The sequence below is a fragment of the Podarcis melisellensis genome, assembly GCF_964234715.1.
Source record: "Podarcis melisellensis genome assembly, chromosome: 3".
Lineage (NCBI taxonomy): Eukaryota > Metazoa > Chordata > Lepidosauria > Squamata > Lacertidae > Podarcis > Podarcis melisellensis.
In genome coordinates, this window is record NC_138530.1 from 75,360,335 (window position 1) to 75,432,423 (window position 72,089).

General features: G+C 40.5%; 2 protein-coding genes across 7 annotated transcripts in view; one reads left to right on the forward strand and one right to left on the reverse strand.

The window, feature by feature from the left end:
* Positions 1–33,813: 33,813 nt before the first annotated feature.
* On the forward strand, positions 33,814–60,012 carry FBXL4 (F-box and leucine rich repeat protein 4). 4 transcript variants are annotated; one of them, XM_081904632.1, is made up of 8 exons: positions 33,814–33,925; positions 37,718–38,318; positions 39,824–40,178; positions 42,943–43,187; positions 46,858–47,071; positions 51,548–51,619; positions 53,058–53,370; positions 57,435–60,012. In XM_081904632.1, exons 2-8 carry the CDS (start codon positions 37,828–37,830, stop codon positions 57,596–57,598), a joined length of 1,854 nt encoding a protein of 617 aa, XP_081760758.1. In that variant the 5' UTR covers positions 33,814–33,925; positions 37,718–37,827; the 3' UTR covers positions 57,599–60,012. The 4 variants fall into 4 exon arrangements, with proteins under 4 accessions (XP_081760758.1, XP_081760759.1, XP_081760761.1 ...); XM_081904633.1 differs by having other exon boundaries at positions 33,830–33,941; XM_081904635.1 differs by lacking the exon at positions 33,814–33,925 and adding an exon at positions 33,998–34,016.
* Positions 60,013–68,568: 8,556 nt separating this feature from the next.
* Positions 68,569–72,089, reverse strand: part of POU3F2 (POU class 3 homeobox 2) — a 20,213-nt gene continuing 16,692 nt past the window's right edge. For 2 of the 3 annotated variants that reach the window (XM_081904658.1, XM_081904657.1), the window contains exon 2: positions 68,569–69,689. In XM_081904658.1, coding sequence (XP_081760784.1) covers positions 69,615–69,689 — 75 coding nt within the window. In that variant the 3' untranslated portion in view covers positions 68,569–69,614. Of the gene's footprint in view, positions 69,690–71,343 lie in introns of those variants that run through there. The other variant, XM_081904659.1, reaches the window with a different exon arrangement.

Consider the following 72,089-nt stretch of genomic DNA (forward strand, 5'->3'; position numbering starts at 1 on the left):
CATGAATTGCTTCTATACAAGCTGGTCATTACAAGCATGTTGGAACTTTAAAGAACAGATAACTGCGAACACTTGTTTTTCTGCATCCCATTTTCTTCTTCCTGTAATCCTGCAATCTCTCTGACTGGAGGCAGAGACTTGTTTTAATTGATCTTATGTAAGCCACTCTGGGAGCCTTTTCGGTGCAAAAATGTTGGTGTAAAAATGATTTAAAACAAATATATATTGACTCCAAGTAAATATTTAATGATATTTTTCCTGGTGGTTAATGACACTGTTTGATAACCATGAAGGCACGTGAATCGTGCGACTAACTCCAATGGGATAAGGAAGCTTTCCTTATTAACACTGGACTATAGCATCAGTTACGTATATGTAAGTTTGCTTTTCTACCAAATACACGTGATAGATCATTTATACATGGGATTTAAAAAGAAAGAACAGGGACTACAGCTGATGAATCCCAACAGAAATAGGTTGAAAGATTTAGTGCTCCCAGTAACAATATTTTGCAGGCAATTTGACAGTTCTTACCTAAGCCAAGTGACAGCTTTAGGTGATACACAGTATGCTGACAACTTCTTACATAAAGTATCATAGTTGGCTGTCAAAAGCTTTCTTGGAATCCAGAAATATAGCCCTAGCCAATTTTATGGCAGTGGAAATGTGTTCAGTAATTTCTAGCAAAGCAGTTGGTGAGTGATGGAGAGTTATTTGATAACAAAAAAGTTGTACACCCGCTAGTAGGCAAGTTTAGCCACATGCTTTTGTAACCCTGGCATTGACTCAGAAATTATGATATAGCCCGGACAGTTCTAAATCCCTAAGGGGGGAATTGTAATTGTATTCTCAAGCAGAAATAACACACCATCTTAGACATCTAAAAGCTTACTGGAAGTTTGCAACTGAAGTATGTTTTGCTACCTATAAGCACACTTCGTGCTACCTATAACACACTTAGGTACCCACAAATACAGACAAAGCGACACAATTCAGGACAATACTGTGGGAAAGCTAATAGGCCACATTCCTTCATTATAGAACTCCATTTTGTTCAAGGGCATTTCATAGGCAATGCACTTAGTCACTGGTAACCCAGTTTGCAGATGGCCAAGTCAAACGTAAGCTGAATTTTTTTTTATCATTTCTTAAAAAAAACCTTTCTCAGCAGACTTGGGTGGGATGAATGTAGATTATTTCAATGGTGGCTTTAATGAAAAAATAAAATAAAATCCCCACATTTTATAAGGAAAAGATGGCAATAGCCACCTAAAACAGAACTGAACCAGAATGCCAAAAGCAACTTTTCGTACAACCATTTATACGAAAGGTCATTGGACTGCTATTGATTACTTTGAGGGGGATTGGCAAAGAATTGGTCACAACAGTCTCTAAATGGCTTGGCACAATTTCTCTAGACGAGAATGGCAGCACAAATCCTCTGCTGGGTCACAATCCAAGTTTCTCTTCAGGGTACCCAAGTACCATGGCATTCCCATGCAATAGTTAATCGCAATGAATTTGCTTTTAAATTTTACAGCAAATCCATCTCTTAGGTTTTCAGGGAGACAGAGTTTCCTTAGAAACAAGGAAAAAGTAGCTTATCAGCCAAGATTTGCAAAGAGAAATATGTGCACCTTCAATTAACACCTCATTTCCTTCACAAGTTCATTTATATTTATATGAGTCCGTGAAAGCAGACAGTTTGGTATGTGCACACAAGATGTGAGATGAACAGTATCTATGATATCATACTAACAGGGACTTAAACAATGTGTCCAGAGTCAGGAATTTGTGAAAGCAGTGCTGAAGCAATTTCTCATTGGGTAGCGCATACTGTGAGAAGTCAGAGTAAAAACTGAGCAACACTAGTTCAGGCTTGGTATATAACATGAAAACTTGTTTCTATAGCAATGTAGACTGAGTAAAAATTGTGAGGAGGTGGGGGGAACCAAACCGTTAAGCTGAAAACTCTGAGATGCAGAGGATTCTCTACATTTGAAATCCAAGGCCACTAAAAATGTCTGTTGGTGAGGGAGTTAGGTTTGCCTAGGGCTCAGCTTACTTTCTGGATGTGAGGTAAGAGTCCTGAGAGGTAGTTCGGTGCCTATTTACAATTGCATACCTCACACCCAGTGAAGCCAGATGAATGTTTTTACTGCTGTACGTGATTGACTGATTGCCAAGCCTGTTTTAATCATGTTAAGGTTGTTCATTATAATCATCTGTTTGAGTTTTTCTTGACTACATTGTATGCTGCCTTGTTTGTTACTATGAAAAGATGGGGTATAAATGTTCCAAGAGGAGTTCATTGAACTTATTAACAGCGATGCAACGAGAACTGTTTTCTCTACAATGCCAGTTACAAAATTCTGGATCAAGTGTTTGCAGTCATATCCTGTTCTGTCTGAGACTGTGTTGCACCTTCTTCTTCCATTTCCAACAACATATCTTTGTGAAACAGGGTTTTCCTGCTTGTTAGTTATCAAGTCTAAATACGGAAGTAGACTTGTTGTGGAAGATGATCTTCGTTGTGCTCTTGCAAAGACTGCCCTGAGAATTTCTGATCTGGTGAGAAAGAAGCGATCTCAACCTTCGCAATGATGTTGGCTTTTTACGCATACTGTCGCAAAATGTAGCAATGTAGTTTACTGTTGTTATATTAAGACTGTTACCCATGCTACACCATGCTTCAAGACAAAAATTCATTTATATGTAATTAAAAATAAATATTTCACATTATATAATTACATATTGTTTTTGTGATTAATCACTATGTTTTAGTTATGTTCAATTTCTAACAATGAAAATACATCCTGCATATCAGATATTTACATTACGATTCCTAACAGTAGCAAAATTACAGTTATGAAGTAGCAACGAAAATAATTTTATGGTTGGGGGTCACCACAACATGAGGAACTGTATTAAGTAGCTTTTCTTTTGAAAAAATTGCCAGAAGTTTTATAAATGTGGTATATTAAAAAAACCATACTAAAAATATTTTATTTTTGCTGGGACACTTGCCTGGTGAAGTAACATTTCTGATCTGTCATTCTTTACATGAATGCTTCACTATTTCAGCTTCAAGAATCTCACCTGCAGAATGACCCATTCCAAAATTCTGCAAAGTTCAATTAATTAAGAACAAGGAGGAGTTTGGGATTTGGCTCTGGATAAATGAGGACTTAACAGAAGATGTAGCTTTAATGACCTGGACAATATCCAGGAAGTCTGCAAAAGGCTAGCAAGCTACTCTGACAGTGAATATATTTGATAGGAAAGAGCATTCCGGCCAATTAAAGAACTGGGCCAGAAATAATGGTTTGTCACTGAATGTGTAACTGAGGCCAATTGGTCCAGATTAGCCAATGGGTTCTAATTTGTAAGTGAATTTAAAGGTCACTGTGAGCTGTCTTTAATGGGTAAAAGATAATGTTAAATTAATATGGAGGCAAAAGATTTTTCAAATGCTAGACATGGAGATAAAAATTAGATTTGCAAATCACACAAAATCATATGGAATGAACTAAGCAAATTGCTCTTATAGCTGAAGGTCATAACTTTAAAATGTCTGGATAAAGGTATGAATATCAATCCATTGTGAAGATGCAGGAAAGATCTCCTAGGAGTCACAAGTAAATGGCTTCCTAAAGGACTTCATAATTAAGGAATCATGGGAAATATGTGGTATAATAGTATACATGTTCAGATTGGTTTACTTTAGCTAAGGGATTATTTAAGATAGAAGAGGACATGATTCAATGACCACTGGGTATACATTCTAAATGAATAAGACTATTTTGACCCATTAGATGAGTGCTATAATTTTCCTTTTTTCTCCCCAAGAAAGATGGATTAATCCAAGAGAGAAACAGAATAATGAATTTTCACCTGGTACTTTAAGAAACCCAAGAACATCAGAAGAGTCCTGCTGCATCAGACCAGAGTTCATCTAGTTCAGTATCCTGCTCCCAAAATTGACATGTCAGTTGCTTCCAGGAAGCCTGCAAGCAAGAGATGAAGGCAACAGCTCTCCTCACTCAGCTATTTGTCATCAGCGCCTGCTATTCAGAGATATACGGACCCTGAACATGGGGGTTAAATCTCTTGTTGACACCAGTAAGATTCTAAAAAGGCTGGATTTAGGGATGAGGGAGAAATTCAGTTTGCATTTGATGTAAATATACCTAAATTGAAATGAAATGATACAAGAACCGAAACACAGCCAGCCTTCAAAATTTGCAGTTCTCTGAATTTTCTCCAAGCAAACAATGTGTACAAAAATACATATTGTCAGGGGACTGCCACCGGGACAGGGGAGGGAGGCAAGGGGATACAGAGAGCCTCCACCGCTTCTGAGGAGCTGCTCCATGTCCACTGGTGGGGAAAGCCACACCTCCAGTGGAGCAGAGGGGGAAGAGGGAAGGCAAGCCAGGGGAGGGCTCGAAGATGCTACTGAGAGCCCAAGCGCCTCACCTAACTCGGCTGGCCAGGAAACAGGCACTCAGAGGGGTGAAACGTAAGGAGGGGAGACGGAGATTTGGGGTGTCTAAGTTCTTATGTTAGAGGAGAAACCGGAAGGAGCCACTTCCGGAATCTGCAAGTGACTAAGATGGACATGAACTTTGTGGTTCAGCACTGTAAATAGTTTGCACAAATAAAAACCTGAAAAAGACAGGTCGGAGTCCTGCCTGGTTACTCATGAGCAACCACCTCACTGCCTGACACATATGTTTGGGGAAAGTGTGCATTAAAACTAATATATTAGTGAAAATACAAAAATACATTGCTGGCAAAAATGTGCGGATTAGTTAAAATGGCATACAGATTTTGTTCATTAGGAGAAATTCACACTAACATGCGGATGAATTTAAAAATTTAATATTGCTGCAGAAATATGGAGAACAGAATTTAAGAGTGGGCAAATGAGGAACAGGGGAGATCAGAAACTGACAGTTATTTCCATCCTTAGCTGGAGTATACTATATATTCAGGAAGGGTTTTGGAGAGGGTTATGGTCATTCTCAGTCCTAACTGATTCTCCTTTTTAAAAGCTTATTCTGTTTGCTAGCCTAACACAATGAAAGTTGGAAATGGCAAGAAATATTTAGATGTGGGATCCTCTATTTCTTTTAAAATGTCCATCAGGCTGTAACACAAGTTCACAGTGAATGTGTCACTGAAAAGAAAGGTCTTCTTCTTCTTCTTCTTCTTCTTCTTCTTCTTCTTCTTCTTCTTCTTCTTCTTCTTTGCCACTCCACTTTCAAAGCTCTTCTATACATACATGCAGCTTGTCAAGTGCTTTAGGTTGCTGTGTTCATGTCCCAGCTAAGACCAAAGCCCTGTTTACATGTACTTGAAGGGGTGTGACAGTTGGCTCTACTCTGTTGCTTCTACACCAGGCTTCCTCAACCTCGGCCCTCCAGATGTTTTTGGCCTACAACTCCCATGATCTCTAGCTAGCAGGACCAGTGGTCAGGGATGATGGGAATTGTAGTCCCAAAACATCTAGAGGGCCGAGGTTGAGGAAGCCTGTTCTACACCATTCCCAACAACATCATCTACATCTTCCAACCATGTGACTGAATCAGATTATGCTTTCTTACTGAGCAATCTACACAGGCAGCAAAGGGAGACCAAGAGCAACATGGGAACAACCATAGAGATGGCAGCAAATATGCTGCACCAAATCATGCATAAATCAGGCAAGAGTGGCAGGATCTAGTCTCTCTTTCTCCTGACCACCCCCCTCATTATTACTGAGAATGCAAATCATCAATAAACATTCATGTGAGATCTAGTGTAACTATCTGTATGAATATAGTTAGATAATACCAGAATCCGCAAGAGGAGGTAGGAATATGGTTGAAGGTGTGGAGTCCATTCACACCAAAAATGTTACAGGTAAGGGTGAGACTAGAGTAATTTTCAGTTCATGATCCCCCTTTTTTTAGCAGACATGAGACCTGGGAAGAAAAACCCCTCTCTCTATTCTTTTAGGGAAGGACAATGATAATATATATAAACAATATATAATATTTGTACCTTCTTAACTTAACTGACCTCTCCGTTTGGTGCTTTCTTCCTTTGCTGTGTCATTCACTGCATTTCCGCTTCTTTCATGAACTTGGCCTCGTTAAAAGCCATACAACAAAACTAGCTACCATCATTATGTTCACTCAGACTGATAGTTGTGATAGCCAGCACTTACACTGTTCATAATAACTGCCACTTAGACATTGCAGGGCCCCTACTGGCACCACGGTGGGTTTGTGTATATGTGCCTGTGTTTCTCTCTCCAGTACTTTTGAAATTTACATGTCTTCAGAACAACTAAAATTCACAAGAACAAACTAATTAATGGATTGCAGTTTTGACAGCTACAAGAAGACAGATGAGAAAGTAACATGCTTCTGGCAGCGTGTTATCAATTGGGAGGCAACAGTGCATTGCCTCTATGTGGTACAGTGAGCTGGAACAGACACTGACAGATGACACAGTCCTTGACAGTGAAGTCTGTACAAGCTGACAGCTCCACTTGCAGTCAGTCAAGTCCACATTTTGCACTGGAAGTGAACCAACTTGATTTGCAGAATATGCTTTTCTTTATCTGCCTTTCTCAAGGCCTGCTTTAGGGAGAAGGATCCCATTTTTGAGGCATTTGCATTTAGCACTGGAACCCGGTATGCACTGCAGTATGTTAAATACACCCACTTAGTGCCGAGTCGCTGTGAAAGGACTCACAATGAAATGCAATTCATAAGCACTCCAGATTTTGTAAGGTGAGCCTTGATTTCATTTGTCACTTTGTTCCACTTTGGAAAATGAAGGGAAAGCCTTAACCCTTTCCACATCAGATACTCTTTTATATAAGGGGGTGTAAAAAAGAACAACGTTGTTTTGAAACCTAGCCCTGGTGCACAGCACTGGGATTATATCTTCAGGGGATAAGTAACAGCATGGTGGTTTTTGAAAAACAGCTCTCGCCAAATCCCTGTCCAAATAAAAACATTTCTTCTTTCTGAAATTTATAAAACTATTTTCTCTCTTTTAAAAAGATCACTGTGGTAGACAATAGATGAAATATAACAATAGCATAAAATACAACAGAAACAGTCAATGCCTGTTTAATACTTAGGGGATGAGTGTTTTATAAAGACACCACTATAACCCTGAAGCTGCTAGCCATGTGACCACAAGCATGCACCACTACTAAGAAGGTTTCATGGGCTGGCCAGAGACCAAGGAGCCCCAAAGGAAGAAAGCTCAGAGCCTGGGATTGGTGGTAGGACAATGAGGAGTGGTCAGAAGGAGAAGAGGGAGCAGACTGGGGGGAGGAGGAGTTGGAAGCTGAAGAGGTAACAAGGTTTAGTGAGCAGGAAGAGTCTGTGGCAGAGAGTAGTCCAGAAGCGGAGACAGAAATAGAGAATGGGGGGAGGGGCAAGAGGCAGAGATGAGTCAGGCTGCTGAAGAAGCTGCTGCTGTGACCAGCTCCCCTCCCCACCCCCAGTCACCCAGAAACAAGAGGTACGAAGTGGGAGGGAGCAAAGACAGGCACGGTGACGGAGCCTCATATTGCTTGGGAAGAAACTGGGGGAGGAGGAGACTTAGACAATGGTGGGAAGGCGGTGTCTTTCAGTCTCCACAACTGCTTCATAGGGGCAAGCTCTACTGAGACAATTTGCAGTGCTCACTAGGCCTGGCTTTCTGAGTCAACTTCTTTCCTTGAATAAAGAGTTAAGTACACTGATGCTGTGTGATGTACTGCTGCCATCCTCCTGGCACCTGCTCCTGGCAGAAGTCTTCTTCTGTTGACTTCAGTGACTGAATGGGAAAAGGTGGTCTTTTATGTATCCTGGTCATGAGTTGTTTAGGACTTTATAACCTAATAAAATAACCTTAAACGTGGCAAGTTCACATCTGTTTGTTGACTCGTGTATCACTTGCAAGAGAAGGAAAAAAATGACCTCCTTCCTCCTTCATGAAACTGCAAACCTATCTAGTGTTCTCTGCCAGTCTGGAGAAAACCTTCATAGTTCTAAATATGCAGTTTGAATAGTACAACTAAGCGTAATGTGTCAGTTCGGTCCCAGTACCTCCCATCAGTCACATACAAGGAATAGATGGATAGAGAATGGAAGCTATGCTGCTGCCCTCCCCTTTTAAAAAACAACAAGCTTTGTACTCTCATGCAGGAGCTACCAAGAAAACACTGCATCTAAATATAAAATAAAGTTTTTTGTTTTTTTTTAAGGTTCATAAAAAGGCAGGTCACAGCCATAGGAAAGGGGTAGCTATTCTGGTGTTTGGTATTTTAGAAAGATATTACTGTATGAAGTGCTCTTACACTGGCCTTCTAGAGCAGAAGACTCCAGAGCCTTCACAGAACCTCCAGTTCATAAAATAGTGCAGTTGTGTACAGAGAAGTTGTGACAACCATCATTAACGATGTCACAATGTCTAATACATGCCAGTGACACTTCCACCATGATGTTCCACAAAGTAGTCACGAGAGGAACAAATGCTTCCCCATCTGGGTGAAACTTTGCATTTTTTGATACAAAATGTTGCAGTTTGATTTCTTTGAATATGTGAAATGCCTGCAGTGCAAACGAAGCCTTGATGGAGAATGTGAGATCTGTGTGAAACAATAAGAAACGGGATGTAGAGCTTATGCAGAGCCAACTGGCACAGAGCGTAATGCACATCCGCAAAGCATTTTGAGGATGAAATCACTTGCATTTGCTGGGACCTTGATGCTACTGTTACAGCAGATGAATCTCAAGAGGTGTCCAGAGCACTGTCTAGTCTGTTGGATAAGTTTCAGTTAATAAGGCTTGAGGATGTGGATGTGCTTGGATCAGTCAAGGTGACCACTTGCACTCTGGACTCTTGCCCCTCTTGGGTAATAGAAACCAGCAGGGAAGGGACAGCTGGCTAGACCAGAGAGGTGATTAATGCCTCATTTCAACAGTAGGCTGGTCCTTGCCTGCCTGAAGGAGGCAGTGGTAACACCACTCCTCAGGAAACCCTCCCTGGATTTGGAAAATCTAAGTAATCACTAGCAAGTGGCCAACCTCTCTTTCTTGAGCAAGGTTCTTGAGGGGTGGTTGTGGACCAGATCCAGGTGCTCTTGGAGGAAACTGATTTTCTAGATCCATTTCAATAGGGGTTAAGGCCCAATTTTGGCACAGCAACTGTTTCGATCAACCTGTATGATGACCTCTATTAGGAGAGATACAAGGGCTTTCTATACCATCAACCATGGTATCCTTCTGGAGTGGCTTTCTGAGTTGAGCGTGGGTGGCACCATTTTGCAGTGGTTCTGGTCTTATTTGGTTGGTAGTTCCAGAGAGTGGTGCTTAGGAACCTTCAATGTGGGGTTCCTCAGGGTTCAATTTTATCCTCCACGTTATTTAACATCTACATGAAACTGCTGAGTGGGGTCATCTGGAGTATGATGTTTGGGAGTGTGATGGCCTGGGATTCCGATTCTGAGAGTGAACCGGAGGAATCCCAGCCGGCACAGGAGTCCCCGCCTCCAGGGCCGGCTGAACTGGGGCAAGGCCTAGATTCTGAGGAGCCTGCACCTGTGCCAGATCCTCAGGAGCAGGCACCAGGTGAAACCATTCTGGCCCCAGAGGTGCTTGAGGACTCAGTGTCTACAGGTGAGCCTCCCCCGGGGCCCAGTAACCCTTCGGCCTCTCCTGAACTGCAGAGGCTTAGGGCAGAGAGGCGAAGGGAACTGGTTTCTCCCAGGAGGAGTGCTTGCCTTAAGGCCAGGAGAGGCGGGGCTCCTGGGGGCTGGGGCCGCCCCTGGCCTTAGAGAAGATAAAGGTCAGTCAGCCCGGTCCCAGGTTGCGGGAGCAACGTTGTTGTGGAGTACCTGCTCTTACCCGGACCTAGACCTGTACTTCCAGGGTTCCTGTTCCTCGCCCAGCTTCCTGCTTCTGACCTTCCAGCGTTCCTGTTCCCGCCCGGCTCCCTGTTTCGGACCTTCCAGTGTTCCTGTTTCCTGCCCGGCTTCCTGCTTCGGACCTTCCAGTGTTCCTGTTCCCCACCCGGCTTCCTGCTTCGGACCTTCCAGTGTTCCTGACCCCGCCCGGCTCCCTGTTTCGGACCTCGCCTCTCATCTTGTGAACTTCTACCAGGCTAATGACTCAGGACTGAACTTTGGCTACAGTAACAGTACCTCCCCCCCCCCCGGGACCAGCACAGGGAGTATGATGTCAGCAATATGCTGATGACACACAGCTCCTTTACATCTGCAGGTATAACAGTGGATGTACTGGACCACTCTCTTTCCTTGGTAATGGACTAGATGAGAGCCAATAAACTGAAGCTCAATACAGATAAACTGAGACATGGTTAGTGGGTGGTTCCCTAAGTTGCTCACGCTGAGGTTACACTCCCTTTGAAGAAGCGGGTCTGCAGCTTGGGGGTCTTTCCGGATCCATTATTGTTGTTTGAGGCTCAGATGGCCTTGGTGGCATGGAGTGCCTTCCATCGGCTTAGTCTGTTGGCTCAGCTGTGCCCCTATCTGGACACAAGCAAACATAATTCACAATTGGTGGTTTTGCACATATATTTTGCCTTTAAACCTGGGCACTTTTTGCCTTAGAGTTCAAGAAATGTGAACTGTCTCTACTTTAAATATTTAAATATTGGCTCTGGAGCCAACTGACGATTCCCAAGTAAGATCCTCCCTCTATTGTGTGGGCAGGTAGCCCCTCCCCCTACCTGGCCTGATCACCTTGGCAACACTTCCCCAGGTGGGATTGGGCAACTGACTGAGGTAGGTGGAGACCTCCAGGTATCCCACCTGGGGGGAGGCAAAGCCAAGCCTGTGCTAATGGTGCGGCATAGGGTCCAGGGGCTGCACGTGACCATGCAAAGGGTGCCCCCCATTTAATGTGGGGAGCGGTCATTCTGGTGGATCAGTATGTCAAATTGAGAGTGTAAAGAAACACATCAGAGGTAGGATTCCATTGGTGTAAATGGTCCAGGATCATTCAATGCACAGTGGTGTGCTCACAGCTTTTCTGTAGCAATGCTATGTGTTGAGAATGTGAGGCAAAATAGGGTTCGGGCTCACTTGTCACAGGGCTTTTGTTGAAATTAGTCAATGTATCCAATTTACAAATGCACAGCAGGAATCACACACACACACACACACACCTTTTCTGAATGTTGCTCCAATCTTTTGCTTTCATTCAATAGAACCAACTGAAACTAAATCAGAACACAGCTACAGGTCCTAGTGATGAGTATAATACAGGATGAATTCCTCCCATGGACTCAAAATGGGTTGGGTGGGTTTTGAGTCCTACACCAGAAAACTGCCAATATAGTTAAACAGATTTTGAAAAAAGAAAAAAAGAGGGGGAAGGAAGATTTGTTTTTATATAAATCATGTGAGTCGCTTACCTGCATACAGACACACAAAATTGATCAAGGTCACTCACTGAGCATGCAATTTGTAAACTCTGCCATGTAAGTTAAGAAGCTGAATCCCAATTCATGTGTGGGCACAATGAAATATTTATGAGGGTGAGCAGACAAATATTCATGTAGGGAACACATGGGGTATAGACTAATGTTGATATTCAGATTGTGTGTGTGTGTGTTTCTTATGGTCAGATTCTACTTGGGTTTTTCCACTTGGACTTATTTTAAATGGCTCATATTTATACGTAACAGCTTTATATTTATGTTCTGCCTGGTTTGCAGCTGAATTTAAAATGTCATCTTGAATTTTCAACACATGCTGATTGAGTCAGGTGGCAATCTTTCCCTAAGAAAATCCCATTCTGAGTAACACTAAGACTACTGAGAATGTTGTTCTAACTTTTTAATATGTAACACTGTGTTGAGTCAGTTCCCCCCTGCCCCCCTGTAGTGTGTACCCTAATATATTTCAATAACTTCACTGGTAATGTGGTTTATCAAGAGAATTTCAATGAATATCCTGCTCAGATTTTCTGCTCATGTTATGTGTGATGCTCCAGTAACTTTAATAGAGTTATGCATTTTTCACCCAATACTAGCGCTCTGGCCTTTGCTCCCTTCCTGATCCTTCAGATTACAGAGACTGAAATAAATCTGTGCCTTGCAGCGCCATGTATCATGAAGCGAAGTGAGGCAAACAGTAGAAGAAGTAGCAAAAAAAAAGAGTTGCGTTCTTTTGAATGTTGTATAGTTTTGTAAAGCAACAAACCAAAATACATAGGCAGCCTGCTGTATGGATTTGTGCAGCAACAGCTACAGGGACTTCTTACGCAAATCAAGAAGGGAACAGATTTGATCAGCTCCCATAATCAGACCTTTCACCTGCTGCAAGTGTTTGCACCGATGCCATTCGCTGCTACATGTAGCGCTGGGGTCAAAGCTCAGTGGTAGATAAAGGGAACCGCCAATTGTGATGCTGTCTGTGAAGGAGAGGGAATGGCTGCCGTGGTTGGAAGGGAAGGCAGCACTTTCCACTGCCTCAGTGTCCTGTGCTCCTAGAGAGCTTCTTGGACATTGCTGGACTTGTGGGCAAAGCCTCACAGTGTGAGGCTGGGTTTTCTGGCCATTGCATGGCGGTGTGTCAGATTTGTAGCCTTTTTCTGCACTGGTGAGCAGTGTGATCTGTGTTCTACCAACAACATATGGTAACCCAAGACTGAGGCTCATTGCTCTCTTGGATTTCTTTCACATCCTCCTGAGTAACCAGAGAATAGGCATGTTTTTCACCCTTATTGGACCTAACATTTCTACATCTCAGTAATTATTTGCATATAATAACCCTCTGCTAGTGGGACAGAGCGGGAGGTAGAGAAGTAAGCCCCATGGCTGATGAGTTTAGCCACTTGTCTGAATGCTATAAGCACAGGGACTGAACAATTTCCCCAGGGCTGGGAGATTTCCATATTCAGCCTACTGGTAGGGGAGGGTAGGAGGTGCCCAGAAGATCTGGGGGGCTGTTGGAGAAGGGGCTTGTCCTCAGAGTAGCCAATGCCTCAAAAACCAATGCTTACATTACACTGGTTACTTCCACATGAAACATTTAAAGCACAATTAACACCCATGGCTTCCCCTTAAGAATCCTGGGGACAGTCATTTCTCCCCACAATTCCCAGCACCCTGAACAAACTACAGTTTCCTGGATTCTTTGGGAATAGTGATGTGCTTTAAATGTATGGTGTGGATCTGCCCTCAGTGCATTGTTCCTACAATGGAAAGGTGGGCTATACATAATTGAAATAATTAAATACAATTTCTCCTCTATGCTTCAGTCATTGGACTGAAACTTCAAATCCATTTAAAACCTAACAGGGAATATACTATTGTGTTTTGCATGAATCAAGTGGCAGGCAAAATAAATACTGCCAATTTTCCCATCATTCTTAGGGATATTCCCCACCCCCCACACATTGTGCCCTGAATTGCATTCAAAATACTGAATGCAACTTGAGGTTTTTGTAACAATTTGGGCTTAATGATCTCAAAATGTAGTTCGTATAATAGTGTTCCATCGTTCAAGAACAAGGTAAAGTGATGCAGTTCCTACTGACTTTGGCAATGGTGGGTTCAAAAGAGACATTTGCACAAATCCTTGAATCTTTGTTCCAGTTCATAAAGTTGGCCTGCCTCCATGTCTGCTCCAGACAGTGAGATCATACAGTTTATTGTCTGAACATCCTCCCACATTAATATTACGTTGTTCGTTCTCACTATAGTACTTGATCTACTATGAATTTTTAAGTGCTCTATGCATTAGCCACAACAAAGGATGTATATATTATGGACTATAAAATTGCACATCAGCAAACTTGAGTGCTACTTAACCAAAGAAAGGTGAATGAAGGAAATATAACATACTCATTTACCTAACTTCCTAGTGAATTTAGTGCTGTGAGTTTGGGTTTTTAAGCTGGGTGCCAGACCCTTCTAAACCCTGGATCCAGCAAATGTCAGAATTAAATCAAGGCTTCTAATTCTTGGAATAGCCAGGCTAGCCTTCTGGTGAGATGACAACTTAATGGGGATTAAGGGGCTCAGTGCTAGACGGCAAATGGGTAGGGCCGCTTCCCTCCACAGATAAAGCCAGAGTTTAGAGCAGAAGGTTTGGGGGAGTGTTGTGACCTAGAGGTGGGGCAGCAAGTTGGAGAGAGAGTCAGAGCAACATTTGAAAGCAATGTTTGATTTCTGTTTGAATCCAAGGCTGCAGCTCTGGGAGAAATAAGACACTTTTGGGGGTGCCAATACTGTGAATCTATTCATTGTAGGCTCAGGTTGTAGATATGTGTAAAGAAACCATAAAGCCATCACAGTCTCCGCTGTCCCTCCTTCCAGACACAAATCCTGGATAAGCTCCTGGAGGCCCTGGAATCTGACACTGCTCAAAGATTGGGGTGGTGTGCAACATTTTAAGATAATGGTTGATATCTACAAATTATGTTAAAGAGTATTTAGATATTGGTGGGGGTTGGATAAATATTAGCAAGAAGACTTTTTGGTCATTTAGCATTCTATTTACGTGTAAGAGGACAACGTTCTCTTTCTAAGCATTTGAAATAATAGAGATGCATTCAGAGGTCCAAAACCTACTTAGAAGCCCTTGAAACAAAGAAGTGGACTTTAACATATTGTGGCAGAATTGAACTGCATAACTACAAGGCAGTAAATGGTCTTAAGTGGAACATAAATAAAGCCACAGCATACAGCTCATGTTGGTTTTTTGCTTAAGGATGGATTTCACCTTGAGTGAGCATTAAATACAAGCAAAGAAATTTAGGCAGCTGAACACACTTGAATACATCCTAGTTTCAGCAGATTCCAGCTAAACTCTCTCGACATTCTTTTTAAATCCAAACAGTATCCTCACAAACCCCTTGCAGGGCACTGCTGGCATTTTACAGCACAATCCTATGCATATTGGCTCGGAAGTAAGTTCTGGTGAGATCCATGAGGCTTATACTCAAGTAAGGCTGCAATTCTAATGCCATTTACCTAGGAGGTAGCTCTATGGGACTTTCTTCTGAGTAGACCAGGCTAGGAGAATATCAAGATCCCCACTTTATTAGACAAAAACCTTATTCATCCAGTATCATGTTTTCCACATTGGCCAACCAGATATCTACGTGAAGCCCACAAGCAAGGCATGAATTGCCCCAAATATTACTTTGTTAAGTCTCTAACTACTGTGAGGTACCACTTTAGGCATATCATCAGAGTGATGGGCCTGGCCATATAAACCAAGATGGCCAAACTCATGACAAAATAATCTGTACTGTTGAAGAAAGATTTGGGTAATATCATTCTAACCCTTGGGCTTAACGGCACCTTTGTCTTTCTTCAACCAGAATAGCATTCCCCAGAAGACTTGTGTGAGCTCAGTGACACTTACTTCCAAAGAAACATGCTAAGGATAAGATTTAGAGTATTTTCCCACCAGCTATTTTTCACACTATAAGAGATGAACTATTAGCATCAGAGGGTGGTTTTGAAAGAAGTGGAATGGTTTCAAGGTGGGAAGAAAGAAGGCCAGGATTTCAGGTAGGATTCTCTCCCACACCTTCCTGGAGCTACCGGGGATTGAACCTGAGAACTTCTGCATGCAAAGGCAGGTGTTCTACCACTGAGCTACAGCCCTTCCCCAGTTACAGTAACTATGAAGAGTTGTATTCAAGGTGAATGTTCCATCAGTGCAAGGGTTTCTCCTTGTGCAGTGAAACATTCTCATCCTCCACCTGTGCAACCCTACACTTGTTCTGGGTACCCTCCCAACCATCTGGAGCAGATGTGAGGATGGTGTGGGGAAGGAAAGTAAGGGAAATAAAACAACAGGATCTTGGGTTTCTTCTGGGTGCCATGCACCACACTGAATTAGAAGTGGTTGTTAATAATAAAGCTTTTCCTGTATATTCGTTTAAGCAGTGTTCAGTATGGGGTGGTATGCCATACAGCTGTTTCTTAGGTGAATCTATAACTGTCAGCCTTCTTTTCAAGCTTAGATAGCTGTGTCTGGCCTAACTATCTGCCTTCTTTCTTCCCACCTTGAAACCATTCTACTTCTTTCAAAACTACCCCAATTACTTCCTCCCCCAGCTCATTTTGGGCACTGCATATAATTGTTTATTACTGTCTAGTACCTTTGAGGGGCTATGTAGAAGATTCAGCTTAGATCACATGCACCTCAAATTCATTTTTTATTGAGAGGGAACTGTAATTCAATGTAAACCATTTTGTCTTGGACAATATGTCAAGTAATCCTTGACATGGCCAAGAACAGGCAATATAAGTTCTGCAAATATACATGAGCACTGTTTAGATATTTTGCACAGCAGCCTAATAACAAAAAACTTATTTTATTGTACATCCAGTGTTGACTCTTATCTGTACTCCCTTTGTGGCCTTTAAACTTCTCAGAAGAATTTTTTTTCCACAATGAAAAATAACCAAAAGGCCTTTCATTCATGAAAATATGAGAGGCATCTGAAAGTCTGGAATATGTAGGAGTAATGTCCTGTTGCTCTATGTTGCTTTTTGAAATATCCCATTTAACCCATTTTCCTACTGAATAGAAGGAAGCATGTCCAGAAAACCATGGAAGACGTGGAGCCATATTTTGAATGCCTGAACAACTAAGCACTGGATGTCAACGATTCAATGATAACTTTAGAGTTTAAGTTATTACACTAGGTGTAAGTTATTAAACACTAGGCAAACACATAGACTTGCTCACATTTTACTAATCTGATGTGTCATGTATTGCCCTGACACTGCATATTAAATAGACATGGGACAAGATGGGGATAGGCTGGGAGGGCTACTGAACATATACAATCAATGCTGACAGAAAAAAGGAATATCAGATACTGCAGAATATATCATTGCATCCCACTTTTGGTAAACATTAGTTGTGGTTCTATAATTATATATATATTAGGTAAAGGTAAAGGGACCCCTGACAGTTAGGTCCAGTCATGGACGACTCTGGAGTTGCGGTGCTCATCTCGCTTTATTGGCCGAGGGAGCCGGCGTACAGCTTCCGGGTCATGTGGCCAGCATGACTAAGCCGTTTCTGGGAAACCAGAGCAGTGCACAGAAACGGTGTTTACCTTCCCGCTGGGGCAGTACCTATTTATCTACTTGCACTTTGACGTGCTTTCGAACTGCTAGGTTGGCAGGAGCAGGGACCGAGCAACAGGAGCTCACCCTGTCGCGGGGATTCGAACCGCCGACCTTCTGATCAGCAAGCCCTAGGCTCTGTGGTTTAGTTAATGCAGTTAATTAGTATATATTAATTAACTGTTTGTATTGCAAATATTGCCCCTACATATAAAAAGCACTGACTGAAAACTGTTGCCTTTAGGTAAGTCACATGTTAAAAATCTTGGCACATTGGATATTTGATTAATTGATATTTGATTTGGTATTGTGTTTTGATATATAATGAGGTGTATTTTGGATTTTTGTAATTGGAAACTAATAAAAATTATTGTAAAATAAAGTAAAATCTTGGCACAGGATATATAAAGTAAATATAAAGTTTGATCATAATATTAATTGGCCCAGTAACTGAAGAAGTTGGTCTATATCAACTTTTTGGATTTTAGAGAATAGCCTACCACCGTTCCAACAAGACAGATAATTTCAAATGAAATTCAGTGACAGAAATTCATGAAAGATACCAGCTTTGCACTAATGCAAAACACTTTCACTTGCACAAGGGCACAGCACCTGATTTTGCTGGTTTTGCACTATACAGCCTTATGTGGTTCAGGATCCAAATAACTCAAGGACTACCTTTCCCCACATGAGCCAACATGAACCTGGAGCTTCTCACCTGACACCGTCCTCTGTGTGCCCCCTCTGAGGGAGTCTGAAGGGTTTCAGCACAAGAATGGGCCTTTTCATTGGTGGATCCCCACTTGTAGAATACCCTACTCATGGAGGCATGCCTGGTGCCAAATCAACAGTTTTTAGGCAAGAGCTTTTCTTTTTACGCAAGCTTTTAGCCCATCTTTTGTGGGGGTTTGTTGTTGTAGACTTTCCTTTTATATATATACTATGGATGTGTTTTTAGGTTTTTGATCTTGGTTTGGTTTTTTTATAGTTGGCTTTAATGTCTGTATGATCTTGTAAGTCGCTTTGGGTCATGTTTGTGTTTGGGGGAAGGCTACTAAAAATGCAGTAAAGCAACAGTGGCCTTTCAAAAGTACAAGGAGGAAGATGACATCTGGACTGTGTGAGGAGAATTCCATTTTATTCTGCAGTGGAGGCAGCAATGGTACATGGTTAAGAAATGCTACCTCCTGTTCAAAGGCAGTCCCTGTCTCAAAATCTTTGAATTGCAAAGATTGGCCTCCTGACAGATCAGTTTGGGGGCAATATTGTGTACACCCAAAGCATCACTGCTGGTATGTATATTTTATTTGCCTTGACTGACACCTGCAGTTTGGCATCTGCCGTCTTCATGACTGTACTCTTCTCTCTCCATCCCTCCTGCCCAGAAATGCTGCAAAGTCATCCCTTAAAGGTATTGTGTGAAGATCAAGATGCTATGGGCCATGATGGAAAAGTTGTGTTGCCTGCACAGAGACATGTTGTGTAGTTATTTCTTTCAAGTGTCAGCATGTAGAACTTTTGCACTGCTTAATTCCACTTTGGGGATACACCAACTTTGTTTCACAAGTACATAGCCTGACTTATATAATAATTTGCCAGGATAACATTTGGTGGAGGATTATCGGCTTTGACTCTCCATTCTAGTCTTAGCTTACGTTTAAACTGCGGTGAGTATCAATCCCTCTTTGCAGGGGCTCTGAAGTAGAAATGTGCAGCTGCGCTCCAGGCCCCCAAACCCCAGCATAACCTTTGGCATTCCAATGTGTCTCTGCATGTATGGAGTTCCACAGCTGTTACTGAGTTTCTTTGACAAGGGCAAGCCTTAAGGGCTGGAAGGCACATTGATCAATCCCATCTCACAACAAGCACAGCATTTCACAACCTAGCAGCTCCCTGTGCTACACATTACCCAGCCACTGGAACATGTACAAACCCCACATTGGTATGCATACCCAGCATAGATCTCCCCAGAGGACGTCCATCTTCACAGCGCTCCCTGTACATCAGTTTTGCTCCAGGTAGACCCTCCTCATGGTCATGCTGTGTGTCTGCCTGAGCTCATATGGTCTTGATGGCTGGTTGCATAAAAGGTTCCCATATGATGGCAGTGTGTTGGGGAGGGTGGGTGTGGATATTGGCAGTACTGCATACCTAGTCCTGTGTCTGCTTGTCTGCATGGAGACCACGGGCCCCTTGCCTTCACATGCATGTCAAACCATTCTTCCTAAATCACATCACATGTACTATGAAGATTCATCTATTGTTAGGTTGATAGTAAGTGAATAAACCATCTTCTCAGTTTCCTTTGTTAGTCCACTTCTGCGCTGGACTCCATTGGACCAAGCCATCTTGCTTGCTCATTGACTTTCTGAAGTCCAACCTGTCCTCACAAAGTGTCCCTGGACTGTCACATTTGTTCATATGAAAAGCCCTGCATATTTTGAGGCTCGCCGTCAGTTGTATAGTCTGAGCACTGAGAGGCGCAGCCAGTTCTATTTGTCACATAATTTCACAAACACCAAATTGGATGAGACATTTAAAATATATATCTGCCAAATCTGAACTATTAATGGGATTTTTCATCTCCTCCTGATGTTGGTCTTGACAAGCCAAAGAATTAAATGAAAAATAGACTTGGCACTGACAAAGAGTTAGAAAAGACAATGTTTTTTGGTGGGTTTTTTTTAAGAGTTAAAGGGAAAATATTAGATTGAGCTTTATTCCTTTGACTGTAGGGGGGAAATTTTGATATTGCATTTCCCCACCCTTTACTGGGATTGATTATCACTTTTGCTATGGTTGTTTTGAACAGTTCCCTCAGACCCATACTACATATTACACCTTGTTGTTGTTGTTTAGTCATTTAGTCGTGTCCGACTCTTCATGACCCCATGGACCAGAGCACGCCAGGCACTTCTGTCTTCCACTGTCTCCTGCAGTTTGGTCAGACTCATGTTTGTAGCTTCGAGAACACTGTCCAACCATCTCGTCCTCTGTCGTCCCCTTCTCCTTGTGCCCTACATCTTTTCCAACATCAGGGTCTTTTCCAGGGAGTCTTCTCTTCTCATGAGGTGGCCAAAGTATTGGAGCCTCAGCTTCACGATCTGTCCTTCCAGTGAGCACTCAGGGCTAATTTCCTTAAGAATGGATGTGTTTGATCTTCTTGCAGTCCATGGGACTCTCAAGAGTCTCCTCCAACACCATAATTCAAAAGCATCAATTCTTCGGCGATCAGCCTTCTTTAAGGTCCAGGTCTCACTTCCATACATCACTACCGGGAAAACCATGGCTTTAACTATACGGCCCTTTGTTGGCACATATTACACCTAGAGCTCTGCAACTGATACTCTCCTTCTGAGTGCAGCTGTGAGAAAGACAAGTCTGATAATTTGATCAGGAAAATGGTGAAGGGGTGAGTGGCATTAAACCAGTTTTCCCCTGCACAATTTTCCTGACCTAAATTATCCCCAACGAGCTGCTGTTTGCTGTGTGTTTGTTTGTGAGTTTATGTAACACTGGGACTTGATCATGGAGGATATAGGTGTTGGAGAAGGTGGCAAATAGATTGGAAATATAGTGTTGGTTGCTGCTTTGCAGATTAAATTAGCATCCCTTTCCCAAGGCTGCAATTTTTTTGGGGGGGGACCCATTTGAATATAAGTCCTGGATTTCTCAGGGCAATATGTAGCTTGGCCCACAATGCCAATAATGTCATTTGTAAGATCACTGTAAATTCACAGAGCTCCTCCCATTGCTCTATGGGATCGACATACCGGTATGTATTTTTTACAATGTAGTATCTCTTATTTTCCAGGACTTACAATATTTTTTTCACTGAGCAAACATGACTCTCAGTATTTTGTGGTTATGCGAGTATCAGATCTAGCTCTGGTGCACCCAAAGCTGAACAAGTCATTTTGCCATCTGAGGTAGAAAATGTTACAGGTACCTTTTAACATTTTTACTCCATGGAAGTAAAAATGCAACAGTAAATGGAAGGTATGGATTTGCTGAGTTTCATGACATCCAAAACCATCAGCTTCCTAATCAGCCATCACTTTCTGCCTAATGGTAGGACTGGCCCTGCTCTTCTTTCTGTATCTTGTTCTCCATTTGCACAATAATTTCTGTTTAATAATAACAGTAATATGTAAAAATCAGCATACCTGAGTAGATCAATGAAGTTTCGATATATTGGTTGCTTTAGTAACCCACTGCCATTGCCATTTTGTTTGTGCTGGAATTTAATAATTTTTTGGTTTTACTATATGATTTTTAAATTTTTGCTTTGTATTTCTGCTCTGGAACTTTTTGGTGAAGGTAAAAAGAGTAATCACTCTTGTAATTGCTGACACATTGAATACAGCCAGATTTCAAAGTGGGTGCAAAGCAAAGAGGAAATGTACGACGTGACAGAGAAATCCTTGCCCTTTCTTTGCTTAATGCTTTTCCTCACAGCTGCGGAAGACTTAAATTAACACCATCCTGTTTTGTCCTGATTAAGCAGTCCTTCTGGTACATTTCAGGTATTTTCACACTTACATTTACACACAATAATGAAGGGTTAGGCAAGTTCATGAATACTCTTTCGCCACCTAAAGAAGCTTCAGCTTAATAACACTTTCAAAATTACGTGCGGCAGAGTGGATGTTAAAAAGATGGTAACAGGAACTGATAGTGTGCTTCTATTATGCCATTGCCATGGACTAGCAAAGATTATAACAAGGTATAATTGTTGCTTGCTCATTTGTTTGAACTCAAGCAAACTATATCAAATGGCATCTAATTATACCCATCGAATACTATTACAGAAGGCAGCATACGCAGCGGTTGCTCAGTGTAAACAAAGGCCCATATTCGAGGTGTAAACAGACAAGAAGTTGTTGCTGCTGCTAATTAGCTTGGCATTTTGGTGCTTACAACATCAGAAGCAAATTGCACGAAAATTTGTTTGGAGCCCGAGCACACAGTTTACCGCAGCTCCATCTGGTGCATGCCCTCTGATTACCCAGAGTGTTTGGCTGGTGGACTGAAGGACCCCATTTGATAGTGGGCCAAGTTGAAAGGTCTACTGGTGGTAAAACAATGGCCAGCCTTTTACAAGTGGGTCATTGTTGCCAAACAATAAAGCTTTCTGGCTGATTTGAATGTCAACAATTCAGAAAAGTTGATGTTTTGGAGCCATCAAATAAAATGTTTTTTGTGAAACAGTTTATTATTTCAGGGGTAATTATTTGAATCATTCATGGCAAAGGATGTTTACTAATGAGAGCTTGGCGGCTGCAAATTCCAAAGAGACTGAATGCTCTTTGTGCTGACAAAGAGGCCCAAATCACAAGAGAGCAACTGACTGGACAAATCATTCATCTATGCAAATGCCAGCTGAAATGGTCAGATGCATTTATTACCCTCCTCATTATAGTAAACAAGGCAGGAATCGTGACTGGCAGTTATCAACTTGCCCTGAAGTATGATTTGTTCTCCTACTACTATTTAAATGAGAGGAAAAAAGGCAGGCCACCAGGGACTTTGTCGGTGTATAAAAGAGTAAATGTCACATAGCCCAGTGCTTAAAGACTCTTGATTGACAAATGTTTTATTTGACATATCAAACAATGATGGTTTTCATATCAAACAGCCCACATTTCTGAGCCAGAACTTAACCCCTTGCAGGGTGATCTAATGCCAAAGTGGGGCCTACAAAGTAGGGAGTTACAATCAAAATAGACGCAAACAACTCCTAAGGAACTAAAAATATATTGTACATCAAGTGACAGGAAGGACAAAATGTTTTTATCACAGCGCGTGCACACACACATCACACAAACTACAGTGCAAAATATTTGATTTTTTTCTCTCCCAGTGGTTCTGAGTGACCTACTTGCATTCTGTCGCTGTGATGTTGCTATTTAATGGTGGAAGAGCTAACTAGTAAAGAACTGATAAAGTCAGAATAAAAATATGCTCCTTTGGGAGAAAGGGTGGGAAAGAAATAGAATAAAAATAAACATTCAAATTAAAGTCTAATGCAACTCGTATTATCTCAAGGTGAAATTGCTTTTTCAAGCAAGGCTAAGGCTCCCATGTGTGAAGATTAAGGCCCTTGCAGCCAGTTCAGCACTTCATTTATGAAGCATACAGGATTTGGCCTAAAAGCCCCTCTGCTGCTGCCATGTTACAAGTGGCTGACTCCCTTGTCAAAGACATTGCCAAAACAGATGCCGTTTGTGTCACTGCTCTTGTGTGTCTTCCCAGCCCTTGCTTGGCATACCACTGCTATGAAAAACCGTAAATCCCATCCTGCCTCCTGCTATGGCTTCTTATTGGCCATTCTAGCTCACTGAGGCTAGCTCCCCCCCCCCCAAAAAAAAGGGAAAGATTTGGAGGGTGTGGATGTCATGTGTGATTCAAATCACATCTTCCAGTAATCATGTTCTAGCACTTTACCTCCTGGTTCAGCAGAGCTCTGATTTTTCTGCAAGCCTATTCAACAGAGTGGGATAGCATCTGCAGTTCAAAGATGCTACTTAGGCTGCAGTTCTCCTGGACCATTGTCAGATGACCTTCTTGTCCACTAAGTGCTAACTGTAAAACTTGCTCCTGTCTGAGTACATTGTCTCTAGAATGATGATGCTAAGCCCCTGCTTCCTTTTTCTTAACTGCTGCCTAGGATCTTGGTGTCTGCCTGGTTCTGACTCCCTGATCTGACCCCTCTAAGCCTTGTTTGCTGCTCTGGAACCCGACCCCTGCATCTTTTGCATTATATTTCTGCCTCTGTTCCTCTCAGACAGCCTGCTCTACGCAGTCTCAGCCCTGAAACCTTTCCTCTGATGAGACCTGACAGGAGGACATAGGGTGTAGAGTTATGCTTCAGTTGTATATGTCAATGCTTGTGTGTCTTGCAGCTTAAAATAGCTCTTTGCCATGTCAGACTTGGCAATTTTCAACGCTAAGTAACACGAACCATTTTAGGAAATGTGACACAGCAGATAAGAGCCTGGACCTCTTTTTGCCTGCCTTATGAAGGAAACAAAGCTGAAAAAATACGGAATTGCCATGAAGCTAGTGAGGCTGCACTTATTACATCAAAAGATTTAGCTGATGGGTTAATACAGAGGTGGGGAACTGTTATTTCTATCAAGGCCCAAGAAAGAAAGAAAAACAGTCAGGCCCTGCACAGTGTTGTTACTTAATTATATAAATTATTTTTTACAATCCATAAATAAATAATAAATATTTGTATTGTCTCGGAAGCTAGTGTTGCCATCTCCTGAAACTCTGCAAACTCAGAGCTTCTGCGATTCACTGACCAAGAGGAACAATTCTATGGCTATCCCTGGAGAGCAAAGTGGATCAGATCTGGATCTCAAAGGAATTATGTCCAAGAGTTAAATCTATAGAGATAAGACCGAAAGTAATATCAGACCATAATCCAGTAGAGATGGAACTAGAAAGCTTAGAGAAAAGAACATTTAGATGGAGACTAAAAGATTACTTGTTAGATGATCAGAAGGTGGTGGAAAAGGCAAAAAAAGAATTGTCAGAGTACTTTAAGGAGAATTGTGATAAAGGGACAAAAGACAATATAGTATGGGATGCTAGTAAAGCGGTAATAAGAGGGTACTTCATTCAACAAAACGCAATCAAAAACAGGAACAGAGAGAAAAATAAAGAGGAAATTCTAAGACAGATAATGACAAACGAATCAGAGCTAGCCCAAAACCCCAATTGTCTGAAAACAAAAGAAAAAATAAAAATCCTACAAACCCAGTTTGCTACAATGATAAACAAGGAAGTAGAGTGGAATATTAAAAGACTTAGGCAAAGAAACTTTGAATTTGCGAACAAGCCAGGCAAATGGCTTGCCTGGCAAACGAAAAAAAGGAAAGAACAGGGGACGATTAATAAAATAATAATAGAGGGGGAGGAGAGAACTGACCCCAAAGGAATTAGAAGGGAGTTTCTTAATTATTATAGAAACCTGTATAAGGACCAGGAAAAGGTAGGTTTAAGGAAAATAGAAAGATACATGAAAGATAAAGGGGGACAAAAAATCCCGGAGGAAGGGAGACAAAGATTAAACATAGCAATTGAAAACGAGGAAATCGAGGAGGTAATTAGAGATCTCAAGAGGGGCAAAGCACCAGGCCCCGATGGATTTACTGCCAGCTATTATAAAGAACTGAAACCTATTCTAGTAAGACCCTTGAAAAACACTATGAACAACATCTTAAAGAAAGGAGAAATTCCAGAAACTTGGAAGGAGGCATACATCACGTTTATCCCCAAACAGGACGCAGACCTGACCCAAGTCAAAAATTATAGACCAATCTCGCTGCTGAATGTAGACTATAAGATATTTGCAGGAATTCTGGCAAGAAGGTTAAAGAATGTATTAGCAGATATCATACACACAGATCAGGCAGGCTTCTTACCTAGCCGGCAGATGAGAGACAACACAAGAAATATCATTGATATGTTAGAATTCCTGTCTGTAAGGATTGATAAACAAGTTATAATGATGTTCATTGACGCCGAAAAGGCATTTGATAATGTGCTATGGAATTTTATGTTGAGAAACCTGGAACACATGAATGTAGGCAAAGACTTCCTTAATGGGGTAAGGGCAATATACACAGAACAGAGGGCCAAACTGATCGTAAATAATATGGTAACGGAGGAAATAAAGATAAGGAAGGGAACAAGACAAGGATGCCCGCTCTCCCCGTTACTATTTATAACAGTGTTAGAAGTCCTTTTAAACGCCATAAGACAAAATGAGAATATTAGAGGAGTAAAGCTAGGACGGAATGTGTATAAGACCAAGGCCTTCGCCGACGATTTGGTAGTAATGACAGAAGACCCAGAAACCTCTGTGGGAGAGATATTGAAGGAAGCAGAATTATTTGGAGAAGTGGCCGGGTTTAAACTAAATAAGACAAAAACAAAAATGATATGTAAAAATATAGATCCGAAGACAATAGAAACAATCCAACAGCAATCACAGATAGAGATGGTCAAAAAAGTTAAATACCTCGGCATCTGGCTAACACCTAGAAATATAGATCTCTTTAAAAACAACTATGAGCCGATGTGGAGGGGAATAAAGAAGGATTTGGAAAAATGGGGACGACTAAAACTGTCAATGTGGGGAAGGATCAACATAATCAAGATGAATGTGCTAGCAAGATTAATGTTTTTGTTTCAGACTATTCCTATAATAAAAGGGAATAGGATTTTTAAGGAATGGCAGAGGGTAATTTCGAGGTTTATATGGCAGGGCAGAAGACCCAGAATACAATTTAAACTCTTAACAGATGTAAAGGAAAGGGGGGGCTTCGCCCTGCCAGATCTAAAACTATATTATGAGGCTGTATGCCTAAGCTGGTTAAAGGACTGGGTCAAGCTAGAAAATACGGAGCTACTAGATCTGGAGGGCTTCGACAACTGCTTTGGCTGGCATGCCTACTTATGGAAGAACAAAACGAAGGCACATAAGGGGTTTGGTAACCATATCTTTAGAGGGCCGATAATCGAGGCATGGGAAAGGTATAAGAACTTGCTAGAGCCGAAGACACCACACTGGCTGTCACCTCTTGAAATTATAAGTATAAAAACTACTAACATGAGAAAGAACTGGGCATCATATAATCAGTTAGTAACTAAAGTGGAAGGGAAATGGAGAACTAAACCCTATGAGCAGATAAAAGAACATGTTTACGATTGGCTTCACCACCAACAAGTGAATCAGATGTTCAGCAAGGACTTCAAAGAAAGAGGTTATGCAGACAAAGACTCTAAATACCAGACGGAGATAATTAACAACAAAGAGAAAAATATATCTAAGTTATATAGAATGCTGCTTGATTGGAACTTGGCTGACGAAGAAGTTAAATCTGTAATGATTCGCTGGGCTAAAGATATAGGTCACAGTATTCAATTTGAGGATTGGGAAAAATTATGGAAAGATGGGATAAACTTTACGGCGTGTACTGTGACAAGAGAAAATGTTATGAAGATGTTTTACAGGTGGCATTTGACACCTATGAAACTTGCCAAAATGTACAAGGTGGACAATAAGTGTTGGAGGTGTAAAAAGGTAGAGGGCTCCTTCTACCACATGTGGTGGGAGTGCGGAAGGGTAAAACAGTTTTGGGAGAAGGTTTACATCCAATTAAAAAAGATATTAAAATACACGTTCATAAAGAAACCCGAGATTTTCCTATTAGGGATATTAAGACAAGATATAAAAAAGGAAGATCGTAGACTGGTATATTATGCGGTTACGGCAGCAAGGGTTGTAATAGCGCAAAGGTGGAAACAACAAGAAATCCCGACGGTGGAGGAGTGGAGAGGTAAATTATCGGAATATGCTGAGCTTGATAAGTTAACGGGGAGAATTAGATATTTAAAGGACCAGATATTTACCAGCGACTGGGGGAAATATGTAGACTACTTGGAATACGTTTGTGATGGAAAAATAACGCTCAAGGGATTTAAAGACGTACTGTAACAGACTAGAGGTTATTGTGCAAAGAAAATAGAGAGTAAGAGTAGACATAACGACAATATAAACGAAGAAACGCGGACATTAATTTTGGCTACGAATGACTTGCGATTTAGCTGAAGGAAGTCTTGAAAGAAACAACTATGTGAAAGAAGTGATGTAAAAATATCTATTTGATGTATTGTTATTCGTGTATATTTTTCTGTTCTCTTTTTCTGTTTTTTCTTTTTCTTTCTCTATTTTGAAACGCTTAATAAAAATTTACGTCAAAAAAAAAAAAAAAACAATTCTATGGCTATCCCTGGAGAGCAAAGTGAGTGAAGACACAGATCTACTTCTGCTTTCAAGGAGACAGGAAATAAAGTGAAAAAGATGGGTAGGGGAGGGTTGGACATTGCTGCTGAAAACTGTACGGATAGCCTTCCAGCAATAGCACCCAGCCATCTCCTCCTCTGGTCACTGCGGTGGATACACAACCTGACTGCGGGTTTCTGTAAGGGATTCTCATATGGTGGAGTTAATGTTGCCAGCCTTCATGTCATGTTTCTTCTTTGTAATGCAGAGTTGGTCTGCCAGAGGGTCTGGTGCCTGAATCTAGCTCCCCACAGAGCACATCCTTGGGGATCCTGCCACCTTCCATTCTGTGCACATGACCAGGCCAGTGTGGATGTCACTGAAACAGGAGTGCAAACATGCTGGGAATGAGAGCACATCTTTGTTTGAGACTCTGTCCTGCCATGTAATCCCCAAAATCTTTCTGACGGAGCGCATGTGAAAGGTGTTGTGAATCCCACCATGTGGAAGTGAGGAGAACCTATGAAAGCTTGCCTGCCTTCAGTCCCCTCATCACAGCCTTTTTCCTGGCTGTACCCAGTTAACAAGAGCTTCTGCGTACCCAAAAGTGTGTACTGAAAAGTGAAAAGGACACATTCCAGCCAGGCAAAAACACCTGTAACCTGGGGAGAGGCCTAAGGTTCCCTTCCTCCCTGCACCAATACCAACAACCATGGCTTCCAAATGTCCAGAAATCTTATAATTCTAATTCTGGATATTGTGCTGTTAAAGTTACTGCACACACAAACTATTGCCACAGCTAAGATAGCCCAGTCACACTTTGGCTTTCTCCTTCAGCTCCATATCTCTCAGGGAACCTGAGCTCCCTGAGTGGCGAAGGAAGATGCAAGCAAACTGGCCAAGCTGTCTGCCATTGATGCTCCTCCATGGGGGTTGAGAACAAGGGTAGAAGATGTGCTTGGCCGGAGATGGCTTCAGAGCCCAGAGTGCCAGGAGAGCCAGTGTGGTGTAGTGGTTAGGAGTGGTAGATTCGTAATCTGGGGAACCGGGTTCGCGTCTCTGCTCCTCCACATGCAGCAACTGGGTGACCTTGGGCTAGTCACACTTCTTTGAAGTCTCTCAGCCCCACTCACCTCACAGAGTGTTTGTTGTGGGGGAGGAAGGGAAAGGAGATTGTCTGCCGCTTTGAGACTCCTTCGGGTAGTGATAAAGCGGGATATCAAATCCAAATCCAGACCCCTTCTGGGATGTTGCTTCAACAAAGTTGGAGAAGCCAGAAGTGGGAAATGTGAGTGAGCAAGCCCTGTGACTCCTCTAAGGGAGGAAGGGAAGAGGAGCAAAAGGCTCATTTCCCAAGCAGCATCCAGAGAGCAGCACCTAACCAGACCAAAAAGCAATAGGAGAGCTAAGTTGCTTTTCTTGCTCCTTCAGTATTACGCTTCTGAAAGGAAGGTGGGGGGATATATATTGTATACGAACAGAACACGTTTAATGGTTTTAAGAAGGCAGCTGCTTAATCTTGGACTAAGAACCAAGTAAGGCTAAGTAATAAGCGTTATTAATAGCCCTAATTGCAGTTCATTAGTATATACCAAATCAAAACCAGTGACAAGAAGAAATGAACATTTAAAGACCTATTACTCCAGACAAGATTAATAACTCGGTCTCTTAGTTAATGGGTTTATAATGATTTGATTGGGATAAAAGTTAAACTCAATCAAACAGGAATCTATAACGATGCTGAAGTTGGTTACTAGTTTCCAGTTCTGTACTGCTCAGAAGTTCCAAACCCTAAGAAAGAAAGTTCATGTATCCATGAACTCAGAAGTTTATATGTCCCCAAATCCTAAACTAATTGTTGGGGTGCCCTATCTCATGTATCTTTATGATCAGAAGATATTTGATCCCAATGATAATGTTACTTACCGGTACTCAAAATTAATACCTGTGCTAGACAGGATCCAGTGGCATCTCACAGAGGACACTGCCCCCTTTGCTTGAGTGTATGATTTGCTGTGGTCCTGATATATATTGGTGTGGGCACCCCACAATTACTATTTTTGTCAACATATTTTGACATATTTGGTGTGCATAGATACACCTTGAATGTGCCATGCATCCACAAGATTCAGCAAAACAACTCCCTAGTCATAAAGGCTGCCTTTGAATTATACCAACTAATGATATGCCCGGGACACAGGTGGCGCTGTGGGTTAAAGCCTCAGCGCCTAGGACTTGCCGATCGAAAGGTCGGCGGTTCGAATCCCAGCTGCGGGGTGCGCTCCCGCTGCTCGGTCCCAGCGCCTGCCAACCTAGAAGTTCGAAAGCACCTCCGGGTGCAAGTAGATAAATAGGGACCGCTTACCAGCGGGAAGGTAAACAGCGTTTCCGTGTGCAGCTCTGGCTCGCCAGAGCAGCGATGTCACGCTGGCCATGTGACCCGGAAGTGTCTCCGGACAGCGCTGGCCCCTGGCCTCTTGAGTGAGATGGGCGCACAACCCCAGAGTCTGTCAAGACTGGCCCGTACGGGCAGGGGTACCTTTACCTTTACCTTAATGATATGCCCACTGCTATGAAGCAAAAGGTAAATATGAAAGTCTCTCTCATAGAGCCCAGGAGAATGAAGTGTGTCACTGAACAAAGTGTAATACAAAGATGAGCCTGCTGGATCAGGCCATTGGTCCATCCAGTCCAGCATCCTGGTGGCCAACCAGATGCCCATGGGAAGCCTGGAAGCTGGACATTAGTGCAACAACACGCTGCCCACCTCTAATTCCCAGCAACTGGTATTCAGAGACATAATGCTTCTGGCAGTGGGTGCAGAATATAGCCATCATGGCTCATAGCTGTTGTATAGTTCTTATCACCTTTTTCTTCCTAAAATTCCTGTGAGGTAGGTTAGACTTTGAGACAGTTACCTGTACAAACCCATTCAGAAAGATTCACAGGTGAGTAGGAATTCTGGATTTAGGCCTAACTGATCCCAAACCAACATTTAAACCAGTGGACCATGCTAGCTTTACTCACAGTATTTGCAGGGGGTGGGGGTATTGTGTGATTTGTGTTTTTATCTTGTATTTTTATGCTGTGAGCCGCCCTGAGATCTTCAAATAAAGGGCGGCATACAAATTTAATAAATAATAAATAAATGCTATTTTTATATGCACTTTGATTTTCTTATTTGTTCAATCACCTGAAACAGAAGGGACAATTAAGTAGAAAGGAGAAACCCTTCAAATACCCCTCAGACTGGAGTTTAGATGTTTTAGATTACAAGTCTCACCAGCCCTGGCTAACATGGTATATAGTCCAAAACATCTAAAGCCTGGGAAGACTACCTTAAACAATCTAAAACTGTAGTCAACGTGAAGATATTAATGCCAGACTTTTTATTATTCTAAAATGTTCCAGGAACAGCATCCAAATTTACATAGCCATTTATTTCTATGGTAGCTGGAATTCATGCTAATTGTACATTAATTCCTGGGATGAATAATTGAGATATCAGACGCAACACCTCAAAAACAAAACAAAAAAACCACCCCTTAAATCTTGTTTAGTACTCAAAGTAACAAGTTCTAAGCCATGAGTTAATCAAGAAAACTATACATAGGTCTTCATTAGCATACCAGGAATCAATCCACAAATGATAAAATCACAGAACATGCAGACTTAATGGTGCATAATTCAATCATGCTTAACTCATTCTGAACACATCAGTATCTTCAGGTTTCATAGAAATGGTAATTTTGTAGATGGGGTATAACAATCATCTGCCTCAGGGAAAACATTCCATATACTTATGTTTTGAGAAGGTTTGTTTTAATTTTCTTGATATTTATAGGGTATGAGTGGATGTGTACATTCAGTCCATAGGAGCCAACTTCCAGGGGCTGCTGGGGCTTGAGCCCCCACAATAAAATATTTGAGGGGGCCGGGCTCCCACAAAGTTGATGGGCATTCCCATTCAAATGGTATGTGTGCACTGTGTCATGTGATCAATTATGTGGGGTGGGGCTTCCCTGGGCTCCCACAATATTTTATTCAAGTTGGCACCCCTGATTCCGCCTAAGGCCTTCCATAGTTCTGTTACAAAGACAAGTTAACAACTACTAATTGGAACATATTATTATTATGACTCATGTTAAGTAAGACAGAACCAGGGAGTCAATCGGACTTAGAATAGGACATGTAAACTCAGTCTGAACCTTTATTTCCCCTCCCTCTCAAAAATTGGAACAGAAACTGATCTGAAGTTCTAGGTTGAACTGAAATAAGAATTGAACTTAAAATGAATAATTCAGGATACCCCTTCATAAGAATATAATTGGAGGAAAACTGACACAGTAATTCAGTGACTAGGTCCAATAATAATGAATCGAGCCAATGGCTGGGAATTTTGCCCAGACTTCTGCACTTCCCCGTTTGATGACTGTAGGAAATTCCAGGTATTTAATTCCCTAAAGGATGGTTGTGCAGGCTACTTCTTGTTCTTTGTTCTACTCCTGTGCTCTCCCTCTGGGGTGCATGTAGCCTGAATCCTTTTTACCACACCTTTGAAAGGCAGAGAATAAGCAAACTATTGATTTCAGTGGTGGCTGTTTCTTGCAACTACCAGTCTCCTGGAGGCACTGGAGCATCAGCAGTTTCTGGACAGAATGAACGCCTGTTGCTGGTCTGCTGGAGGACTGCATAAAGGTAAAGGTAAAGGGACTCCTGACCATTAGGTCCAGTCGTGACTGACTCTGGGGTTGCGGCGCTCATCTCGCTTTATTGGCCGAGGGAGCTGGTGTACAGCTTCCGGGTCATGTGGCCAGCATGACTAAGCCGCTTCTGGCGAACCAGAGCAGCACACGGAAATGCCGTTTACCTTCCCGCCGGAGGGAAGGTAGGTTTACCTATTTATCTACTTGCACTTTGATGTGCTTTCGAACTGCTAGGTTGGCAGGAGCAGGGACCGAGCATTGGGAGCTCACCCCGTCGCGGGGATTTGAACCGCCGACCTTCTGATCAGCAAGTCGTAGGTCATGTGGTTTAACCCACAGAGCCACCCACGTCCCTTGGAGGACTGCATACCTGCCACCAAAAAGCTGAGTTGTCATTAGTCAAGCATGGCCATATCCTGCAGCTGTCTGCCTGACGGATGGCCATGACAACCTCCCCATCAGACATTTGGCCATTAAACTGAACTTGATAAAGGCTTCTCTCTGCTTATCTACCACTAGTTTTGTACCTGGCATAAAGCCTTGTACCAAGCTGCAAATGTTATGTCAGGCCGTTGGCACGTGGGCAGTGTCCCTTGCCAGTCAGAAATAGTGCCTATTTTCGCTCTCTAAAAGCTAGGCCCGTTTGGTCTCTGTTTTGTGTCAGGTTGCTTTATATAATTCAATCCTTTTTTACGGTTGCGCCGTGGCTGATATCAACATTATCCACAGCTAAGGATGAATCAAGGCTCTGGGTCTGGGCAGTCAAAAAGAGCAGGGTGCCTTCTGAGGCCTGGAAGCACAGAACCGAAGATCGCACAAAATGTGGATTTCAAAATAAATTGCAGTGGCAATGCAACATGAAGCGTAGCTGAGGAAATAGTTGAATGGCTGCTTAATGTAGTTACGAAATCCAATATTTGGATTGTGCAGGATTGGGGAGCAAGGACAAACTATCCCGAAAACAGCCCAGAAAAGGCGATAAAAGGCCAAGGGAAAAACTTAAATTTCCTAGAAAAGGGTGTGTGTGCATTGCCACGGCCTCCCAAACATGGCAAAACCGGTCACAAAACGTTTAAGAAACGATGCTTGAGAGAGCGCTGCAAACGTAGGGCTCCCGCTGGCAGCAGATGAACTGAGCGGGAAGGAGGAGCGAGCGAGCAAAACCCCGCCCGGCGTCATGGCGCGTCGGTGAGCTGCGCCCGCCAGCTTCAAAGATGGCGGCGGTAGCTTCGGCGCCGGTCGCGAATGCGTCCCGCTGCCCAGAGCTGGCTCGGGCAGCGGAGCGAAGATTATCTGAACAGTAAGCATGAAAATGGGTGGGCAGCCTTTTCCTTTCTGGCCGAGGGCGAGGCCGGAGCCAGCACCTGGCGGCCGCCCCCTGTTGCTCAGAGGTCTGCCCTAGTAGCTTGCATGGGGGTTTTGGAAGCCAGGGGCGAGGGCTTCGAGGCCACTAGTTGTCTTATCTCTGGCCGCATCAGAAGACTTGAGAAAAGGCCAACGGATGGCAGACTCCCCCTCCCCCCTCCTTTTGCAAATAATGCAGTGTTTTCCCCTTGGCGGAATAAATCCCTTTTGCGAAGGAGCTCTTTTTAATTCCACAGCGGGCAAGATCTTGGCGAAGGAATAAGTTATTTGTGATGGTTAACACGTGTCTCCAAAACTACCTTGTGATTAGGTTTTCAATAAGGCCTACCCTTGAGTCCTCATGATTTAAAAATTGCGTGTAGTTTTTCCCTATTGGAGGTCATTCCTGCGTTTACGTTAAATGATGTGGCAGTGCTTTATTATTATTATTATTATTGAGCTGCAAGTGTGTGTGAGAGGGAGAGAGGTTAGGCTAGTAATAAAACAGGCTTCCGGGAAAGCAATAGAGTAGGAGTGGTTAGAAGCAGGTCGGGATCTACACGCAGCGTTTAGGGGTGGTGATTTATAGTAGATCACCAAAGGTTACCTACTTGACATTTAGCAACAGCAGGAAGGTTTTCATTAGGCTTCTGTAGTGAAGAAAACATAAGGTAGCCAGGAGTGGACTTTGTGTTAAAAGGACTGTTAGCTTTATTCAATTCTGATACTGTAAATGAACCCTTAGTTTCCAGATGTGCTCAAAAGACACTCTGTTCTTTAATTCTAATGGTGTGCCATTTGCACTTTACTGGTTGAATTTCTAGTAAACAACAACAACCAACAAACCCAAACTACTGTAGATCCAAGAAGCCTGAAAACCTGCCCCACCCTGCAGTAGGTGAGTGAGATGGTTGTGCAAAGCCTTGAATTTGATGAGGTTTGGAATGAATGCAGGGAGTGAGAGGATGGAGAGAAGTGGAAAAGGCAGTGACAAAGTGGTGGGAGGAAGACAATTTCAGCAGTTATTTTGTACGGTGTGGAGAACAAATACATGGTAAATGGTCTATGAAGAAGAGGTTGAAGTTGTGCAAATGACACATGTTAGGGACAATTCTACAGGACCTGAACATACAGGAATGTTTTGAATTGTTAAAATAGAGAAGAAACTAATGTCTCGGGACGGGGGGAACAGATATAGTGAGGGTTTAGTAGCCTTTAATTTAGATTGATAGGGGAATTTATAAGGGGAAACGGGAAGTTCAGGCTCTTCTTATTTGATCCTCGCAACAACCCCGTCAAGTTGGTTCGGCTGAGAGACAGTGACTGTCCCAAAGTCAGCCACTGAGTTTTATAACTGAATTGGGGTTTTGAACTCGAGTATCACAGGTTACAGTCTGACACCTTAACCACTATACTATACCTTATTACAAGTAATCAAATAGCATCCACTGGGTTGAATCTGAACTCTTGGGCGATGTCCAACTCACTTTCTCTATAGCATGTTCCAGAGGGGAAAACAAGGTGCAAATAAGAGACATTTGTGGGAGTCATTTTGGAGGCTTTGACATTTTCTAGTAGAAGTGGCCCTCCAGCAGAGTGGGTTGCTGGCAAGTGTACTGTTTTGCATGATGCACGTTACGTAAAATAAATAAAGCATCTAGTTTGAAGCAGAACATGATGGAGTAGACTGTTGGCACTGGTGAAATCTCTGCTCAGCTACTGAATGGAGTGCAAGCATCCCAGTTGCTGGATATCGGGTGGGAGAGGTCTCTTGCGCTCATGTCTGGATTGTGAAGTTTGCACCGGGGTTTTGCTTGGCTTCTGTGAAAATAGAAAATACCCTGAACTACAGAGTTTTGGGTGCAGTGGGCTCATCTTATGTTCTTGAGCATGAACAGATAAATCTGTAGAACAGTGGAGTTTTACTCGTCATTCTGGAGCTGTCAAAACAAAAAAAGTTCTCTCTGCGAAGATAGATTAAATATCTTTTAAAAATTTATAGCGTTGAAATGAATTAAGCTATCTCTACCTTCTTGCTTTGTTTTCCAGCAAAATAAATAGTTTGCCTTTGAAATGCAGGCAACATTTAGGTTTGTGTTGTGCATGTTCGAGTAAATGTCTGTTACACAAATACTGCATCTATTTTAAGAAGTATTTCATCATCCCTGTTGCAGATTCAACAGGTTATAGACACTTCTCTTTGCCACTGAAGATAAACAGCTAAGAGCAGAGACAAGAAGATTAATTTGGGGGTCATCTTGGCTCATAAGTCTGTACATAAGTATATTTGTCAAGGTTAATACAATTCTGGGATTACTAAGGCACTTTGAACACATAACTTTTTGTTCTTTTTATTAAAATGTAGCTTCATTCCCTCCTTAAGTTAATGTAGTAATTATGTATTTGAAACTAATATTATGTACAAATTATCTTTTTTAAGTGCTTCAATTATATTAACATTGCTTTAAGTTAATATTTCTGGGCAATGGCAAAGCAATTTTTATTCATTTATCTTTTATACTTTTATTTTGGGGTACAAAATTTTAATTAAATTTATTGTATATTGAATTTATAAAGTGTTTTTTAATTTTTTCTAGGTTTTGATTTACTAAGTGTGACTCTATTGGGTGTTTGAAACGTGTGACCACTTGATATATTTGTTCAGTAAGGCCTTCATTCTGTGCATCTCATATTTATATACTTTGCCTGCTTTCAGATGCAAATTCTCCTCCTCCTCCTCCTCCTCCTCCTCCTCCTCCTCCTCCTCCTGCTTCTTCTAATAACCCACACTTCACCCTAAGGTCCCAAGGTGGACTACAATATGAAAACACAATATTGAAAACAGCTTTTAAAAACTGACAATTACAAAATTAAGGTGAATCCTAAAAATATACACCTCGTGTGTCAAAACATGGTGTGTGACATTGGGGATGCACTGCAAGATCTGGTTAGCACAGAAGATGCTTTCAAAATTAAAGTTACCCATGAAAGGAACTCTTGCAGAGCATGTTAACTAATGCCATCCGTAGGGTGTATTTGGTCAGCTGCATTATTCTTACCTCAAAAGATGCTGATTTCTAATATAAGACATTTACATTAGCAAAGAGATTCATGCGGAACAATAGACTTGCTTGCTTTAATTCAATAATGTGTGGAGAATAGTTATTTCTAGAATCAGACATAAATAAAAAGAGGATGGGGTTTCTGTACCTTTTAATAGTTACATAGAAGATGTAGCTTGCCGTGAAGCCTGTTAGCATTTACTGCAACAATTATAGCATCTCTCTAATTTTGGGGATTTTATTCATGCTTTTGGCAGATTTGATCAATGTAGCCTACTGTCGTTTGGACCACAGTGATCTGCTACCCCATATGGTGAATGAGGTGTGAGATTGCAGGGCAGCGTAGCTATATAACCTGTCCTTGTTCGGTGATGCTGCCTTTTCATGCAAAATGATGTTATTTTGAGTACAGCGGCCAAGGTTATGATTCTGAAATTAATTGGATGCCTTTTCACTATTACTACTGCAAAAAATGAAGTGAAAACTAAGATTTGTCTGCAAGCTTTATTTTTAAGGCAATATGAGACATTTTGTTAGACAATAATATTTTAATGAAACTTTTACTAACTTGTTTTTCCCAAATGTTGCAGTGGCAACTTAAGGCTGGCCAACTCAAACTAGTAAAAGCAATTTTGTTTCTTGAATAGTTTTTGTATTGACTGTTCTTTGTTTTTGTTTTGATTTAGGTGCCTGTTGGTTTTTCCAAACGTCCCACAAAGAAGCAATGCATGTCTCTTGAGGATCCCTGACCTTTAGCAACTTGATAATAGCTATCTGGATATCACCAGCATTTCCCATGTTAACAGTTCTGAGCATGTTTTACTACATTTGCCTTCGACGCCGAGCCAGGACAGCTACAAGGGGCGAACCTATGAACAATCGGAGAGCTATTGAATCAAACAGAGCCTTACCTATCAATGTCGAAGTGGTCCAATATGCCAAAGAAGTGTTGGATTTCAGTTCCCATTATGGTAGTGAAAACAGCATGTCATACACCATGTGGAATTTGGCTGGAACTCCTAATGTGTACCCTAGCTCTGGTGACTTCACGCAGACTGCTGTATTTCGAACTTACGGAACATGGTGGGAAGTCTGTCCTAGCGCACGGTCACCTTTCACAAGGACACCACCCAATTTCCATAGTCACGACTATGTAGAGCTTGCTTTTGATGAACCAGTTTATCCCACAGCAATACATGTCCTGGAAACCTATCACCCTGGTGCTGTCGTTAGGATTTTGGCATGTTCTGCAAGTCCTTATTCCCAAACGCTGCCTGCTGAAGTAAGGTAATTCAACTTATTAATTTACTTTTCATTTCCTTGAAATGAGATGTGATACACACACAAACACACACATGCAAATTTATTAATGAAAGAGTAGGGGAACACAACACAAAGAGAGTGGGGGAAGAAAACAAAACAGTCAGCTCATATTCACAATACAATAAACATAAGTACATCAATCTTAATTTATACATACAGTGCAACATATGCCCTCCAAATGTCCGAATAGGTATCCAGACAAAGTTGATGTTTAGTCACCATGCTTTGAAGGGTTGTTTTTTTTAAGCAATATGTATGTAGACATGTTTCATACAGGGTCCAATGATGCTGAGACCCACCAACAAGGTGTGGGGTTAGAGGCACAGAGGACACAAACCCTTCCTTGGCTGGTCTTCAAGAGGTCCTGAAGATTATAAGATCTCTGTACTCCCTCTTCTTTATTTCCCCAGTGACTAACCAGTTGCCTCCATAAAGCCCACCATCAGGTCTTTAAGGCAATAAACTTTTCCAGCAAATGATATTCAGTGTGCCATACCATATCTGAACATGGAGCTTCCATATAGCCATTATCCCAAATAGCTTTTGGGGCCAGGGTAGAATTAGGCAATGATAGCCCTGTAATCTTCTGTCTTAGGTGGCATCTCAATATATTCAGCATGTGACCTATAGTTGTTGTGCTGTAAAAACCTCTCTGCTGCTATAGATGACAAGGAGCTGAACAGTAGCTCTTAAGAATGACAACATTGCATCACATGTTATTCATCATTATTTACTAAATTTGAACACCATCCTTCATCCATAGATCTCAAGGCAGAAGAAATTTGGATTTCAACATAATCTTCTCAACCTAATGGTGGGCATTTGTGTGTTACCATAGTGGACTACCAATGGCTTCTTCATTATAAAGCCAGGCCTTGGGCAAAATAGCTCTTGAAATGGCTTCAGAATTCCATCTTTTTGAGCTATCACAATATCTTTAAAGTTTTATTTCCAAAATAGTGGATTGCATAAACTGGGCATGTACTAATTGGCATCCCAAGGAGACCATTTCTTCTTCATCAACGCTCAGAAAAATCTTCTGCCATAAAATGTGTGCTGTCTGTACAGCCATTGTCTGGAAAAACACTCACATAAACACATATGTTGGTTATCACTTCATCTGCAATTACCTTCAATTTTTTAAATAGCCCCTTTAATTGTTCACTTATTGAAATCCATGTTCACTGTGCATTCTCAGTTTTCCCTCCTAAACCTGTGTAAATTGTGCTATATTAAGAAGAAATCAACATCAGAGTCAGTGAATAATGTTAGTATATTATCTAACCTTTTTATTATGTGAGATACTTAAGTTTTATGAGATAGAAGAGTTAAGAGTATTTTATATCAGCCCCCTTTTAGTCTTCTTCATGCTGTATTTTTTATCAACTTGAACTTAACTTCATTACCAATACTAAAAAAATTTTTTTTTGTCTAATAATGGTGTTACCTGTATAATTTTATTTTTGTAGATGGGAAATCCTTTGGTCAGAGCCACCCACCAAGGTAAATTCACCTCAGGCACGTCGGTTTGCACCTAGTATCAAACGGATAAACTTTCCTACAAACCTAATTCGTCTAGAAGTGAATAGTTCTCTTCTGGATTACTACACCGAGTTGGATGCAGTAGTACTACATGGTTTGAGAGAGAGGCCTGTGCTTTCTCTTAATACGTCATTGATTGATATGAATGATCTGGATGATGATGATGATGAAGAAGATGGAGAGCAAGACAGCTGCAGCATGGACATCCTTAATAAGCAGTTTAGTGCGGCTGCCTTCAAGGAATGGACAACTAATGGATACTTTGATAAATTGCCTTATGAGGTAAAGGAGTGGGGATTCTTACTTTAAAGCAGAATTGCCATAACCAATTAGGATACAAGGGTACAAGATAGCTTCATATCCATGATTAGTAATGGCTTCACTCATAGTCCTTTGGAATCTGCCCATAATTTTTAAAAACAAAATCCCATTTTCTTGATATGTTTTAAATAAATGATGAGTTCTTCTCAAAGTGGTATTAAACAAATCCAAATAATATTTTGTAAAAATACAAAAATCCAACAAAAAGCTAGCTGAAATTCTGTTGTTAATGGAATTCCACCCCCCCCCCCATGAAAATAGCTTTCTTCTTTTGTTCTGTTACGGAAAATAACCTTTGCAAGCATAGTTTAACCTTGCTGGTTATACTATGCAAAATAATTTTTGAAATTATTCAAATACAATGTTTGTTGTATACAATGTTTGTTGTATAGTATTGATTATGGAGGAAACTGATTGATAGATATTCATACTAAACCAAATCAAGGGGATGTATATTTTCCCCTCTTGTAAAGAGAAAGGTAGTCACTCTAAATCAGGGGTCACCGAGGTTTACCTTGCCTGGGCCGGTTCACTCCAACAGAGATCCCTCCATGGGCCAAATTGCGCGCAGACATGTTTTCGGCGCCTGCACATGTGCAGATGTGATTTCTGTTTTAGCGCAGCATGTGGGGGCTCGCCGAGCGACTCGGTTTGGGGGCAGCTCGTGGGCCAGTTAAACAACCCCCTTGGGCCGCTTGTGGCCCACGGGCCTTAGGTTGCTGACCCCTGCTCTAAATCCCTGCCATTTGTTAAGGCTATAACACCAATCTCACTTTGGGAACTATTATTCTTCAATTTCTTCCTTTTTTTATACAAGTCTAGAAATATTTCAAAATTCCCTCCACAGTTCTTTTCTTTTATGTAAACTGACTTTTAAAAGAAAAGCCGTCAGAAACGGAGAACAGCTGCCATTTTTCTTCAGTAATGCATAATAACCACAGTAGTTTGAAAGAGACTCTGCATGTTATAGGATTAGTTTTTAAAAGCGGATATTCAACAGCATTCTGGGAGTCATTCTGAACACATCATGTCTCCTCACTTATTCATTATAGTATCAAATTGTGCTTTATGCTAGGGCGCACGTGCACACACACACACACACACACACACACACACACAGAGCAAATTTCTGACAAGACACCAGACTCTAAAGTAGTAATGATTAATGGCTATTAGCCTGTAGGCTTGGAAGCTGTTATCTTTGTTTAATCAAAAGCAAAAAAAGTACTTCAGTTACATCTTAATGTCATAATCTTACTGACATTTCATTATACCCTTTTCATTTCAGGTATCATGAAGTGTAATTTTAGTCTAAAGTGGGATTAACTTTTCTGGTGTTGATACTGACATGTTAAAAGATTTTTTTATCTCTAATGCAGAGTTAGTGATGTGTAGATTATCAGATACATTAAAAATGAAATTAGTTAAAGGGGACATTATTGAGTTTTTCATATCCTTATTAACCATGTTATAGTAGAGAAATATGAGAAGCATAATTTTGTTCTCTTTAAAAGAACACTATTTTCCTTTTAAACCTTCCTTTACAATTTTCACTGCAATAGCAAGGAATGTCGTCAATTTAGCAGCCTGAAAATTCACTTTGTACTTCTTTGACTAGCTGGTGTGTGGGCTCACAAATAACAGCATACAAAGCATTTCAGCCTCATCCTATTTTTGTAACAAACAAAAAATACTAACAGTGCAATCTACGTGAACCGCAATAACACATAGTATGGAAGAAAACTTGCCTCTTGCACAGACTGACTTGATTCCTACTCCATCACTAGCGCAGCTATTGGATATTATGGTGTCATTGTAAAATAAGTCAGTCTGCAATTCTGAAAATCCTATATTTCTGTTTTGCTTACAATACAACGAAAACCATCGTGTATCTCTGACAGCATTTGGAGCAAACAGTTCAGCGTGGATTTTGGTTCTTTTATATTAATGTCAAACTTGGTTTTTCTGTTCATATGAACTTGAGTTGTTATACTTGACTCTTGTTTTGGCTGTGTGACAACATATAAGTCGTGTGGCTAAATTCTGAATAACTAGTAGAATATTTCTAATATTTATATCCCATGTATCTTAATTTATAGGGTTTCAAGAGATCTAACTTTTATTTTATTTTATTTATTTTATATCCCACCCTTCATCCAAAGATCTCAGGGCATTTGCATTTTTTGGTGGACACAATCAAGCCCCATTAAGTTCAATAGAAGGGAGTTAATAATGTGCTTCACTCTCTGATAGAAATTAATGGAACTTAAAAAGAACATAATCATGCCAAATAATGAAATAGCTGATTTTGTATGTTTGTGTTGGGCAAGCTCTGTGTGTGTGTGCGTGTGTGTGTGTGTGTGTGTGTGTGAGAGAGAGAGAGAGAGAGAGAGAGAGAAGGACTCAACTGATGTTGTTTTTTTAATCTTGAAAGCAGAAATACCTTCTGTTATGTTAATGTATGGTTTTAAAAACCCTTAAAGAGAGAAAAGCAGGTGTGTTTTTTTAAATGAAGTTTAATTATGTAAAGTATTTTAACAAGCAAGGTAGAGAGGAACAAAAGAAGCACTAAATAGAAAAATGACTAGGAACAGAAAATGTTTTTCCCCTTAAGTGTATTCACTTTTTAAAAATCAGTGAACTAATGGGATATATTATCAAATGCAGTGGAATTTGTAATTTTAAGGACAGTGGTGTGATGTTCTTTTCTGTGTTTTCAATTCAGCTTATCCAGTTGATTTTGAGTCACCTTGCAGTCCCAGATCTGTGTAGACTATCGCAGACATGTAAGCTACTTTATCAGCACTGCTGTGATCCTCTACAGTACATTCATCTCAGTTTGCAACCTTATTGGGCAAGAATAAACGACACAGCTCTAGAATACCTACAGTCTCGCTGTATCCTTGTCCAGTGGCTGAATTTATCTTGGACTGGAAACAGAGGAACCATTTCTCTATCTGCTTTTAGCAGGTCAGTGCTCTGAATCATGATGTACTAAATATTTGAGAATCACCCCATACCCCTGCTTCCCACCCCTTTCAGGTAGGACATGTATGGGTTTCTACAGCAGCAGCAGCAGAGGGGAATGGAATTTGACACATAACTACATTTCTAACAACTGGCTTTTGTGTGTGTCAGAGGCAGTGTTGCTCTCTCCTTGGAGTGAAGGTTGAGGGTAAGTTCAGCCTAATTCTCTGCAGTCTCTGCCATTTTATCCCATGCCATTTCCCTTCCACCTGTCAAACAGTTGGCCACTAAAGCCGTATTTGACAATGGTAGAGATGTAAGTGGACCCATAACTAAAGCAGCGAGGCCCGTGACTTGCCACTGCTGTGTTTATGGATCCCTATATCAAGGCAATAATTACCTATCTGAGAGAAATGAGGAATGTTTATTGGGTCAGAGAAGGTAGGCTTCACTGAAGAACTGGGAACATAATGCCATTTCTAAAAGGTTAGCAGTAACAGAGAAGCTAGCAAGAAGAGTTCCAGAATGTTCCACATATTAGTGCCAGGGTTTGGGTGGGTTTTGATCTTGCTCAGCCTTTCGATTTTGTGATAGGCAATCTAGCCAGGACAGCAGAACTTGAGTTCCCAACCTTTAACCCAGTCAAGCGAAATACTGGCTTTCGTATTAGTTTTGATTCATATACTTTATTACTCGCTTTATTTACAGATATTCAACGTCATTTATACAACGTCCTCATGGTCAGTCCAATAATAGTAGTAACCTCGCGCCCGTGGAGCTTCTCTACTAGATTGGGAAGTCAGGTTAAGGAATTATGATGACCCAAGATGCTTATAGACAGAGCAGAAAAATATTATTTGATGCTTAGTGGGGAATGGAAATTCTGGAACTCATGAAAGACTGGGCTATAATTGTTTGTATGGTACTGATTTAAAAGTGTGGTTTGCTATTTTTAATCCATTTTTTTAATATTAGCAAATTTTATGTCAGACATTATATTTTTTAAAAAGTAATTGTCCATCTAGAAGTTATTGGGCTGGATGTAGACTTGCCTTTTGCAAATGAAAGACATGTGGAAGGGCTCAATGGGAGAAGGGAGCAGAAGCAATTCCCTCCCCCTTTCCCCTGCAGTTCCCCACATCATCTCCCATATGGTTTCTGAAGGTCCCTCAGCCTGCTGGTCCAGGTTTTCAAGGGCTATATGGGCAGAGCTCCTCTTGTGGCTAGCCTAGATCCAGCCCATTGGTTGAACACTGTTAGGCTGCAATCCTCAGCCCATCTTATTACAGTATATTGATGCTTGTGGACCCTTGAGTAAGTTGTCCAGGATTTTAGTTTTTAGGTAGAAAAAAACCAAGAGGTAGCTTTGCCTAGTATCTCTATCCTTTGGGGGCCAAACTTTAGGTTATGTTTATAGTCCTTTAAAGATATAGCTAGGTAGCTATTTGTTTATATTTCTGAAAATGTTGAGTATCGGTAGAATATGTATTAACTCCAAGGAAATAGAACAAATTAGAATAGTGATCTAAGAAATCTGACAAGCAAAGGATATATTACCATGAGAGGACAGAATGCTTCAGGCATGTGAACATCCTGAGGCAAAGCTGAAGGTAATTTAACTTATTGATAATGTCCATCTCCTTAGGGCTATATAAGAATGTCATCATGTTTTACTTTTGAGAATTACTAAGTTTGCTAAACTTCTGTGCTTGAGCTAAAAAGGGAGTTTGGGAAATACTGATTGGGACAATAAATCAAATTTAGTAATATATATTTGAATAATTTTATATTGCTCTGTCAGTGAAAGAATGGCATGTGAATCGAGAAAATGGTGCGCATAATCATATTACATACGGACAATTCTGATTTGGCATCAGAAGTGCAGTAGAGGTTTTAACACTGCTTGCTAATGTCAATTGTAGCAGGATAAAGTTTGTGCTGCTGCAAAATATTTGAGTGTTTTGGGAGCAAGAAATTATATTTTAAAGAAATTATACTTTAAAAGTTGAGATTTCAATCCCTTTCTTACATGTAACATTGTAAATTGTGAAGACAATGAAACAAATCTATTTACATTTATTCTGTGGGGGGGATTTGGGGGGAGTGAAAATTAAAGGAATGCTTATGTAAGAATTTGTCTAGGATGTTCACATTACTTGAATAAAGTTGGCTTGGTGTCTTATGGTCTTAAATTTTGCAGTACAATAATGTTACAAAAATTAGCCTCTACAGTATGCTTCTTATGTATGTAAAATGTGTATGAAATAATGTGATGCCAAAATTCTAGGGCTTGATGTGTTTCAAAATTTCAATTGCATGGTATAATTGATACTAATAATATTTAATGAAAAAAATCTATGTTAGCACTTCTAGAGGATTCTTCTTCTGATCAATGGAAAACTGCATTAGAATAAATTCAGTAATAAATACAGATCCTAAGAAAATTTGCTTTTACTCTATTGGACTTTGTGAATGTGATCTGGTCTGCAAATAAGCTCCGTTTATTTGTGCCTGTACTCACTTGTCCCGACACTGTCCCTTCCTTACTGTCTTCTTGGTGTGTCACAATTAATCTAGAGACAGTAGTTTCTGCCATCATCATTCTCTTGTTTCCCGGGTTGCGTACACACCATATTTTAAGGCACATTTTCCTCCAGAACACCCTGGGAAATGTAGCCTAACTCTCACAGAACTACAATTCCCAAAACACATTTTTAAAAACTACAGTTCCCAGGATTCTTGAGGGGGGTGCTTTAAATATACGGTGTGCATGCAGTTCGGGTCTCCCTGACACTACTGTCCCTCACAGCGGCAGGCATATCAGTGCATTTAGACTTAGGGCACATGCTATGCTGTGAGGATATATGGGAAACCTTTGGAACACAAATAACTGCTTCACAAGTTACAAAATGCTTTCAGAGGAGACATTTTGGTGTAGAAATCAACTTAAAACCCAAGCGTGAACCCAATAACCTGTAATGTATGATGATTACATGTCTGTGTGGTTATTTGCATATACAGTCAAACCTCGGCTGTCGAACGTAATCCGTTCAAGAAGACCGTTCGACTTCCAAAACATTTGACAACTGAGGTGCGAATTCTGATTGGTTGCAAGAGTTTCTTGTACTCACGTGGAAGCCATGTCGGACGTTCGGGTTCCGAAAGACGTTCGAAAACCGGAGCATTTACTTCTGGGTTTTCAGCGTTCAGGAGCTGAAACGTTCGAAAATGGAGCCGTTCGAGAAGCGAGGCTTGACTGTACGTACATCAGAAGCTACAATTGAATTCCCACAGTATGCACACATTGCAGCATTTCTGAGTACCGACTTTGTAATTTACAAAATGGGCTCTAGCTTTCTGGTTTAGGTGTATCATGATGCTTCCATGGTAGAATTTTCCTTCTTGCAGCTGTGAGGAAACTTCTCTTGGCTGGTTAAACTGCTTTCTCTTGGTCCCTGGTGTTATGCTCCCCCCTCAGTTCTGTGTTTAAGCTGTTGCTTTACTAATAAGGCTTATTATTAGGAATGCATAGCATTGTTCTCAAGCTACTAAAACATGGCAAGAGAAATAACTGGGCTTTATCCAGGTGGTTCCCCCCCCAATTTAAACTACTGTAAGCAAAGACGCTTCTTTCCTTGTTGAATTAACCCACATGACAATGTGCTTTTTACAGATTCTTGAAGGTTTGTGGTTCAGAACTAGTGCGGCTGGAGTTGTCTTGTGGTCATTTCCTCAACGAGGCTTGCTTGGAGGTCATTGCTGAGACATGTCTGAATCTTCAAGAATTAAATCTCTCCTCCTGTGATAAGCTACCACCTCAGGCTTTCAATCACATTGCCAAGTTGTGCAACCTTACACGTCTAATTCTCTACCGAACGAAAGTAGAGGTAAAGTTTCTCTTCTTCTTTTATCAGTGATGATAAGACTTAAGCCTCAGAAACAGAATAGAGTGTAACTTCAGTGAAGTACTCATGTTTGAAAAATTCAAGAAAACAATATATCTTAGGGCAGTATACTGCAATCCAATATCACACATCGGATTTCCCCTCCCCCCTCCCAGATCTGTCCCAAGGATCCCTCAGTGTTCCAGAGCAGATTTTGAGGGAACACAAAGGGAAATATGTTCTATCAACAGTGTCAGTTTTGTTGGTTGACAGCCATCACTGGATTTCATACTTAAGACTGTAGCTAATATATACAGCTTGCATCTGCTAGTATAGATACATTCCTAGTTTACTGCATTTCTCTGCTCCCTAATCCCTCAGGATTTTTAATGTGTCTGGTGGGAATTCAATACCATCCATTCTATCATGGGTAACTTAACTTGCTCTCTCCTGGAATGCTGATTGCTACTATGATGTCCTGAGAGTCATCTAAGCGAAAGTCGGGGGGGGGGGGATGCCGTAAGTTTCCTCCATCCTGAGTCAGTGACTGCCAAAGCACCAGTCACAATAATTTTGTTCAAAGTTTCAACTTCAGCAATAGCACATCTTTCTGTTACTAACCAAAGGTTAGTAAATTAAGGTTAGTAAAATAATTTTTTCCTGATCTGTTTTGGGAGTTACTTACACATAGATGTAACAACAGCTTGTGTTCTGCAAGCGTAAATAACTTCCTTGCTTCCAATGGAAAATACACCTGTTGTAGTCTATGGGTTATTAAAGTATGTGCAGGCAGAAGATCCACACGTACACATGTTTCATTTTCAGGCTCAAATTATTGGCTGCAATTGCAGCCAGTTTTATTGCAAACCTACGTCACCCCATGTTTATTCAATGCACATGGCTAGTTATCTCTGTGTTGGGCCAATAGTGGAACAATTTTATCATTTGAAAATACCTTTTAGAAGAGATCTAGTCTTCTGCTTAAACAATCCAGCGGTAGTTTCCCTTCATGAAATGCAACCAACTGTGTACAAAACCAAGATGTAATAAATTTTCTAATTATAAATAATTACAACTTAAATATTCTTACTTTTTGAAAGCACTTATTACAAGTTATAATTCTGCTTCAGTCATCTAAGTAATCTTTAAGTTATACTAAATTAAGACTGCAGTTATACTCAAAAGAGTTTTGTGCTGGTGGTCTTAGTATTTGCTGACTCTTTAATCCTTTATTCATTGAATATGCATTCACAGCATACTTCCAGAATTTGTTGGCATTGATGCATTTGAGGTGCACAATGGACAATAAAAGTACTTTGTTCATAGTAACTTGACAATACACATCATTATTTTGGCTTGTATATGTATGTTATCTTGATTTGATTCTTATCTTGATTTTTTGTTTCCACTTCTGTGTTGGAGCCAACATGATATCTTGATGAAGCTATCAAATCTATGATTCTAGTGCTTTTACATTCAAAAGCATCAGGATGTCATGTTTTTAAAAATAAAGTATCAATTCATATGTTGTGTAACTAAACTTTTTTATGCTGTTGTTGCATTTGAATGTACATAATAGGAATTATGATTTAGAACTTGTTGCAAACCTATGATTGTATAATTATATATTTTGTACAACATGGTAAAATCTTAGAACTGGCATTGAACAGTGGTTAATGGGGAATAGATTTGCAATCTATTTGCAATCTAGTTTCTTAAGGAATCTAGAATATGGGTAAATATTCATCTTCTCCCTGCCACCTTTAAAGTCCTTCTTGCTGCACCCAAAAAAGGTGGTACAGTGGTACCTCGGGTTAAGTACTTAATTCGTTCCGGAGGTCTGTACTTAACCTGAAACTGTTCTTAATCTGAAGCACCACTTTAGCTAATGGGGCCTCCTGCTGCTGCCGCGCCGCTGGAGCACGATTTCTGTTCTCATCCTGAAGCAAAGTTCTTAACCTGAAGCACTATTTCTGGGTTAGCGGAGTCTGTAACCTGAAGCGTATGTAACCTGAAGCGTATGTAACCTGAGGTACCACTGTATATCCCCTGTAGTATAAAAGTTGCCTGAAGCAACAAAATACTTCTTTCAGTTTTCCCAAACATACATGCAATTCCCGCCCCCCCCCCGCCCAAAGCACATTACATTTTGTCCTAATTTGCACCAAAAAACTCACTTCTCAATATGTCTTAAAGTGGCCCTGTTTAAATAGAATCATACAACTTGTTTATTTTCATTTCAATTGCATGTCCAGGCATTGTGCTCCCCAGTCCCCAACCTGCAGACAAATAAATGACCACATAGACTGGTTTGGATAGAAACAGGCCACAACTGTATTGAACGCAGATGAAAGAGGTTTGGCACGTAGGTCAATCCAGGCAGGGGCTTCCTAAGAATTATATCAAATAGGGTGGCCCCCGCGGGGACCGCAATCTGGGGGAATTCCCTTGGCCCTGGCCTTACGGACATGGCCACTCCCCCCGGATCACTTTAACAGGATACATTTGGAGGGGCAGACAGAGACTACAACCTCTCCTCCATCCAAGACAAAGGATTGCTGGAATGCCCAACGCAGTTGTGACAGTTGCTATGAGGTAGGCAAAACAAAGAATAGAAATATATTTGAAGCCTAACCAAGGCAGAGCGTACAAGATTAAAATAAATACTGTAAAACACATGCAAGCAATAAACAAACATCCTGAAGTGCAAAAAGCTATATTTATGATAATCCCAATATATCTCCATTAGATCGGGGGGTCAGGCAGGGGAGCGGCGGCATGAGTGTTTTCAAACAATACATACAATATAAGTAAAAATGTGAAAGTCACAACATATCACTCCATTTGAAAATTCAAATAAAATAATTACAGGAGCCAGGTTTGAGGAGGAACATGGGATTTTTTTTTATGTTGGCTAAGGGGGCGTGTGTTACAAAAGCTTGATAAATACCTCAGTAGTATAAGGCATGTCCAACTATATTTGATTAGTCTGGCTTTCATTTTCTTTCACCATTAAATAAATGGACTTGTGCAGCATTGTGAAAGCTGCACTTTGCCCTTTCCATTCTTTTCTCCATCTCCCCTTATGTTGTAGAAATATTCCTTTGAAGACTAAACCTATTGAGTCATCAGGTCTGTATATTAAAGTAAGCCTGATTAGGACTCATTTGTTCCATTAATAATTGATAATAATCAATTGTCCATAAAGACTACAGTACTAAAGAGGTTATCAAACATATGTTTGAATGCTGAGAATCAGTATTTGCTTACAGAAATATTAAAAGTTATGTAGCAATTTACTAACGTTAAATGTATCAAGCACTGTGGCGGTTACATTTTAATAGTAACTAACTTTTGTGCAATATTGCCAATTGTTATATTAATCTTACATTGCAGGCAGATAATTAGTGATTAGATAAGATTTACTCACTATTCATCAATGCTTAACTATGATATGCATTTATGCATTTTTTTTCCTTCAGTAAAAATCCTGAAAAAGTCTTTTTCAAGCCTCAAGTTAAAGAAATACACCAAACTTATTATGTTACATTAAAATATAACATTTTTAATGTTTTTACTCTACTAGAAGTAAATCATTCAAAATTTTTATTTAATTATGTTGGTCCCCAGTTTATTTTCCTGTCAAGCCTATTTCTAAACTAAATATCACACTTCAGACTAAGATACGAAATACAGAAAATTACATCTCAGGACAACTTGGACTACTAATTTAGAATATGTGTTTGTGATTATTTTGTGTGAGATGTGTGTTATATGCCTAAAGTGGTAATGCTGACTGCAACCTCAAAAAAGAAAAAATGGCCATTTTGCAAGGTGCATCTGATATTCTGGTGGAGTCCCTCTTGCTGTGTTTTAATGATGTGGCACCTCACTATAAGTATGTTTAAAATAGCAGCAACATGACTGTAAAGTGCACGTTGTATTTGTTTCCATCTGTATGTTGCTAGTGACAGGAGCTCGATGATTGTCAGTACCCTTGTCAGCGAGAGCATCCTGTGACATTAAAGTCACCAGCTCGGTCCTGATGCTGTGTGACTCTATTGGCAGTTCCATCAGGCTGCAGCCGATCAGTGAATGTCAGAGATGCTGTACTTTTCTGGGATGTCACCAGCCCTCTGTGTTTTTGGTGTGGCCTTGCTTGTTGTTTGAATTTGCCAGACTTCTAAGAGCTTTCCTAAGGGAAAGGAACTGATAGGTCATGGGAATAAAGGTGTCTTCAGGGCATGCAAAACCACATCCAGAGTGACTTATTATATAAAGGCTTGTAATGATTACCTTGACTCTAAGCCAATCAATGGTTAGAGCATCTGGGGACTCATTAAATGGCATTTGTGGTGTCTGTTACCTAGGTTTTGAGCTGAATTTCAGGGAAAGTGGTGACAGCCTTTAATGTCTAATTGACCCTTTCTCTTTGTGTTTGCTTTCTATATTTGCTTCTGATGTGTTCCCCAATGGCAGCAAACAGCACTGCTCAGCATTCTGAACTTCTGTTCAGATCTTCAGCACCTCAGCCTGGGTAGCTGTGTAATGGTAAGTTTTAAAAGTCCAGGCTCAGTGTATGTTATCAGAATTTAGACTTCCCAGCTCACTTGCAGAAAAATCTAACCGCCTGTTTTCATCCTTTCATCTAATACCTATGCACTTCTTATAAAAAGATAAAATAAATGTTTGCTTGAATTTACATCTGTCCATCTGCCAAGCTTTTATTTCATCACTTGGGCTACTTTGTAGGAATTGCAGAAATCCTCCTGTGTATAGTCATAGGTGGGTAGAATTAATTTATGTATTTAGTTCAAGTCATGGAAATCCCTCTTGTGGTGTTTCCCATACGACGATGTCGCTTGTCACGTGCATGTGCATATTCAAATATATAGCTTCCAGATTTTTAAACGTTCATTTCCTTCTACTTATGCACCTTTAGGATTATGAGCTAGACTGCATATGTTTTTGAGTTGTATATTCCCCCCTCCCAAGCTCAAATTATAATTATTCATCAGATTCCACTGCAGAAGCCGAAATCTGCCATGGAAAACCATTTTGTGTGTGGAGTGGAGTGGACATTATATAGTTTACATCCCAACCCTATTTCGTCCTCTGCTTTCCAGTGTCACACACAGCCAGATTGCAGCAGCCATGACTGCGTTTTGCAAGTACTCCCCCCCCCAAAAAAAGTATAGGAAATAACTATACAGTGTTATCGGTGATTGGTCCATGATCTGCAGCTTCCCTGCTCCTATGTATCACAATTCTTCTGCAGAACAGACATTGTATTATTACTACTATTCATTGATTTATATGCCACTTCCATGCCAAAATGGCTTCTAAGCAGTTTGCAAGTATAAAATCAATTATAAAGTGTCTACACTTAATTAAAATACACACATATATATCCCATTAAAATATTATATATAAAAAACAAACCCATTAAAAAGCATAGCACTTAAAGCAAAGCAGTTTAAAAATAGGAGCATGCTTAATTTTGTGGCAGAGTAATAAAACAGATAGTTTCATTTGATTAATAATCCTCTATAGTGGAAGAATATTCATGGTGCCACTCATGACTGACTCAAAGCCTAAGTGACATTATCAAGATGGTTGCCACCCATATACTCTGCCATGAAACAGGTTTTTAAACATTGTGTTCCCTGAGTATATGGAATTGCTTCAATACAGAATTTACCACATGGTGTATCCCAAATAGTAACAAAATGAAGGTGAGAGGGTCCCTGGGGGCCACCCATGACCTCTTGGCAAACTGGCCATCCCTATTTAGGAGACCTGAAGTGTGTGATGTTGCACAGAATAATGTTTGCAGGCTACATATGGGTATTAAAGACAATTTGCTTATAAACACTCTTGAAATTTGTGGTACTTGTGTCCAACCTGCAACTAACAGGTTCATAATTTTAAATGCAAGATTGAGGGTATAAATACCAGTATCCTCCAAATGAGTGTTATTTCTTCACAGATTGAAGACTATGACACAATAGCTAGCATGATGGGAGCCAAGTGCAAAAAACTTCGTACGCTGGATTTATGGCGATGTAAAAACATTACTGAAAATGGAATAGCAGAGCTAGCTTCCGGCTGTCCGCTGTTGGAGGAGCTGGATCTTGGCTGGTGCCCAACCCTTCAGAGCAGCACCGGCTGCTTTGCGCACCTTGCGCGTAAACTCCCAAACTTGCAAAAGCTCTTTCTGACAGCCAACAGGTCTGTGTGTGACTCTGACATAGATGAACTTGCTGCAAATTGTACTAATCTCCGGCAGCTTGATATTTTGGGTGAGTAGCCATAAAAACACTTGGATCTTCTTTAAATCGATTGGTTGTATCAACAGCAGGAGATAAACTGTATGTGTTGTATAAAAGAAGATGTGGTCTTGAAAGTAAATACTGGGTTCATGATTCACATATAAAAAGTTTCCGTGAGAATGCTCTCATGGGTTCAAAGCGTAATGGATTATGGGGTTAGACCAGTTTAATTCCAGATTCTTTGATTTACTGGATTGTGAAACAGGCAGCAAATTTGTTTAATCGTTTATCCTTTGCTGCTAAAGGGACTAGTTTTCTGATGATTTCCTGAAAATGTTTTAACTGCAATTGCCGGTTTTCAAAAGCTCTTGGAATTTGAATAGCGTGTGACAGGATATATTTATAAAGTGTGAACCTTATGATCAAACAGTTTCTTGCAGAGCACATAATAGAGTGCTCTGTTGGGCTTCTTTCTTCAAAAAGAAACCAAATTTGTATTTTTTGAAAAAGAAATCAGCATAATTTTTCATTTCCTATTGCAATTGGGATAAGAGACTGTCTCCGCACCCCCCCAGCCCCAAAAGCTTAAAACTTAAACTACAGCTTAAAACCGTAGAAAGCTTTTGCTAGTCAAAATGAAAGCTTTTTCATGAAGGTTAAAAAGGAGTTGTTTTTATAGGTTACACATCATGTTAACTATCTTAGCCAAAAGTACAATAATAATGGAAAGCTTTGTGTTCTGATACACAGTCTTGAAATATCCATACTAAATAGTTCATATGAATGTTCCTGTGTTTGTGGCATGTAAAGAGGAAGCCAAAGGAAGCTAATTCATTGACACATAAAATCAAAGCACTAGTTCTGGGTATTCCAGGCCTAGAAAAAATGCTGCTCCAGTGTAATGTGGTAAGAAGGGCATTGTTCATTTACACAAGTGTCATGCTGTGTGACTGCATAGACAGCAGGATTCTTCCATCTTTGCTGGTGTTACAGAAGCCCATCTATACAGATGGATTGATCTCAAACTTTCATACAGCAAAAGAAAACAATATACCAAACCCCTTGTATAAAGTTAAAATATGCACTTCCACCAATTTTTCCATGGCAGTGGTTAATAAAGCCTCCCCAGTTCTTTGTGTTTCCTCAGAAATAAGTCCCATTGTGTTCAAGTGTGTGTTTAGGATCGAAGCCTAAGGCATTTTTCTATTTAGTCATGCTGTTTAGTATTCCAATAGAATATGGATTTGAAATTTTGTTTCTAAAGAAAGGACTCTTTTGCACATTTCAGGAGATCAGTCAAGACCTTGCTTTTTAGAACGGATATGGTTTGTTGGGTTAGTGATGCTTTGGGTGTTTTCTAAGCTGTGTGGTAAATCTTAGGTAAAGGTAAAGGGACCCCTGACCATTAGGTCCAGTCGTGACCGACTCTGGGGTTGCGGTGGCACTCATCTCACTTTACAGGCCGAGGAAGCCGGCATACAGCTTCCGGGTCATGTGGCCAGCATGACTAAGCCGCTTCTGGCGAACCAGAGCAGCACACGGAAACGAGCAGGGACCAAGCAATGGGAGCTCACCCCATCGCGGGGATTTGAACCGCCGACCTTCTGATCAGCAAGCCCTAGGCTCTGTGGCTTAACCCACAGTGCCACCTGTGTCCCATGGTCAATCTTATGCTTTAACATATTGTTTTTATTCATCTTAAAATGTTTGTTGCAAGCTGCTTCTACTACTACTGAGGTGCTTGGGAGGCAGGCATGGGAGATAAGTATTTTTTAAATTTTAAATTCCAAACTCTTCAAGGCTGAAGATGTCTTACAACAATAACTGAATCCATAAAAATGCAGATAGACTTGCCTTCACTACTTTTGACTGCTTCAATGCACTCCCATCTCCCACACCTGTATGTACGTCCTTCTTGAGCTCAGTCTCTGCCTAAATCTCTGCAATCTCCTCCATAGGGAGAACTTTAATCCCTTCTTTTGGAAAGTTAGTTTTGCCCCCTTTCCCATCTACCTCTCTTGTTGGCACTAATAAGAAAAAATTAAGAACAGAGAAAGATGTCACAGCAAAATGTTTAGTTTCTCTACTGTAGAAATTTTGATTCAGGAATCAGCGCAGTTACTGAATTTGAGAGGCACAACTAAAAGGACTTACGTATTTGCAAGTCTGCAACTTGGTCAACCTGTTGGATGATGTTGTTTTTCTTGATCCACGAAGAAATGCCAGGTTTAGTGGACTGATTAAAGTATGAAAATGGGTAATATGTGAAAGTGGAATACATAGTTTTGTTCCTTGCCTGCAGGGCACCATATGCAGTGCCATGGTGTGATCACATAAACTGCAGCATATGTGTGGATTATGCTTAAATAAGGGCAAAGAACATGCTCCAGAAAAACAAACTCCCTTTTGATATTTTGACTGCAGCCAGGCAGCATAAAGTACAGCTTAGAAGAATGTGGTGGGTTTAAGCCATCTGTATGCACAATACATCAGTTGCTATCCAAACTCGTTGAATTAAAATCTGTAATTCTAGGTAAGTTCACACAAATTTAAAAGCTCTATTTTCAAATATGTAAAACCACCCGGGCATGAAAGGAGGAATAACAATGCGTTTCCCCCTTGTACAAGAATATTTCACTACCTCATACATGCTGTAAACCCCCCCCCCAAAAAAAAAACCTCCCACATCTTCCTAGAATGCCAAAAGCTCCAACTGTCCCCTTCATGGCTGTCAAAATCATCAGCTTTCCTTGACAGTTTCAAAATGCAGTTACTCAGTTTCTGTACAGAAATAAGCAGCATATTAAAAACATAGTCCCCTCTCCAGAAAGGCATCTTGCGCCTGAATTTCTAAGAGCTTCCCTTCCAAAGGTCTCCACAGAACTCCCAGGCCACTCTTTAACCCTTCCACCACCATTTCAATGCAGTATTCCCTGTCTTGGGAGCTGTCGGATTCCAATAACATTTTAGAGAACAATCTGAAGATACCGTACTTGTTCTAACTTCTTTCCCCACCGGGTACTAAAGAACTCTAGTCCTACTCCTGTGTAAACCTATTGGAAGTTAATGGGCATGACTAAGGTTTATTCATTTCTGTGGGTCTACTCTGAATAGGACTTAGCCAAATACAACCCACTGTTCAGATTTTTGAATAGATATACACATGGTAAATAAAGCAAAGGAATGAAATTCTGCTTGTTGGCAACAAGGTGGTCTTAAGCACACTTTAGCATGCCTGTATAAAATAATTTGTACAAGGAAAAAATTGACTGTTTTTATCTGTGATTATTTAAAACTAATTGTGGGTAGGCAGCCCAATGACAGCAACTATCAAAAATTCAGAACGAGCCCTGTGAAATGTTATATTAATACCTTTTGATGGTTAATGCCATGAAGCTTGGAGGAAAGTATATGATGTATGATTTCTTCTGACCTGTTTTCTAAGTGATGTCCCTCTCTAAATATTCACAAGAACACAGCGGGTGCATCCGGGGAGTTGTGGATGGAACACAGATTGACAAGGCATGCTTTTGTTTTAATTAAACCACATTTCTGCACACTGCAAAGATTGTGCAGAGCGTGTTTTGATTTCTGTAGTTAGTGCTTTGGGCTAGTCTCAATTGGGCCATTTTACTGATAGAAGACTTAGCGAGTACGGTACATAGAACTGGTTTTCCAGTATGTGTCAGAGAGGATAATAGGAAAGGAGGCAGTTAGTGTGAAACTAATGACTATTATGTGACTTTCTGCTAATTCCCCACCACCACACATTTTATTCTACCTTTCTCAAAGAAGATGAGTAGCCCTTTTATCATTACAGCAACCTTATAGAGATCATCCAGTGAGTTTCAGGGGTGAACAAAGTCTTCTGGGTTCACTATGCCACACTGCCCTTTAAGCCTGTGTTTGGATGCCAGAGAGGCTTCGGTTTATACTATTGATTTGGGTAAGGGAAAGTCTCATTAAAATGAAATCTTTTTACTGACAATAAACATTGTACTTCCTCACCTTCCCAATAGCACATTGTACTCTGTTTATTTATGTAACTTTCAACTGGTTTCTTTTCCCTTTTGTCCCCTCCCTTTCTTTTCTAGGCACAAGAATGGTGAGCCCTGCTTCTTTAAGAAAATTGCTGGAGTCTTGCAAAGATCTTTCCTTACTTGACGTGTCCTTCTGTTCACAAATTGATAATAGAGTTGTCCTAGAACTGAATGCCAATTTTCCTAATGTGCTCATCAAGAAGAGTTTCACTCAGTGACTCACTTCATATGCTGCTATATGGAATTGATTTGACAATTCCGTTTCCTGTGAATTTGTGCTGACTTTTTTCAAAGAAAAATATTCTGTGAATAATGGGGAAAAGTTAACTCTTCTTGACATGAAGGTTAAACGTCAAATCAAAGATTTAAAATGTGATAAGCCATTATTCCGTGTACAGTTTCCAGTTACTGTACTTCACAAGTGGACCTCCATATTTGAACTAGAAAGAATCATGTGAATATAAGGTGGCATACATTTAAATGCATATTATGGATCATTCAAGACTGCTTGGATTTTAACAGTGAAATAAGCTTGTAGCAAAAAACTAAGCAAGAAATAAAAGAGAGACCTCAATTTTTAAGTTTTAGCATTAGTCTTTTAAGTTGTCTCTCATTGCTTCTACCTTCATTCTTGCTACAAGAAAGTTCTATGGTCCCCAGGGACTGTAGGATTGCACCCTAATAAACTAAACTTTTAGTTACACATAAAAATCTCTGACCTTCTTAGTTAATCAAAGAGCTGACAGACACTAAAGTCCCTGCATTACATGATACAAGTTCTATGGGTGTCTCTTGCTTTTAGGAATCCTAGCAACTTAAGCATTGGGCTGTTGCCAGCCTTCCTCGTTGATGGTTTCTCTCTCCACTTACGCTACTAGGTTGAGCCTAAGGATGGGGGAACCAGTGATGGTGCAGAAGAAAAGACTTTGAAAGACAAAGTAGATACAAAGCAAGCCAGGAGAAGTTGACCCATCACTAATTGTCAATCCTACATTTACATATCTGATTTTCAGATGTACAATTAAACCATTTCTGTAGCTAAACAAGAATCCCTTTCAATTAGACAAAGACTTCCAAGTTTAAAAACACAAGTATTAATCCGATAGATTATGATTGAAACAATGATAATAAAATATTACAATTTAAGAGGAGACAAAGCAGAAACCCCATGCATGGACTCAACCTCGTTTTTTTCAGTTTCTGCATGTTTTATGCATCTAGCAAGCACATCTCTTTTGGATTTATTGCAAAGTGGGCGGACACTTCATGTTATAGAGTCCCATGTGATTGGAAGCAAAGGTTCCTTCCTTGGTAGGATTATTCTGTTGCAGTAAGCCAACTTTTGGAAGCAAATGAATATGAATATGATTTATTAGTGTAGCTGAAGCCATTACAAAAAACAAAATTTGTAAAACATATTACACAGTTAAAACAATGATTTAAACCAGAACTGAAATCAGTAAGCGTGAGATGGTATAAAATAGCTGTATCTCTTTTCTTTCAATGAGTCTTTAGCATGTGTAAGTTTCTCTGGATTGCATGCTTATTCTGCTGATGTTGCTTCTTATAGAAAATAAGACAACAGGATTTCTATTCCAAGAAGTCTGCTGCAGCAGTGAATAGTACCCAAAAACCCACTGAAATTTAAACTGAAAAAGGAGGGACTCTTGGAGAAGGACATGATTTCAACCAGAAATAAATCTCAGCTGTCAGTTCAGTCATAAATTAAGGCTCATATTTTTACTCAACTATTTTTACTAAAAATGGGCAGGTGGAACCACTTGGTTCATTTCTACCACTTTTCCTGAAACGTTTCTACAAGCCTGCAGAAAATGCTAAGTAGGGTGTGTTGGTCTGCACTCCTACACAGAGATCACCATTTTTTTTAGGGAATTGGAGATAGCAGGATTGCTTAGCTGATGAAATCCTTGGTTGTGTCTCTTCCCCCAACCCTGTTGTGAGGTCAAGTATGTGAGTACACAATCATGTGTACCTGCCTATAGAGGAATGTTACTGATATCCAAGAGGTATATAGAGATAACTACAGCATTCTTTGTGATCATGGTAGCTGGAGAATTTGTTGCCACAATCATGGAAATCGCCGCTGGCTGCTTCACGTGCTATGCAGCTGACATTAAAGTTCCTTCATGTGTTGGTTTACCAACATATATAGTCACACGTGGATACAATAAATACGCCATGCATGTGTGAACCAGGCTTTAACACATTGTACTTTGCTGACAGATAGCTATCCTAAGGTTGTTCTGTAAAGATATTTTTTATTTTGCATTTTTAAAAATGTAACTTTATAAATTATACCCAGTGTAATTAAGAATTATATATGTACATACCTGTGACAGAAGAGTGCTTCTTTGGACTCTGTATATTTGCAGATGTTAACCTTATAAAATAAGCCTTGTTTTATGTAGTTCAGGATATGCATGTTTATGTTTTCTTTGCAGTTAGATAAAGACAGTTTTGTTTAAATATTGTTATCACTATAGTGTTTAAAACGTGTGCCTTCTGTTTTTACAATCAGTAATATGTCTAAAGACAATGGATTATTTTCTTCATGAAAATTAGGCTAGGAACGCAAGACTTGTCCAAGAACAAATTAAACTCTTTATTCAGACTTCCGCAGCCTTGTCAGATAATATTCACTGGTACCGTTCAAATGATACGTAGACTGGCATTGACTGGAATGTTCAGAAAAGACTTAAGGGTGCCACCAGACTGCCACTATTTTGCTCAAGGGAACTTCGTGAAGCTAAAGTGGATTAAAAGGCTGTGTTGCCCTAGTGCAACATATCCACTGTAAAAAATAACAATAATCTGACATTTTGTAGCATGAAAAGTGACAAGGAAATGCAATGAAAGTGTAGGATGATGCTTGTTATATAACTGCTCCTCAAACAAATCAGAATGAATTCACAGCAAAGATTAGATTCAGTCTAACCTGTGCATAAGCTTTGTGCAAGCAAACTAGGATGAATAAACAGGTGGTCTGGAGGTGACTTGAGGTTCAAATTAGATCCTACATTGGCTTCACATCTGTGCTCTTCTAAGTGTAGGTTTTTACAACTCAAATTGCCAGCACAGAAATCCTGGCTACACCCATGGAAGCCATCCATCTAAGATAACATTTATAAGCATAGCCTAGAGGAATTTTCCAACACAGTCGAACTGTTGATTGATTGATTGATTGATTGATTGATTGATTATTAGGCAGCATCCCTTCTACCACTATTAGTTTTTTTGAAAGACTAATTTGTCCATATTCTTCTAACTCAAAAAAGAAAGGAAAGAGTATTCCGCATCCGTTGAGGATAATGTTTTGCTTCAGAGTGTTGGAGAGTAGATAGTGGTGGTGGAGTGTTCGTTTTATTTTCAGTTTGGTCCTATCCCATATAAAAGATCTAGTGCTTTAGAGGGATTTTTTGAAATGAAAAAGCATTATGTCTTAAAGTAAAGTATGGTGTTTGTAAAGAAGATTTTTTCTGTAAATTTGAACAGTCTAATCCTTACGGAAATACAAGATTGGTAATTTTTGAAAGAAGTGCAATCACACCAGTATGGAATAAGAACCGCAAGAATTGAAGAAAAAATAAATTAGTTATCTTTTTACTGGTCTGAAAACTAAAGGTTTAGACAGAGTGCTACCACAGCATACATTTTTCCTGGATCCTTCCCCAAATCCTCATGTTATATCCATTTCCCACACAGCAATATGTTTTTAGATGAGAATGCCCACTGCAGATCTTCACCTATTTTCACCAAATGGAGAAAACCTTCATTAAAAATATATTTTTTTATAAAAAGTTTTATGACATACAGTACAAGTTAGCAGGGAACAGCTTTATTAGAATACACCATTTATTATCCCAAAAAGTTAGATGAGTGCTTTGGGGCTTAAGCAGTGCACTTGGCCTTGAACCTCTTTCTAAAAACGACAAATGTCTCTAAAGCCAAATGGGGAACATTCTTCAGCTGGATGGCCACATTGCCTTCAAAGAACCTTTCAGGAACCACATACTAGAGGTGGGCAGAGTCAGGAGTGAAAGTGTGTGGAACAATGGAAGTGACTCTTATATGTGGCGGAAATGTGGTTTACTGTAAGTCAGAAGTTTCTACCCACACATTTTTCATTTCTCCATCCATGCAAGCAAGAGGCATAATTTATGGTTCAGGGACACAGTTCACCTGGGCAAAAGCACTCCGTGAAGGACTGGAGAAGGGCTAGTGAGAGACATGGCTTGGAGAGGGGACGGGAGAAGTCTGAAGACTGCATTTGGCCCCTGGATCAGAAGTTCCTCATCCCTGTTTTGAGGAAGCCCAAATGCCACAGACACAAGGGAAAGGCATTCCACGAATAAGGGACAGGACGTAGGAGCAGCTACTGTCTTTTTCTTGCTTACATGATTCTCTATCCCCCATCACTGAAATGGTAGACCTCAGACGATATGCCTCGGAAGGTGGTTAGGCTTCTTGACTGCGGCTGCACTCACATGACTGTTTATTCCATTTTCACAACTTTTCTCTAGCTGTTAAGTTATGCATTATATACAGTGGTACCTTGGGTTACATACGCTTCAGGTTACTGACTCCACTAACCCAGAAATAGTACCTCAGGTTAAGAACTTTGCTTCAGGATGAGAACAGAAATCGTGCGGTGGCGGTGTGGCAACGGGAGGTCCCATTAGCTAAACTGGTGCTTCAGGTTAAGAACAGTTTCAGGTTAAGAACGGACCTCCAGAACAAATTAAGTACTTAACCCGAGGTACCACTGTATGAGCTTTCACATGTGATGCGAAAGCTACTTCTGGAACAGTGGATATTTAGTGCTCATTTTTGTGTTCTTTGCTTCCAGAAAACAAAAAACAAATCCGTTTGCAAATAATAACTGAAATGAGTGCTAAACTTGTGCTGTATTTCACTACAGGCCCACTAAAGCTCACTATAGTTCCGGAAATGACTTTTATATCATGTGGAAGCTCAAACTAACAGCAGGGCGTGTGTGAATACATGGAAGCAAACAACAGAAAGCAATGAAGAGAACTTGGAAGAGGCGTATATCCCAAGATGGATGGGAGATGGGAGAGAAAGAAAGATCAAATACAATGCAGAAATTAACAGGGAAATATCATGAAAATGGAATTAACCGCCATGGGAATGCAGCTTGGGTGTCCCTCTGCCACCCACTTTTCCAGCCTCAGCTGCAAGGCAGGAGAAAGGCATAGAAATTACTATTTAGGGCTTACTGTGTGATCACAACTCACCAGCAGCAGCTATTAATTGGCAGCTTTTCCTTCAAAATAAAAATGGCAATGTTGGAGCACACTTTGTTTTGAAGTGCGCTTAACAGAAACACTGGTACCATCTTGCTGCTCTCCTGTGAACTCATTCCAATGTGTCTTCAATCTTAAAGTGTGGGTTTCTGCATCACTTTCCCAGGACCTTTGGTCATTACTGAAGTTTGGGGGAGAGAGCAACAAAGGAGTTTTCAACAACAACAAAAGTTTGGATAGAATATTTGTTCTTCAGGTAAAGGTTGGGTTCTTTATGTTGTATGATTCTATTTGTGGCATTTTTTTGCATATTAGAAGCTGGAAAATGTTAAAACTATCATCAGAATCATTAGCATTGCAAGGGCTTGTATTACATAAAACACAAAAGAACAGTAATAACAAAAAACATGTTAAGTGCACATTTAAGGGCTAAAAAGCAGAGTTGATCTCAATGAGTGGAAAAGTGAAATTGAAGTGAAATTTTGTTTCATGCAATTGATAGCCACAATTAAATTCAAAGTTAAGCACTCTTGAGCCGTTTAATTTGAGAGGCTTAAAATATGTTTACTTCTGAGTTGGGTTGTGGCCATTTCTATGGAAAGACTGAAGAAAATAAAATTTATTTTGGAATAGTTTCTAAGCAAGAATGCATTTCAGTGTTCAAGTTTTAAAGCAGTATTAGTTTTCCTGCCTGCTGACCAGCTTGGGGGGGAATGATTAAAATCTATATTTTTATTTGATTGTGGGTTTCATTTTTTAAAAATTGAGATAAGTAACATGGGAAAGTGCCTGTAAATGCAGCACTGAGAACATTTTTTTTTTCATATTCCCTAGGAAATTATAGGTATCTCAGATAATATTGTAATTGTTTCAGTTTCATTACTAATTGTTTCACCAATTTGGTCTCTCTGCTGCTTGTATAAGATAGCTATTGAAATATTATTCTGACTGGCTGGTTTGAGGTGGGTTTTTTTTCTAAATTAATTCATCTTTCTCTTTTGACTGAATTTATTGTGAAGTACTTAGTGTGCAGATCAGAATAAATGGTGTGCCTCTGTTCACTAGCCCCTCTTACATGTTTTTAGAAACACTTAATAAAACCAAACTGTGGTGCAGAATTGTGATTACAGAATGGTTTGAACTTAATTGCTATTACATAATGCCTTTTTATTAGTTGCTGGTTTGTGTTTTATACACACACACACACACTCCTTCAAAGAGAGTTTGTGCAGCAGAATATGGAAATAGCCAAGATAGCTTAAGGATTCCTTTGAAGAAAAAGCCAGTGGTGAAGTACTTGCAAAAGTTAGATGTTAATGGCTGTTGTAGTTTGCACACAGCCTATAAAATCATTATTACTAATATATTCTTTAAAAAATTAAGGGGGTAGGCAATTTTATTTTATTTTGTGAAAGATGATGAGAAAACTCAAACAACTCCATTTTATTATTATAGTTAGGTCATATCCTAACAATGAGGGAGGCCTAGGAATGGGGTCTCTAGAGTGATGCTCAACACAGCCCTCTCTCCCTATGCAAAGAGCCTGTCCAAGACTCTCATATCCATTGGTAATACCTTTTCTACCCCTGGGTGATTTGCTGGGTATGAGAGAAGAAAATGAAATATTGAACTAAGGCTTTCTTTTTTAAAAATTAAAAAGTCAGATGCTTTGTGAGAAAATTAGGTATGTGTTGAATTGAAGTAGGGACCCCTGAAGTATTTCAGGACACCTTGGCAATTCAGGCATTTTATTTAATGCAGAATACAAGTGTATTCTGAAAGCAAAGAGAGTATCTCTAAGGTGGTCATAACACTACTGGACAAGGGTGAGTTGATGGGAGAAGGGCAAGCAAACACCAGAGAGGGAAGAGAACATGTAGGAAGACCTCTTCTATGACTCACAGATCAATCCTGTAATCAAGGCCAGCCCTCCCATGAGGCAAAGTGAGAAGACCACCTCAGGCAGCAGGATCCACAGGGACGGCAGATCCAACATTGCAATGTCAGCAATGGCTGTGATGTGCTCATTGGAGGCTAGATCCGCCTCCTCAGTAGCCTCACCCCATACTGTCTCTACAGCGGTCTCTTGGCTGCTGGTCTCCTCTCACCCTTGCTCCAAATGTAGTTTTGGGTTCCTGGTGTAGATCTTCACTCACCACTTCTTCCCTGGTGGGTGGTTCACCTCAGGCCTTGGACTGGCCCTGCCTGTAATCCAGGGTAGCTGGATATTCAGCCATCCCTTCAAGAGCCACATGGCAGTGCACCTGTGCATGCACACACAGAATAGTCATACAAACCATACACACATACACATAGATTCGCTACATCAAACAGAACACAAGCACATATTTAGCACATACGCAGACATACAGGCACACATACACTCGCACAAACACACAAGCAATGCCACTGACAAAGAAAGCATGTTGTCTGTTCTTTAGCAATCACTCTCTAAAGTGATAAAATCACTTTATCTTCTGATCAGATCAAGAGATAAAGTTCCAGGGGGCTGAAAGGCCACTTCCTGCAGCTTGATAGATCAGATCCAACCAATGGGCTGTGGTTAGCCTGTAAGTAGAATGAATTAAGGGATGCGGGTGGCGCTGTGGGTTAAACCACAGAGCCTAGGACTTGCCGATCAGAAGGTCGGCGGTTCGAATCCCCGTAACGGGGTGAGCTCCCGTTGTTCGTCCCTGCTCCTGCCAACCCAGCAGTTCAAAAGCCCGTCAAAGTGCAAGTAGATAAATAGGAACCGCTCCGGCGGGAAGGTAAAAGGCGTTTCTGTGCGCTGCTCTGGTTCGCCAGACGTGGCTTAGTCATGCTGGCCACATGACCTGGAAGCTGTACGCCGGCTCCCTCGGCCAATAAAGCGAGATGAGCGCCACAACCCCAGAGTCGGTCACGACTGGACCTAATGGACCTTTACCTAGAATGAATTATTTTACTTGGAAAGTGGATCCCTTAATTCTTCCCTTTCCAAAATCAACCTTAAAGGTGTCTAGCACAAACACCCCAGAGCTATTTGCATTTGGAAGGTTTTCCTAGGGGCACCTCTCTCACATTTGCAATTTTCACATTACTTGCCCATGATACACTAGGAGACATTTAAGTAGTTCTCATCCTAAAATGGTAATGGCTGCCCTTGCAAGAAAACCACTGCATCTATCGTTCTGAGCTTTAACAGGATTCATACCCTCAGAATGTGCATCCTTGCCTTCAAATTTCATCTTTTCTGCCACTAAATCTAAATTTTATATGTTTCCTTTAAAAAGAAAACAAACTTTTAAAATGGCTCTATCAACCATTGAGAGTCTACTTTACCTGCAAATTTCATCCATTTCTGTCAAAAGGGAAAGGTTATAGCTAATTTTTGATATCCCAATAATAAATGTGGGTAGGGAGGATGAAATGGACTTGGACACCTAGGGGAAACTGAGGAGCCTCTGAATTGTTCTGGGCCAAATCAGGTGATTTTACAAAGCATCAAATCTGGATCTGAACTAAATCTTATGGTTGGTGCATACTTTTACCTAGGTAGCCAGACACTTGCATTCAACCTGTGGTTAACAGTCAGTTTCTTATGCACTTTCCCAGACAGCAAAGGCAACCAGGTTACTTATTAACTAGAAAGAAATGGTGAATCCATCATAGCTTGCAAGTCCACAATAAGACTTAATGCACCTGCTTCCATTAATTATTCAAAGAATTTCAAGAGCAGTTTAAAGTTAAGCTTTGCATTGTTTTGTTTTATCTCAAAGGAGGCATTTTAAAACAAAATTTTAATTGCTAATGTGCTACAATCGTGTTGAGCTTGGCTTGTGTGCTTTTTTCTCAGTATTTGGCCTCAGGCCAACATCTTTTCAAAGATCATCTAAAATGTATTGTCCTGTTTCTATTGTTTCCAATGGGGGTAGTTTTTATGCAATATCAACCTATGTCTCTGTGTGTGTTACTCAGGCAAGCTCATGTCTCTGATATCCTTAAAATCATAGCAGAATGGTAAGGACAATTAGTGTTTCTGCCATGCAAATTATACAATATAATGAATTGTATCTTGGGGGGGGGGATATTTGGAGGTATATTTGTATGTTCCTTTTCTGTGTTGGGAAGAAAACAAATTTATATTTACTATGGGGTTTGGGGGAGGGGGTTGTGGGTGGGATTCTGCCAAAAGGGAAAGATACAAGTGGAACTGAGAAGAATAAAACATTTCTATCCAGTGTTTAACACTGCATGAATAGCGGGAACAAAAGTCACTTAAACTGATGCAGTTACATTGATTATAGTTAGAAAATACACAAATACAGGGTGATTGAATCTAGCCCACAAAAATGAAGGGAAACTAGCAATCTATCTAGGTATATGTTCATGGCATCATTTGTGTACACACTACAGTTTAGTGTGTGTTCAGTGTGCTCCATGTGCTGTTTTTGTCTGTCTGTTTGTTTTAGCACTGTACATACAATGTCAGCCCTGATTCAGACGTACTGTTTCTTTCAATTAGTTAACCTATATTTTTCACAAGCCTCTTTTGATGCAAAACGGTATCTTAAAACTGAATAAATTTGCACAAATGAAAGGTGTGAATATTACCTTTCTTGCAGGGATGGTTCCCCACCACAGTGATGTTTCAGTGGGTGTGTACCACAGGAGAGCATCTGTTCTGAGTAAAACTTGGTTGAATACCACCAAATAATAATGATGTGATCAGTGCAATTAATCGTGATTTTATCGTTTCAGTTTCTGGTTGCAGAATTTGAAGGTTTTAAATATCAGAGATGTAGAAAAACATTATTTATATAGTACAATTCAAGTACATGGCCTCTTACAGAACAAGGTAAGCAAAAAAGAAAAGAAAAAAAAGAATACTGTATCTGTGCATTTTCCTAATGACCACAATTTATTATTACAGTACTCTGAAATTGACTATCCTTAATGCAGAAATTTGTATCTTCCCCTTTGCGCGTGTGAATGTACTGTGTCTAATAGAAAGTACACAACACTTGGCATTTAACTTTTTATTGACTTGTGCGCACGCACACACATCCTTAGGTGCTTCCAAAAGACCAAGTCCTTGCTGGGAAACAATGACCATGGTGGGGATATGAGACAAATCTGTTTCCACCTCCTAGGCCGCTGTGTTGAGAGATGCTGTAGCTGAGCTGTAGTCGTACTGCACTGGGGCAGAAACTGCTTGCTTGTTTATAAGAGTGATGTAAAAGAACCTAGACATAAATTAGGTCATTGCTTACTTCAAGTGTCAGTTTCTCATGTTGTTAAGGGAAAAGAGAAAGTGTAACTAATATAGCATTATTACAGCTCATATCATAGGATGCCGTAGAGCACTGGTCTTCGACTGGTGGGTCACAGCAGGAGGGCTATTGCCATGCAAGTATGTGGTAAAAGACTAAGAAATGGGTTCCTAAATACATGTCCTGGTTGAAAGTGGGTTTGAGGTCTGAAAAGGTTGAATATATCTGCTGTTGACAATGGATAGAAGACCTACATTTCAGGAGGAACATTTCTAACAGGTCGAGGGACAATGTTCGCGAACTGAAAGGCGGTTGCTTCATCTACCTAGTTTGCATGTTCTCCCCTTTGTGGGAACATTATCAGGCTAAATATGTTATAGAAACATTTGGCACAGCTAAACTGAGATGTAAATTGCTGTGTAGTGCAAACCTAAGGACTCTACTTACCTTACGGTGAAGCAATCATCAAACTCTTCCATATGGCGCAGTCGATGCTAATATTTGCGCTGGACTTAGCACATGATTAGGCCCACCTGTAAGATTTCTTTTCCACCCAAGGCTTATATGGATTCTAGAAAGGTTTGGAATGTCTCTTTCACATGTGTGTAAGATAGCATGTTGATCCATATCAAGAATAAGTGATACCATAAAGAAAGGTGATATCTTTTTATTGGACAAATTTCTGAAGTTCAAGAGGGTCCCATTAAAAAGAAGAAGAAGAGTCAGCATCTTTTTGGCCATTATACATTTCACATTTTCCGATGCCTCCTTCAGGACAGATGGCATCACCTCGAACACTTATACTGGTTAATCCAGAGCAGTTTCAGAGCACACCATACATTTCCATGGAAATTTATTATCTCGAAAAAGTTGTCCCCAACTTCAGAGGCCGGCCACAGTTAGCCTCTAGCGAATCACCTTTGCCTACTGACATTGCTTTAGAAATAGGCTTGCAGCTACATGGTGGCAGATGTGCCCTTGCCTCTTTCTGCAGCAACCAGGCGAGGAAAAAAAAGGTGATTTGTACACATAAGCTCAGTGAACATAGGAAACACTTCGAGAACTGAATGGGTCATAGCCCTTTGAGCAATTACTTTAGGGTGGCTCCACATAATTCAATTGGATTCTTTGGGGTGGGGGGAGGTATTTGGAGGAGCCCGTGTGTTTTCTAGGTGTCACCAACTTGTGATTGTTCAAGGAAATGTATTTTAATTTAAAGTATTAAAAATTGTTTAGATGTCTGCTGGTAGTTTGTCTTCTTTGTGGAAGATTTCGTTAGGTGTTGGCTGCTTAACTGTTTAATAGTTCTTAGCTGAAAGTGCATTCCTGCCAAGTTCTTGTTATAAGAGCTTTAGGAAAGAGGAGCCAGAAATGATAGCGATCCTGCTTATTAGCAGCATTTCCCCCTACTGTGTCTTAAACAGGAATGATTCACTCCATGGAGAAAACTGTACACCACCACTACCAGCAGCAACAACAATGAAAGAGAAAGAGAGAGAGAGATAAAGACATGATGTGGTGAGCAAAAACCCCACATAATCCAGAACCACCCCAGAGATAATAATAATAATAATATTATGAGAAAGCTAAAGCCCATTAGGGCTAGTTGAATAGATAGGGGAGCATGTGGAATTTGGATGCCTTGTGAAGGGAAGGCCGCATTCTTCTATCCGACTATCAAGCAAGTTGTTCCGTAATTAAAGGCAGCTTTGAAGCAACGTTGTCAGGGGGTGGTTTGAAGGGAGGGGGAGAGCATCTCCCCAGTCTTCTTCCTGTAACAAGAAGGAAGAAACACAGGCTGCCTCTGAACCTTCATATGCTGCCAAAGATTTCCAACAAAGAGCATGTTTGTGAGAGGGTTTTTTTTTAAAAAAAAGAAAACAAAAACAGTGTACCCCATCAAGAGAAAGACAGACATACTGGCTGGCTAGGTAAGCAATCATCAAACCACTTACACCCAAGTATCCCTCTGAAATCCGTGAGCCCATTCCTAGGACGAATGGTATAAGAACAGCAGCAATTAGGTGCATGTTTAGTCATGTAGATTTGAGCATGTGTCTGTATTGGAAACACTTGTGTGTGTGTGTGTGTGTGTGTGTGTAATTCTGTGCACACTGATACACACATGTGTTATACTTCTATGCTTATACCCAAAATGCTGAATGTACTTCACACACATATTGTGGTGTGTAAGCCGTGTTGAAAAAAATGTAGAGCGGGATATAATTTATTAATAAAAATAAAAATAATAAAAATAGATTATTTAAATAATCGCCACCACAAGATGAAAATACTCGGGACAGTATTTTCATCTCTGTTTTACTGATGGCGAGCTGAGTCTGAGTCACAGCAATTCGCCTAAGACAACTCTGAAGCTGTGTCTTGAACAGAAGGCATCTTTGCTTATAGTTTATGCTCTTATCCATCATGCTGCAGCTGCTAGATGAATGTGAATAAGTAACATCCAATATGTGCATAATGTGTGCATTACTGGGATAAAATGGGAACTTCCCAGAGAAAATGGCTAAAGTCAGAAAAGGCTTGCTTCTCCTTAGACCATATATGGTTTACGTAAAGATTCTCTAAAGAAAAAAATGGTACAGGTGAAGAACGTGCCCATTACTTTGAAGGGTGCAGACAGACATACACATAGTGTGCGCTATTTGGTGAACTGGGTAGGGTTCCAATCTACTGCTGTCGTACTGTATCTCAGATATAACAGACATTTTTTTTAAAAAAACATTTTTTTCAAGAGGGCGGACTTAAACACTGGTTTTTTTTTTTTTAATGATTTCTCCTGGCCCCGAGTTTGTGTCTGAGTGTGTTCATACGCATATGAAGAAGACAGCACAGGTGATAAGAGAGCTACATTTCGCCAGTCCTGAAAACAAAGTCAACATTTCTGGGCTCCTTCCTGATTATCAAGACAAGAAGGATAAGCATCACAAATTGAAACGGCCGTTTCTGTGCTTAGAAAATCTGTTTCACGCCAATTCTGAATCCTAAATTATCTGGGTAATATCCCCACCTTTTCATCCTGTGAACTCTTCCATTCTTAATGTATTTCCAAACACAGATTGCATAACACAGTGAAGTCATCATCAGTGATATGGAGAACAGGCAAATAGGAGGACACACACACAATTTATGTGTGAAGTCTTTTTCAAGAACCTGGAGCTGTTTCTGATGCAACCATTTGTGATCTTTGTTGAATCTGGGAGGCTTGCTGTGCAATCCTAGGCATAGTCAAAACAAAAAAAATTCCTTCCAGTAGCACCTTAAAGACCAACTAAGTTAGTTCTTGGTATGAGCTTTCGTGTGCATGCACACTTCTTCAGTTGGTCTTTAAGGTGCTACTGGAAGGAATTTTTTTTGTTTTGACTATGGCAGACCAACACGGCTACCTATCTGTAACTGAATCCTAGGCATATTTACTCTGAAGAAAGTTCCAGTATGTCTAGTGGGGTTTTCTTTAAAGTAAGTGTGCGCAGGATTGCAGCCTTAGATTCTGATTACTACAGCTCTCATTTGAACTGTACTGAATCTTGATAGAGATTGTAGCAATTTTCAAGGATGGTGGAATTAGAATATCCCTTGAAAAAGAAGTAGTGGAACAAAGCATGCACGATCCGAGATAAGTGAATATCAGTACAGCAAATGCCTCATCATGGAAATGAGAGCAAACTTGGATTTAAAAAATAGATTAGACTATAAATATCAACATAGGGACATGCCACTTGAAAATTCTTATTTAAGTTGAAACCTAGACAGCTGCTGTTCATATACTACATCAACCTCCCTAAGGCGACAACTCAGTCTCTCATGCCAAAGGAGCATCAACACATCTCAAAGGCTACAATATTCTTTTTAAGCTACACCAACTGGAAAGTCACTACAAGAGTTCTTTTGCTGGATGAGGATCAGGGCAGGATTTTTGGGAGCTGTAAAATGATAGAAATAGCTGCTGTGGGACAGGCACACACAGCTCCTATTTTGGGGACTTGGTTGTTTCAAGGCAGTACTTCAGCTTCTGCTGATCCCCAGGTATCTACTTTGTGGACAGGTATCATTGCAGAAATGCCGGTAGCGCTGTGGTCTAAACCACTGAGCCTTGGGCTTGCAGATCAAACGTCAGCGGTTCAAATCCCCGCGACATGGTGAGCTCCCGTTGC

Coding starts and splice junctions, on each gene's coding strand:
- FBXL4 (XM_081904632.1), top strand. CDS start 37,828: ATGTTAACAGTTCTGAGCATGTTTTACTACATTTGCCTTCGACGCCGA. Junction 43,188..46,857: donor TCTCTATCTGCTTTTAGCAG/GTCAGTGCTCTG, acceptor TGCTTTTTACAG/ATTCTTGAAGGTTTGTGGTT. Junction 53,371..57,434: donor CCGGCAGCTTGATATTTTGG/GTGAGTAGCCAT, acceptor TTTCTTTTCTAG/GCACAAGAATGGTGAGCCCT.